The 54,184-nt window shown below is 39.5% G+C and overlaps 1 protein-coding gene and 3 pseudogenes across 1 annotated transcript; 1 reads left to right on the top strand and 3 right to left on the bottom strand.

The window, feature by feature from the left end:
• Positions 1–25,712: 25,712 nt before the first annotated feature.
• Positions 25,713–26,691, bottom strand: LOC122893291 (annotated as a pseudogene).
• An 11,511-nt stretch (positions 26,692–38,202) lies between these two features.
• LOC122894854 lies at positions 38,203–38,327 on the top strand (annotated as a pseudogene).
• A 5,442-nt stretch (positions 38,328–43,769) lies between these two features.
• LOC122893263 (olfactory receptor 11H6-like) lies at positions 43,770–44,714 on the bottom strand. Its single transcript, XM_044230158.1, has one exon. It carries the CDS (start codon positions 44,712–44,714, stop codon positions 43,770–43,772), a length of 945 nt encoding a protein of 314 aa, XP_044086093.1.
• A 5,052-nt stretch (positions 44,715–49,766) lies between these two features.
• Positions 49,767–50,745, bottom strand: LOC122893260 (annotated as a pseudogene).
• Positions 50,746–54,184: the final 3,439 nt, after the last annotated feature.

The following is a 54,184-nucleotide window of genomic DNA, read 5'->3' as shown; positions in this document are numbered from 1 at the left end:
GGGATTACACTTTTTTCTTTCAGATGGAGTTGGTGTAGTGTATTCTTGGTTATCGAAATACTCATAGTTTGGGGACTTTGAAATGGTAAATATTCATGGTGTGTAAAAAAGCATGATACATAACTATGATCTTAATTACATTAAAATGCTTACTTTTGTAGATACACACATGGGACCTAGAAGTCAAACTAAACTGCTTGTGATTATGGATGACTTTGTTCTTTTCTTCTTGTGTTTTTCAGTTTCCTTTTATGCACATGTTAACTTTTAAAAAATAAGTTTTTTTAAAACCAAAACAAAAAAAAAAAAGAAGCTGCTATGTTAACTGTCCATCTAAGTTGGTTTGGTCCCCCTGAATTGGTCTCAGAGGTGAAACACTAGAACAGGGGCCTCAACTGTGTGTGTATGCACTCAGGCTGCTTGGACAGAGAATTAGAAAAACAAAACAAAGCAAAACAAAACAAAAAGAAGCTTCACTTTTTAACTTGGGAAATGAATATCCATTATCTTGATGCATCCTCACTTCTTTTTCCCTAAAGCTGATCCTAGAAACACATTGGAGTACAAGTCTTGGTATCCTGACTAGTTAAATTCTTCAAGCAGCCACCCCAGACAATTCCCCCGCGTGAGCATAACCCTCTGCCTTATGCCCGGGGAGGGGCTGCTCCATGGAGGACCACAACCACTTCCCAGCTGTGAATGCATGTTCACTTTTCTATGATTTGGTTTTCTTTTCTGTAAGGTAGAGAGAGTGAGCATTTTGACTACAGAGAGTGTTTTGAGGGTTAAATATTTGTAAAAAGCCTAGCAACCAGTTAGTGATACATAGCCCTCTATCCCATTGTATAAACTTTCTTGGAAGCCCTTGAAAGTAAGTGTATTTATCCATTGCCGATAAGCAGTAGGCAATTGTATAATAGAAGTAGCCCTGGATTTGAATTCCAGCACTTACATTGCATTGTTGTAGGAAATTCTACAGGTCAGTTATTTCTTATCTCTTAGTTTCCTCAAATGTCAAATGGCGGTGATAATGCCTTCCCCAAAGGGTTGGTATAAAGATGGCTGAATGAGATAATGAATGGACAAGGTGGAAGCACTTTGTCGATATCTGACATATAATAAGTGTCAGATGTTTTCTGTAAGACTGTAGCAGAATTAGAAGGAAACTTTTTTCAGAGATGTAGATTCTCCAGTTATATTTTAGTATTCTTTTCCTCTCTAAGCATGATATTACCTTCTTCCCTGAAGCAGGAAAGGGAATCCCAACTGAAACATCTGTCAGTTTCTTGTAGGCTTTTCTGAGGGTAGAAGTAGTTGCCTTTGTAGTAACCAGCTGGAGAGAAGGTGTAAAGTAGGTTGGAATGAAGATTAGTGGATGTATGTGCTGTAGGATCCAGGAATTATAAGCAGAGTTTGTCTTTTGCTCCTTGAGGATTCATTTACTCTTTCTAGAAGGGGAAGAGTGTCAGGAGACAGGTCTGTGCTAGTTATTCCCTTGCTCACTCCCTGTCTTCTCTGGAGACCATTGTGCTTTCATTTCTGTCTTTTTTCCCCCAGTGGTGAAAGAAGTAATATTTTTACAGGGTTTAAATCTCTTAGAGGCAGCTAGAGATGCAATAGTGATTGATCCCTCACTAACCTGTTCAGCATATCTATCATATGCTCAAGGGAAATTCTGCCAAACAAAACCCTGGATAAGGTGTCATTATTTTTCTTGGACTTCTGATCCATTAATGCCAGTTGTGTGTTTGGGGGAAAGATTTCCTCTCTTCCCACCAGAAACTGGAGATCGGTTGGGGAACCTTAGCCAAGGGACTGTGGCACTAAATTCCCAATACCACCATGGCCCCCTCTTCTTTCAGATCCATGTTCTGAGTTACATCAGTTTCACTGAGGAGTCCTGCCTCTCATGGGACACTTATCTTGCCTGAGAATACTCTTGGCCAAGGGGCCACATAGCAGGGTCATTCTGCAGCAATGTGCGGAGAAGCTGCACTTGGGGCTTGGGCTTCAAGTTTTCTTCATCCTCAACAAAGGAGCAGATCTTTTAGCACAGCTTGCTCTCCTTGAAGGAGCTTTCATCCTAAACATCTCACATCCTGTTGACACACCTTTGACATTTCCCCTAATCATGGTGTAAAACTCTAAGTCTGTAGCTTGGTCAGTAAGGCCTCTGCAACACAGCCCTGCCCTATCTTTCAAGTCTTGCTTCTCAGAGTTTCCTGCTCTTTCCCCCTCTCTCCTCCAGCCATACCTACCTATGCACACACAGAATTCCAGCCACGTATTTGTTGAGGAAGTCATTTCCCCTCTGAAAGACTTGAAAGAACATCCTGACTCTGAAAGAGGGAGAACCCACTCCTGTGGAGTGAGCTGAATTCACATAACCAAATAGCAGGTTTACAAGTTAATTACATGCAAGAGTATCCATATGTTGCTCTGCTTACTTTTCCTCCTTTTTATTTGCCATTTCCACCCCTCCTGGTACCTGTAATTAGGTTTCAGAAAACATCAATACTAGGAGCAAGTACATCATGGATTGGATAGGACATTGTGTGCTGACTTAGGCGCCTAATCACCATTTACAATGTTTAGGTGGGAAAAACTTGTTGCAAATTTCGATCAGTCTTGTCTTGTATTTTCAGCAATGGTTACTTTAAAAGCATACACTTCATATGGGAAACTTGTCACAAGAGAGGATAGAAAACAACATCAGTGACAACTAAATCCTCAGGAAAGTTGATGGTGTTTTATTTCACAATATTCTCCTTTTCCTCCACATCTACAGTCAGCTACTTTTAAGGATAAAGTTCAAGGTATTTGCACATAATAATATACTGTTAGTAGGTGCAACAATCAGCTGTAACAAAATTCCATTTCTCTTTTTGTTAATTATGAAGTACACAAGCCCATCAGCTCAATTTAGTGCTTATACTGAGCTTAGACCAAAGCTTAAAGCTTAAAAGTTTAAAGACTTATTTATTTATTTTAGAGAGAGAGCATGAGCAGGCAGAGGGGCACAGGAGAGAAAGAAAGAGAGAGAGGGAGAGAGATAAAGAGACTCCCCATTGAGTACAGAGGCCATTGTGGGGCTGGATCTCAGAACCCTGAGAGTTGAAATCTAGAGTCGGGTGCTTAACTGCTGAACCACTTAGGTGCCCCAATATTAAAATTAATTTTTTTTCTGGAGAAAAAAAATGATTAAAAATCTTGTGTAGAATCTGGTAAGTATCATTTAGGATCAATGGTTTTTATTCCATTCTATTTGTGCTACAAACAGTTACTTTAATTTTCAAATATAAAAGTTTAACTTTGAGAACAAAAAATCCTTTCCATTGAAATCTATGGAAAGAATGACTTTGTTTTTAGAAATCTACTTTAGAACCTTGAAGATGTCACCAATTTACTAACATCTGAAGGCTCATTTGATATTAAAAATGGTCAGATTGTAATCTTGACTGGATCCTGGACCAGAAAAAGAAATCTGTCCCTAACTACTACTATAAAAGATATCAACAGAATTGGAGAAATTACAGAATAAGGTCTATAAATTAGATAATAGTATTATATCCATATAAATATAAACCACATACTGTGGTTATGTGAGAAACCATTCCATATTTCTAAAAAATACACACTGAAACTTTTAGGTGTAAAGGTGATACTGAACTCCAAGTTCAGCTTCTCATTGCTGGAAATGCCAATACTCAAGAGAGGAGTTTTGCTTGGAAAGGAATTTGAACTTTATTCAGGAGGCTGGCTACCTGGGGAGAAGGCAGACTTGTCCAAAAGCCAACTCTGAAGTTTCTGCTTTACCAGGAGCTTTTTTTTTCCCCCAATTTATTTATTTTCAGAAAAACAGTATTCATTATTTTTTTCACCACACCCAGTGCTCCATGCAAGCCGTGCCCTCTATAATACCCACCACCTGGTTACCCCAACCTCTACTCAGGAGTTTTTAAAGGGGCTCAGGGTAGTTAATCAGCAAAGGAGGACAGTGGTCTGCTACATTTCTTGATCATGCACAGAACAGATGGTGCCAGGGGAAAATGTTATGTCAGTGTTGGGAGTTGTGTGAGGGTCATATCTCGTGATATGCCAGAGTTCAGTCAGAATGGCTAAAATTAACAAGTCAGGAAACAACAAATATTGATGAGGATGCAGAGAAAGGGGAACCCTCCTACACTGTTGGTAGGAATGAAAACTGGTGCAGTCACTCTGGGAAACAGTATGGAGTTTCCTCAAAAAGTTAGAAATAGAGCTACCCTACAATCCAGGAATTACATTACTAGGTATTTATCCAAAGAATACAAACGTAGTGATTCGAAGGGGGCACAGTGCACCCCAGTGTTTATAGCAACAATGTTCACAATAGCCAAAATATAGAAAGAACCAGGTGTCCATCAACAGATGAATGGATATAGAAGTGGTATGTATGTATGTATGTATGTGTGTGTATATATATATATATATATATATATATAGTGTATGTACACACACACACACACACACACACACTGGAATATTACTCAGCCATCAAAAGAATGAAATCTTGCCATTTGCAATGACATGGATGAAACTAGAGGGTATTATGCTGAGTGAAATAAGTCAGAAAAAGTAAATATTGTATGATTTAATTCATGTGGAATTTAAGAAACAAGGTGAACATAGGGGAAGAGAAGGAACAATAAAATAAAATGAAAACAGAGAGGGAGACAGACCATAAGAAACTCTTATTATAGGAAACAAACAGGGTCCCTGGAGGGGAGGGAAGTTAGCGAACAGGGTAATTGGGTGATGGGCATTAAGGAGGGCACTTGATATAATGAGCATTGGCTGTTATACACAATTGATGAATCACTAAACACTGTCTATGAAATTAATAATATACTATATGTTAATTTATTTTTAAATAATGAAAATAAAGGTAAATATGTAGAGAAAAACAGGACACAGTGAAAGATATAAAAAGATACAGAGGTTAATAAAGCAATTATAAATTTTAACCAATTGGAACCTGGACAAAGGGCATATCTATATTATTCTTGCAACTTTTCTGAAAAACTAAAATTATTTCAAAATAGAAAAATACAAAAAAGTCATCAGATATTTTGTATTTGTCAAGTATGCCTTTTTTCTGTTGGCTTTCAAGATCATATTTGGAAGCACATCCATTTTTTTTTAAAGATTTTATTTATTTATTTGACAGAGAGAAATCACAAGTAGATGGAGAGGCAGGCAGAGAGAGAGGGAAGCAGGCTCCCCGCTGAGCAGAGAGCCCGATGCGGGACTTGATCCCAGGACCCTGAGATCATGACCTGAGCCGAAGGCAGCGGCTTAACCCACTGAGCCACCCAGGCGCCCCCGAAGCACATCCATTTTTTAAGAAAAGATTTTATTTATTTGAATGAGATAGAGAATGAGAGAGAGAGCATGAGTGGGGAAGGGATGCAGAAGGAGAGGAAGGAGCAGGACTGCCCACTGAGCAGGGATCCTGATGTGGGGCTCGATCTCAGGAATCTGAGATCATGATCTGAGCTGAAGTCAAGAGTAGGGTGCTACGATTATCCACCATGACCAGGTGGGATTTATCCCTGGGTTGCAAGAATGGTTCAACATTTGCAAATCAATCAATGTGATAGAACAAATCAATAAGAGAAGAGAGAAGAGAAGCACCTGGGTGGCTCAGTGGGATAAAGCCTCTGCCTTTGGCTCAGGTCATGATCCCAGCGTCCTGGGATCGAGCCCCACATCGGGCTCTCTGCTCTGCAGGGAGCCTGCTTCCTCCTCTCTCTCTCTCTGCTTGCCTCTCTGCCTACTTGCGATCTCTGTCTGTCAAATAAATAAATAAAATCTTTAAAAAAAAAAGAGAGAGAAGAGAGAAGAGAAGAACCATATGGACCTTTCAATTGATGCAGAAAAAGCATTTAACAAAATCCATCATCCACTCCTGATTAAAACACTTCAAAGTATAGGGATAGAGGGAACATTCCTAACTTCATCAAATCTATCTATGAAAGACCCACAGCCAATATCATCCTCAATGGGAAAAAGCCCACAGCCTTCCCATTGAGATCAGGAACATGATAAGGATTCCCACTCTCACCACTCTTGTTCAACATAATTTTAGAAGTCCTAGCAACAGCAATCAGACAACAAAGAGAAATAAAAGGTATCCAAATTGGCAATGAAGAAGTCAAACTCTCTCTCTTCGCAGATGACATGATACTTTATATGGAAAACCCAAGACTCCACCCCCAAACTACTCATTCAGCAATTCAGTAATGTGGCAGGATACAAAGTCAATGTACAGAAATCAGTTGTTTTTTTATACACTAACAGTGAAAAATACAGAAAGGGAAATTAGAGAATCGATTCCATTTACTATAGCACCAAGAACCACAAGATAACTGGGAATAAACCTAACCTGAGAGGTAAAGGATCTGTCCTTGAGAAACTACAGAACACTCATGAAAGAAACTGAACAAGACACAAAAAGATGGAAGACCATTCCATGCTCATGGACTGGAAGAATAAACATTGTTAAAATGTCTATACTGCCTAGAGCAATCTATACTTTCAATTCCAATCAAAATTCCACAGGTATTTTTCAAAGAGCTGGAGCAAACAATCCTAAAATTTTTATGGAACTAGAAAAGACCCTCTATTGCTAAGGAAATGTTGAAAAAGAAAAACAAAACTGGGGGCAGCACATTGCCTGATTTCAAGCTTTACTACAAAGCTGTGATCACAAAGACAGCATTGTCGCCCTCGGCCCGCAAGAACGACAACCAGCCTGGCATGGTGTTAATGCTTCGTCTCTTTATTTCGACAACTTTCTTAGCTTATATGTGTCAGGGTGACCAATAAGGGGCCAAACAATGGGGAGAGCCAATGAGAGTCCTGTTATTATACTGATTAAATTTGAAACAGCCAATGACTATGTCCTCCTTCAGGTGGGCTTCACCAGAAAGTTCGGTGTTTACTTGCAGCATATTTTGCTGGCAGTGAGCCAAGCGCCATCTTGTAATGGCGGGGACTTTCCCGGCCGGAGGCGGTCCCCGACATCTCCCCCTTTTTTGTTTTATGGCGGAGATCGTGCCTGTCTTAGGTTGTCAGTAGCAGAAAACATCCTTACCCGTCATCAGACACAAGATATCGATGATCTCTGTCCTGTCTTAGGTTGGTATGTTTCTCTACTGATCTTACCCGTCTTTGACTACCGATCTAGCATGCTTAGCCACATCTGGGGAGATGCCCCAGCCTCTATTGACATAAGGGCTTGTACTATAGCTCGGCTCTGCTCTCGCTGCTGTGTTCTCCACTGGCGAACTTTTCTGAATAGAAGCAGAATGCCAATAAGAAGGAGGACAAGAAGACCAATTGTGCCAGCCCATTGTTTGGTAAACTGGAACATATTGCTGAATGTTTGAAATAGCTCTGGGAGGGAAGTTGGTTGCACACACGTACTCGTGTGAAATTTTGAAAATCGTCAGACTAAGCACCCTGCAAATACTGGGAGAGCTGTCGGGAGACATTCTGTAAGTTACTCATATTAGCATAGGCTATGGGAGTTACACAAATTGCCGGGAAGGGTGCTATACATCCCAGTCCCAATAGGGCCCCCAATATGTCCACTTGTTCTTGAACCAAATCCACTCTCTGGTTGACTATCAGGATTCCTGCTTGCAGATGTGCATTGATATGTGTCTGTGTTTGAAGGGCAGCCGCCGTTCCTTCTGCAAGGGTGTTCACAGCTTCCGCAGTGGGTCTAGTTGCAGCAAGCGAGACTGCTGCTGCCGTGGCAGCTGCTGTAGATATAGCCAATGCTGTCACAATGGCAGCTGTGATACCAAAGTCTCTCTTCTTTCTGGATAGCACCACCGGTAACTTGTCATCTGGAATGAAAACTGGGATAGGAGTAGGGATATGCATAATCACAGCCAGCTTGAAGGCCGTGACATTCCAGCACTGGGAAAGATAGCAATTCTTAGTGCAATTCAACGTATCATTCAGCTTGCTAGCATTTGTTACGAGGAAAAGGAACGGTGGCGAGACGCATATGGGAGTGGGCTGATAAGTACTATTATTGGGACAAGACACATTAACTGTTGTCTCAAAGGTACTAGAGTCATTTTGTTTATAAGAACAGTTGAGGAATTTGCCACCATTTAACATGGACACTGCTGAGATATCAGTACATGCTCCTAACAAGTTACAGACCTGCCATGCATCAAAGGGAGAGAAGGGAATATGAGAAAAGAATTAGTCACTGGTAAAGGATATAGCCATGCTTTAACCACTGCTCACAGCTCTCTGGCTTGAGTCTGCCGCAGGAGGTGTAGCATCCCCAGTGTTATCATCAGCATCTTCAGCATCATGACTGGTGTTCGGAGGCAAGGCTGCACGCACCAGCCGCTCTGGGATCCAAATTGGAGCCTCTTTTTCCTGTGGAAAAACACATACAGACCCCCTACTCCATACTAACACTGGATCTGGTCCATTCCACTTTCCTGTGAGGATGTCCTTCCAAAGTACTAAAGGCTTAGGGGGAGCAGCAGCAGCACTTGCATGTCTGTCTGCAGCTGATTTACCTGTTTTATCCAACGTTAAAAAATTCAAAATAAAGAGAATGGTGTTGAGCTTATCTTTAGGGGACCTGAAGGTGTCCCCTATTCCCCCTTTTTGTTTATAAAGCGCATTTTTTATTGTAAGATGCGCGCGCTCCACAACACTCTGTCCTTGTGGGTTATAGGGTATTCCATGTATCAAGTGAATGTCAAGTTGTTGTAGGAAGGCTTTAAAGGGTTGTGAGGTGTAGGCTGGACCATTATCTGTCTTTAACTGGCGTGGCTTTCCCCATGCCGCGAAAGCCTGTAGGCAATGGGCGATAACATCTCTGGATTTTTCCCCCGTATGCACTGAGGCAAAAATTATTCCAGAGCAGGTATCTACAGAGACATGAACATATCTTAACTTTCCAAATTCTGAAACATGTGTGACATCCATTTGCCATATATGATTAGGTAACAGACCCTTAGGATTAACCCCCAAAGACGGTGTAGGTAGTAAAGTCACGCAGTTTCTGCAGGAGACTACTATGTCCCGTGCCTGTGCTTTTGTTATGTTAAATTTGAGGCGAAGAGTTAAAGCATTCACATGGAACAGCTTATGATAATGTCTCGCCTGTTGCACCGGGTCCTCAATGGCAAAGACAAATTCTCCTCTGGTTAAGGAGTCTGCTAACCGATTACCTTGTGTCAGGGGGCCTGGTAAGGTTGTATGAGCTCTTATGTGGCCAACATAAAATGGAACCTTCCTGTCCCAAACTAATGTTTGGATTTCTTGTAATGCCTTAGAGATAGTAGACCTGGCATTAATAGAACCCACATTTTCAATGATAGAGACAGCTTGCACCACATATCTACTATCTGATAAAAGGTTGAAGGGTTCTTGATGAAACATTTGAAATGCTTTTATCACTGTGAGCAGCTCGGTTTCCTGGGGAGAGGAGCTTTGAAATAGGAAAGTCCAACTCTCTTCTTTGGTAACTATAGCTCCTACTCCTTGCTTAGATCCATCAGTGAATATAAGCCTTACATTACTGAGGGGTTTATGGTGAGTGATCCTAGGGTATATGATTGGATTGGATAAACTGAACTGTAGCCATGGATGTGATGGGTAGTGGTTATCAAATTGAGCGCACGTTATAGTTATCAAAATGGCCCAGTCATCATCACAGGCTGCTAGGCACTTTATTTGTTCCTGCGTATATGGTGTTATTATAGTATCTGGTTGTTTACCAAACGCTGCTATACTAAGTTTAATCCCTTTAAGTATAATTTGCGCAATGGCGCTTGGGTACCAAGGCAAGACCTTTCTTGGAGAGTGGGCCAAACTAACCCATGATATGGGGCCAGATTGCCAAAAAACTGCAGTGGGAGCTCGTTTTTCGGCAAGGACACAAAATAGCAAAGGTTTGGAATAGTCAATTCTGTCTATCTGAGCAGCTTCTAGCCTTTTTTGGATCAGATTGATGGCTGCTTTTGCCCCCTCAGTCAACTGACGAGGAGAGGTGAGGTTAGGGTCTCCTTTAAGTGTCTCAAATAAGGGTGACAATTCCTGATCAGTGAGTTTTAGGTAGGGCCTGATCCAATTGATATCTCCTAACAATTTTTGAAAATCATTTAATGTGTTTAGGTGATCTGTCCGCAGGGTTATCTTTAAAGGTATGACTTTAGTATTCTCTAACCTAGTTCCCAAATACTCTTTAATGGGCGTCATTTGGACCTTTTCTGGTGCTATGTGTAATCCGAATCTCTCAAAATGTTTGAAAAGAAAGGAAAGGGCCTTCTCAATATACTGTTCTTCTTTATGGCACAGCAAAATATCATCCATATAATGATACACAATGAGTGGGGGAAATTGTGTTCTCACCTCCTTTAGGGCTTGATCTACATATAATTGGCACATTGTAGGGCTGTTGGCCATGCCCTGAGGCAATACCACCCATTCATAGCGTTGATCCGGACTAGAATGATTAATGGTAGGTACTGTGAAAGCAAAACATTGGGTGTCCTCGGGGTGCAATGGGATGGAAAAGAAACAATCTTTAACATCGATTACCACAGAGGGCCAACCAGAGGGCAGGGCTGAGACTAAAGGCAGCCCCAGCTGTACTGCTCCCATGGCCACCATCCTTTCATTAACAGCTCGTAAGTCATGTAACAATCGCCACTTCCCGGACTTCTTTTTAATCACAAAAATAGGCGTATTCCATGGTGATGTGGAGGGCCAAATATGCCCGGCGGCAAGTTGCTCTTTTACCAACGTGTGGGCAGCTTCACATTTTTCTTTAGGCAGGGGCCACTGAGAAACCCACACGGGTTTACTGTTTTTCCATTGAATTTTTAGAGGTTCAGTGGCCCCTAAGAAAAACCCAGCCCCGGCCCACCTATTCTTATAGGTTCAGGAGTGCCCTGCAGCTGTTTCCCTAGGCCTCCCGTTCCAGGATAACCAGACTTAGTCACTAAGGCTTGAGCTTCCTCACTATAGAATTAATTTTGTAGTCAACTTCAGGTTCATTTGGGCCAAAACATCCCGTCCCCACAATGAAATGGGAATTTTAAGGACATATGGCTGCACAAGTCCATGGTGGCCTTCATCATCCTTCCATGGCAGTGTAGCTGCACTGCACATGGGGCTATGAGCGATCCCTAATCCTCGAAGTGTTTGATCAGCCTTTTGCACAGGCCAATCTTTAGGCCAATCAGCTTCATTGATGATACTGCGATCCGCTCCAGTGTCCAATAAGCCTATGAATTTCTTGCCTCTTATCCAAAGAGAGTAAAGGGGTCTATTTTCCATGCCTAGCGTGACGCATGCTAGAGGAGCTCCAGATGAACCGAGCCCCTTTTGTTCCCGCGTAACCTCATGGCTTCCAAAAAGCTTGTGACAACTAGGCAATACCAGGATCTGAGCTATCTTATCACCTGGACTAATAGCTGTTAATTCCACGTGGGGAAGATACCAGGATTTTCACTGTTCCTTTATAATCAGCATCTATAACTCCGGGGTGAACAATGAGTCCTGATAACGCCGTGGAGCTCCGTCCTAGCAAGAGGCCCACGGTGTCCTCAGGTAATGGACCCTTAAAATCTGATTCGACTACCTGGGTCCCCATCTCTGGAGTCAATATGAGTCTGGTGGTGGCACGGATGTCCAATCCTGCACTCCCTGTTGTGGCTCGCCTTGGCTCGTCGGCTGATAATGCGAGCGAGCCACCTGTTGGAGCACCCCATACACTTGAGGGCCCTGGGGTGTGGGGCCCCCCTTCCCGTTTTTTGACCCTCTTGGAAGCAGAGAGTTTCCTCGTATATCCCTTATTGAGCGACATTTATTTGCCCAGTGGGCACCTCTCCCACATCTTGGGCAGATACCTGGTTTTTTAGGCTCCTGATAAGACACCTTTATCTCTGGGCACTCATGCTTAAGATGTCCTGGCTCCTTGCAGTAATAACAAACTCCAGGAATACCCCTATGTTTATATTGTTGAGCTCCCTGTAATCCTTGTAAACCTTGAGTGATAGCTGCAGCCATAACCTGCCCTTGAATAACACTGTCATTGATATCCCTGCAAACTTTAATATATGTACTCAAGTCTTTGCTTTTCCAAGGTCTGATGGCTTCTTTACACCACTTATTAGCTTGCTCATAAGCCAGCTGTTTTATCAAAGGCATGGCTGCCTCTACCTCCCCAAATATTCGACCAGCTGTTTGCATCAGCCTCGCTACAAAATCAGCATATGCCTCATTTGGTCCTTGTATTAACTTAGACAGCTGACCCTGTAAATCCCCACTGCCTTGAATGGTTTTCCATGCTTTAGTGGCCGCCGCAGCTATTTGCAGATACACTGCAGGGTTGTATTGTATTTGGGCCTGCTTTCCCATGTACGGTCCCATTCCCATTAACATTTCTAGGTCCCACTGAGGATTTCCAGCCGCTGCATTACGGCGGGCAGTGTCCTGTGAGTATTCTTGCCAGGCTGTTTTCCATATTAGATATTGCCCTCCTGACAAGGTTGCGCGGGCTAGATTGCCCCAGTCTTCAGGGACTAAGTTCATTCCCGCTATGGTCTCCAACAAAGATACTGTAAAGGCTGCCTGAGGGCCATACTGCATGACTGCTTCCTTTAATTGCTTAACTAGTTTAAAATCAAGAGGCTGATGATACCGCTGGTTGTTTTGGTCCTCTAAAACTGGAAAGGCAGAGGTCAGGTCATGATCTTTCCAGCTCAAAGCCTTGCCACTACCGCATGTGGTGCAGCAGCTACAAGCTCCTTGGCACGCCATAGGATTATACGGCGGAGGGGCACTAGGCGTTGCTGGAGTCGACAGTTTCAACTGTTCAAACTTGGAGTACATTTTACGGTCTAACTTTTCCCCTGACATTTCTTCTTCCTCTTCACTAGAACTACCCCCCTCTGAGGCACAAGAAGACCACTCTTTAGATACTTCAGATCCCATTATGAACACAAAGACAACAGATGCAGACGTTAAAGACACTAACCAACACATTGACTTTTTACACGCATATACTTCAGTCGACCTTTACTCCCCGCTTTACCGCGGAAGAAAATCCCGGCTCTATGGCCGCCCGCTTCTTATTGCGGTCTTGTACAAGATTCCCACCACTTTAATCGTATTCCCTTAAGAAAATCCCGGCTCTATGGCCGCCCGCTTCTTATTGCGGTCTTGTACAAGATTGCCACCACTTTAATTGTGGTTCCTTCCCCGCTTACCTGCGGTTTTTCTCCTTGCAAGGTTTACTTACTCGTTAACTATTCCCGGGTCTCGGCACCATTTGTCGCCCTCGGCCCGCAAGAACGACAACCAGCCTGGCATGGTGTTAATGCTTCATCTCTTTATTTCGACAACTTTCTTAGCTTATATGTGTCAGGGTGACCAATAAGGGGCCAAACAATGGGGAGAGCCAATGAGAGTCCTGTTATTATACTGATTAAATTTGAAACAGCCAGTGACTATGTCCTCCTTCAGGTGGGCTTCACCAGAAAGTTCGGTGTTTACTTGCAGCATATTTTGCTGGCAGTGAGCCAAGCGCCATCTTGTAATGGCGGGGACTTTCCCGGCCGGAGGCGGTCCCCGACACAGCATGGTACTGGCATAAAAACAGACACATAGAACAGTGGAATAGAGTAGAGAGCCCAGATATGGACCCTCAATTCTATGGTCAAATAATCTTCGACAAAGCAGGAAAAAATATACAGTGGAAAAAAGACAGTCTCTTCAATAAATGGTGCTGGGAAAACTGGACAGCTATATGCAGAAGAATGAAACTCGACCATTCTTTTACACCATACGCAAAGATAAACTCGAAATGGATTAAAGACCTCAAAGTGAGGCAGGAACCCATCAGAATCCTAGAGAAGAACATAGGCAGTAACTTCTACACTGGCCACAGCAACTTATTTCAAGATATGTCTCCAAAGGCAAAGGAAACAAAAGCAAAAATGAATTTTTGGGACTTCATCAAGATGAAAACTTCTGCACAGCAAAAGAAACAGTCAACAAAACAAAGAGGCAACCCACAGAATGGGAGAAGATATTCACAAATGACAATACAGCAAAGGGCCGATATCCAGGGTCTATAAAGAACTCCTCAAACTCAACACACACAAAACAGATAATCATGTCAAAAAATGAGCAGAGGACATAAGCAGAAAATTCTCCATTGAAGACATACAATGACACATGAAAAAATGTTCATCATCACTAGCCATCAAGGAGATTCAAATTAAAACTACACTGAGCTACCACCTTACACCAGTTAGAATGGTCAAAATTAGCAAGACAGGAAACAACGTGTGTTGGAGAGGATGTGGAGAAAGGGGAACCCTCTTACACTGTTGGTGGGAATGCAAGTTGGTGCAGCCACTTTGGAAAACAGTGTGGAGATTCCTTAAGAAATTAAAAATAAAGCTTCCCTATTACCCTGCAATTGCACTACTGGGTATTTACCCCAAAGATACAGATGTCGTGAAAAGAAGGGCCATCTGTCCCCCACTGTTCATGGCAGCAATGGCCACTTTCGCCAAACTGTGGAAAGAACCAAGATACCCTTCGATGGATGAATGGATAAGGAAGATGTGGTCCATATATACTATGGAGTATTGTGTCTCCATCAGAAAGGATGAATATCCAACTTTTGTAGCAACGTGGACGGGACTAAAAGAGATTATGCTGGGTGAAATGAGTCAAGCAGAGAGAGTCAATTATCATACGGTTTCACTTATTTGTGGAGCATAAAGTATAACATGGAGGACATGGGGAGATGGAGAAGAGAAGGGAGTTGGGGGAAATTGGAGGGGGAGATGAACCATGAGAGACTGTGGACTCTGAAAAACAATCTGAGGGCTTTGGAGGGGTAAGGGGTAAGAGGTTGGGTGAGCCAGGTGGTGGTATTATGGAGGGCATGTATTGCATGGAGCACTGGGTGTGGTGCCTAAACAATGAATTCTGGAACACTGAAAAAATTAAAAAAAAAAAAAAAAGAGCAGGGTGCTTAACTGACCAAGCCACCCAGGCACCCTGAAAGCACATAATCTTTTTAAATAGAGAACTTCCAGAAATCCATCAACAGTCACTTAATCAACATTACCATGTGTCTGCCACTCATCTGTGAATGAGTATGAGAATTGCATAGAGAAATGTAGAAAACAGTAGAGAAATACAAATAACTGTAAAAGATTATCCTCATCTGCAAGGCATTTAGCATGGGAAACTCAGCCAAATATTCTAGAAGAAAAAAATATAAAAAATGTGGTGGGGGGGTGGGAGGTTGGGGTACCAGGTGGTGGGTATTATAGAGGGCACGGCTTGCATGGAGCACTGGGTGTGGTGAAAAAATAATGAATACTGTTTTTCTGAAAATAAATAAATTGGAAAAAAAATATAAAAAATGGCATGGATATTTTATGAAATTATTTAATGAGTAAGAATTTTGGAGCTGTAAAGGACATTTATCTTGGGATAAGGGAAGAGTTATATTCTAAATATAGAATTCCATTCATGACCACAGATATATTTCATGAGAATCTATCACTGATGTAAAATGTGAAAACTTCTTCTGTAGTGTGTTGATCCTTTGTGTTATTTCTTTAGAATTATTTTTCATATTTTCTCAAATATGTATATATTTGTGAAATGTATATACATACACATACACATTTATACTTGTATGTATCAGTATTTAAATAAAAACTGGGTTCTGAATTGTGATTTTTATTATATTTTGCAGACCAACTTTTTCTAGGTGTTCATTTACACTTGTTAGGTAAATCAATTTAAATAGTAAAGAAATATAAATAATCTGCCAACTTTTTAGGGACATATTAACTTGGGAATGTGAGACATAAGAAACTGTAGTATGTGATTGAGACATCTTTAGTTTTCCATATTGCTAGAAGGACTTCATCACAATTTATATCTAATCAGCTGATATTGGAGTCCAGAAACCTCCTGTTCTATATAGTACCCATGAAACTGACTGAAATGAAGCTAGATGGGCCAACAGGACTTTTCTCTTGCTAGTCACTCCCAAGTGTTCATTTTTTAATCTTCCTGCCCCTGCCCCCATTCTTTCAAGGGACTTAGTGTTCTCTCTTCATTTCTGAAAACACTTTTTGAAGTGATAAGCGTTGTTAGAAAAAAGTAAGGGACAGCCTGGTAAGTGAGGTTTTATATAGGTGAATATCCTTAAGTTATGCCAGTTCTTTTAAACTGGGAAACTCTGAGCTAGACTTATCATTATTATTAAAATAATTTATTATAATAATGAATAAAACTTATTAATGTGTTATTATTTGATAAAGAAACATTTTAAAATAAATCATAAGATTGGAAAAAAATAGAAAAAAGAGACCTCCATATTATTACCTAAATACTGCCATTTAAACTGTTTTGGTATACTTCCCTTTTGTCTTTTTTCTAAAGACTGGAAGTTAATTTTCCTGCATATAGATGTCATATTGTATTTACAGTATTATTCTACATTTAGTCACTGGGTTCTTCTCTGCTCTTTACCATGAATGCTTTCTAACATCTGAATGTCATTACAGCTTTAGTGAACTGGAGAATTTCCCCCATTTTTCAATAACCTCTTTAATTCTGCCATGACAAGTTAGTAGTGTTGAAGAACTTCATCTTTGGACTAAGAGAAACCTGGGTTAAGTCTCCACTTCCTTAGTTACTGTCAGGCTGTATTTTGAGCAAATTGTTACCTAATATCTTCAGGTCTTAGCTTTCCATGTAAAATCATGTAAAATAGTAATGGCTCAAATAATGTAATGGACTAAGAGAAATTGTGGATACAAAATGGTTAGCTCAGGAGCTCTCATATAATACCCTAACATTAAGAGAGAGCATAACATGATAGTTAATAATATGGTTTCTGGAGTCATAATTCTTTTTTAAAATTTAATTTAAATTTAAATTTTCATCTTAATTCTAGTTACCATACAGTGTACTATTAGTTTCAGGTGTACAATATAGTGATTCAACACTTCCGTACATCACCCAGTGCTCATCACAAGTGCCCTCCTTAATCCCCATCATCTATTTCACTCATCCCCCACTGCCTCCCCTCTAGTAACCATCAGTTTGTTCTCTATAGTCTAAAAAACAATCTGAGGGGTTTGAAGTGGCGGGGGGTGGGAGGTTGGGGTACCAGGTGGTGGGTATTATAGAGGGCATGGATTGCATGGAGCACTGGGTGTGGTGAAAAAATAGTGAATACTGTTATGCTGAAAATAAATAAATTAAAAAAAATTTATTTAAATTTTATTTTTAAAGAGTTTATTTATTAGAGAGAGTGTGAGAGAGAACAAAAGATGGGGGAGTGTCAGAGAGAGAAGCAGACTTCACACTGAGCAGGGAGCCCGGCATGGGGCTCCATCCTGGGACTCTGGGATCATGACCTGAGCTGAAGGCAGATGCTTAACCAACTGAGCCACTCAGGCACCCCTCTGTGTCTGTTTCCATGTGTTAGGAAAGCCAGATATATCTCCTGCTCTTGAAAGTAGTGGCTTTATGAAGAAGAGGCCCTGTCATGCCCAGCAGTTTAATGTCCCCTGTTCACAAGAAACTGGCACTTCATGGGTGTCTCCTATGTGTTGCATGTGCCATACTATTGTGACTGAGCCACTTTTGTCTTCTGTCTGTTATCTGCAATGGCTTTCCGCCTGTTGTGGGCAGGGTTTGGTCCCTTGCTATTAGGGGGCCAGTCTGGGATCATCTAGGGCTTGAGTTGAGTCAAATCAGGTATTTGTCAGAGATGTAGTAGCACCAAAATACAAGGCACTTTCCTTCTGTTGCCTCCCTGAGAAGTTTCTGCTGGTGGGGAGAGTCTATAGTTAGACTGGAAGTCTGTCCCCAGCCCACTGCTAGGGCAGCATTTGGACTGGTGTATATGGTTATCTTCCCCTCTCTCCCATGTAGGAGTCAGTTTTGGAGTAGTGCTGATTCTTGTTGGGGCTGCTTGCAGATTGCCACACTGTGGCAGCACTTTGGATGGGTGTGGCCAATGTTGTGTTGGAGGGTAGGTCAACAGGAGAATGTGGGGGTGGGATATTTGGTATTAGCAAGGTTTTGTGTGAGTCTGCTGTGGGAGGGGACCTGGAGGGGAAGCCTGACTAGAAGGGGCATGTCCACAGAACTTGAGGCAGGGTGTGCTGTTACTAAATTAGTGAGTATTGGTGCTGTGTAGGTTCCTTGTGTTTAGGCTGGGGGGCAGAGTAGGTAAATGGTGCCTGCCAGCTCTTTTATACTTGGATAAGCCTCCCAAGCTTCCCTACCCCTCTAGCACATGCTTTTAGATTAGTAATAAATCTCCCTCCATTTATCCCAGGCGATTTTTCAAACTGTGGCTTCTATGCAGTATCTCCACAGGGCTGTTAGTTGTGCTGTCTCTTTAAGGGCAGGGACTCAGTTTCTTCTTGCTTTCTTGGCTTTCCCAGAATTGAGCTCACTGATTTTTAGATTTCCTGGTGTTAAGCCCTACTGATTGTAAGAACTCATGAAATTATGCCTTTCTGGTTTTCAAAGCCAAATGTTATAGGGATTCATCTTCTCTGTGGGGGTTCCCTGTGCCTGAGGTGCCTGGTGTGAGATTCTATTTCTTTTCTCTGTGCCTGCAGTATCCCTCCCACAGCCAGTATTATGGTCTGTTTAGCTCCCTACCATGCCTCTGCCCTTCTTACCCTCTCCGATATGGCCTCTTCAGTACATTTAGCTGTAAAGAGTCTGTTTTGCTGATCTTTGGGTCATTTTCTGGGCTATTTACACTGATGGGGCTGTTTTCTAGTTATGTTCATTTGATGAAGGGAGCTTAGGGTCATCTTACTCTACCATCTTCTCTCAAGTGGTAGCTATCATGATTTTATAAGTTACTTGTTCAATATCCAACATGTTGGACAATTTTCTTTCTAAAGCCAATACCATTCCATACTGTGGTTGCTTCACTTGGTTGTGCTTCATTTTTCAAAGCACAAATGCATGGTTCTTCTACTCTGTCATGGAAAATGGTCAGCAGTTGGCCTGATGCTACTTACTGTACTATCTCGTTCTCATGACAGGATCTGTGGTAGGGCGATGTGATTCTCTTGGCTCACTGACCTTCTCATTTAGTCCCTATTTTCTTTCTAAGTGATACAGTGACATAGGTTGGGTTCAGTAGGAATAGATGCTAAGAGTTCATGCAGAGAGTTTGTTGTGGAATTCTTTTGGGAACAACAGCTGTACAAGATTGAGGAATGTAGGATGGGATAGAAGGAGAAGTTGAACTATTGATAAAATTGAAACAAAAGTCTCAGCTATTGCCATATGGAACCCTGTAGCTGTGATGGCTGTTCAGATTTGTCACAGATTGAGGAAAGATTGTTAGGCCTTTGTATACCAGCATTGACTAATTCCTGGATGTGAGCTATCCCTGGGGAGTGCAGATAATCAAGGAAAAAACTAGTCTCTGTGGCTTGAGGCAGTTTCTGGCAAGGATGCCAGTTATCAGTATGCTAGACTTCTGTCAGAGAAATGATTGTCTCAGTCTTGAAAGAAAGATTGGGACAGCACTTGATAGCATCTGCTACACATGGGCCCATTGAGTCAAGTCCCTTATCTATGCCACGTCATAGAACATGTACTATGAACTCATCATCATTCTAACTGCTTTGTATACTCTTGGACAGTATCTGTTGATTATAAGAGCTACATTTGGGTGCTCTCAGTTCGTCATCAAAATGCCTTCTCTAAATGTGATTCTTGGTGGTAGTGTCTCTGTTCTATGACATCATGGTGATGTATGTGAATCCCATATCTGGCTGCTTAGTAGAAGTGGAGATGACTAATCATATCCTCTCACACCCTCTATAAAAATGATACCCTCTATAAAGATTCCAATCTTAAAATTCTCAGTGACATCCCACTCAATAAGGACATGAAACCTGTTCTCAGTCATGTCTTTTATGGGATGAATATTATCCACAATTCAAGAAGAGTTCTTCTTATTAAAAGATCCTATTGAAGGAACCCAATTTTACTAATTATACATCTCTGGCCTACTATACAAAATGAAAATATTTGGTACACCTAATCTTACTTTGGAGAAAGTTGCATATATTGTAAGGCCAAATGTAAGGACACCAAATAGAGAAGTCTATAAAATATAATTTTATTTTTGTAAGATAAACAGTGAAAAATCCCTGACATATCATTAAAAATATTTTGATATAATTAAGAGCATGGAGAACAGTATGAAGCATATATACTGGGTTGTTAATATTGTTTGTCTAGTAGGGAATGGTTGGTGGTAGAGAAAAAAGTAGATTGAGGAGGAAGAGATGGAGGTAAGTATAGGAAGAAGAAAATAAAGGAGTCCACCATAACAAAATTGTCATTCATATAATATTGGCATATGTGAGAGCGTGTGTATTTGTATATAAGGACACATGAAAGATAATTGACTAAAGTATTAATGGTGGTTCCCTCAGAGTGGTGGGATTTTAGATAACTTTAAAAGTATTTTGATCTTTTATTGTTTGAAAATTATTTCAATGAGTATTTATTACTTATGTATTGAGAAAAGCAAAATTACATTTATTTTTCTACTGTGGATGAAAAGAAGCATTGCATTAATTTTTTTTTCTTGAATACAAATAAATATCAGTGTATCCCTTGGAATGAAAAAGAAAGTTGAATTCATAAAAGTAGGTCAAATATACAAAGTACATTCCACATACCAGCTTACATGGTTCTAGGTCAAAGAATAAGTTTTGAATGTAATATTTTTAAAATTTTTAATGATTTTATTTATTTATTTGAGAGAGAGAGAAAAAGAGAGAGAGAATGGGAGGAGAGAGGTCAGCGGGAGAAGCAGACTCCCGAGTAGGGAGCCCGATGTGGGACTTGATCCCAGGACTCCAGGATCATGACCTGAGCTGCAGGCAATGCTTAACCAACTGAGCCACCCAGGCGCCCCTGTAATATTTTAAATATTAGCATAACAATTGTACTTTGTTTTTTAAAGATTGATTTTTATATTTCAATACCCAAAAGACTTTTTTTTACTATGTTAATTTAGCCCGGCATTTTTTATTGTTCTGTTTCTCTTTACATCTCTTTATCTTAATTGTTGAACTGCGAATTATATTCTTGGAGCCATATTTATCTTGATTAGGGATGTTCATCAATCATTAGTATATCAAAAAGTGTGGCCAGTCATAGATTATGTTAGGGTAGTAAGTGCCCTATGGACACTTATTCTAGAAACCCTTCTGTGTATTGCCGTATACTTGTAGATACAATGTGATCTATGAATGGTTAAATGCATTTTTCAGGACTTGTCATGCTTTCTCACCCCTTAATACTCTTGGCTTTTATCTGTACTCTTTTTTCACTTGCTCCCATATCAATTTAGGATTCCTTTCTTTATAGCACATCTTGTCCATTTACCACTAGTTTATGAGCCCCACAAGAGAAAGTAATATGTCTTATTCACTTCTGTATAGTCACCTTCTAGCTCAGTGCCTACCAAATTAAATATATTTAATTGTTTTAATGAGTAAGTGGTCATGGAGGAAAATGGTACAACAGGAATAAAAATGTAGCCACTTTCACTTTTTCATAGTTTATTTATTCTCATAGCTCCTCAGAGGAGGAAGTAATTTCTCCTTTGTTCTAACAGAACCAAAGAATTTTAGTGGGATAACATGAAGAGGTTGTTTCTTTTCTTCTTTTTCATTTTCCACCAACCATCAGTCCTCTTCCTAATTTCCCAAAGAGTCAAAGAATTATGAAGAAATGTTTCCCTGGTTCTAATTTCATAGTAGAATAATTTTGAAGTTTATTTTTTTAAAGCTTTCTTTTTTTAAAGATTTTTATTTATTTATTTGACAGAAAGATTACACAAATAGGCAGAGAGGCAGGCAGAGAGAGAGGGCAGGCTCCCTGCTGAACAGAGAGTCTGATAAGGGGCTCGATCCCAGGACCCTAAGATCATGACCTGAGCTGAAGACAGAGGCTTAACCCACTGAGCCAGCCAGGGACCCCAAAGTTTATTTTTTAATGTAACCATTACCATTGTTTAAATCCAATACATGATTATAGAAAGAAATTGTAAAAATTCAAAAGCATATATAGTGATTGTCCTTTTCTTTTCCTGTCCCAAACATCCAGTTCTCTTTCTCAAAAACAATCACTGTTCTGCTTTCTTCTTTCTTCTTCAAGAAGTATATAATGTATTTATGAACACAAACATACACTTACCCATAATCTTTCTCCACCTGAAAGTTAGCCCAAGATAGAGATTTTTTTCATCTTGCTTTTCATTTAATTGTGTATGTTGAGGATAGTTTTAGATCAATAGTTTTTTTACAGATCTTCACTTTTGAAAAAAGATTTTATTTATTTATCTGACAAAGAGAGGGATCACAAGTAGGCAGAACAGCAGGCAGAGAGAGAGAGGAGGGGGGGAAGCAGGCTCCCTGCTGAACAGAAAGCCCTATGTGGGGCTTGATCCCATGACCCTAAGATCATGACCTGAGCTGAACACAGAGGCTTAACTCACTGAGTCACCCAGGCGCCCCAGATATTCATTTATTACAGGTATGTAGTGTATTTCATTCTATGGATATATAGTAATTGAATCAGTCCTTAACTGATAGGAATTTTTTTTTCTTAACTGATAGGAATTTAAATTGTTTTAATTTTTTGCTGTTAGAAACAGTACTAAATATTCTTGTATGTATGCCATTTTTTCTTATACGTGAGTATACTACTCAGATCAGTATCTAAAAGTGGAATTGCTAGGTCAAAAGGAATGCCCCCCCCTTTTTTTTTTAAAGGAATGCCCTTTAAATCGATCTATTGATCTATCTATCATTTATTTATTTATTATGTTAGTCACCATACAGTTCATCATTAGTTTTTTTTTTTTTTTTTTATCCATGAAGGAGGTGCTGCTCCATTTATTTTAGGTCTTTTTTTTTTTTCCAATTTATTTATTTTCAGAAAAACAGTATTCATTCTTTTTTCACCACACCCAGTGCTCCATGCAAGCCGTGCCCTCTATAATACCCACCACCTGGTACCCCAACTCCCACCCCCCCGCCACATCATTAGTTTTTGATGTGGTGTTCCATGATTCATTGTTTGCATATAAAACCCAGTGCTCTATGCAATATGTGCCCTTCTTAATACCCATCACCGAATGCCTTTTAAATTTTTTTTACATTTTTTTTTTTACAATCACAAAAGGTTGAATCTACTGAAGACAATTATTTATTTCATGAATAAGGTTTGGTAAGTTGCCAGTGGGTTGCAGAATGCCTTAAATTATAGGATACAGGCCAAGGAAATAAGTGTTCTAGGTGAAAGAAGCTAAAATAGTTTTAAAACAATACTTTTAATGTTCAGTATGTTAACATTTAATTGTAGGTACATTAACTAAACATCCAGATAGTGAACACCAACAATGTCTCACGCATTTTTGCTTCTTAGTCTTCTATATATGGTTTCAGTTAATTTTCATGTTGAAGTAACTATCAGCATTATCCATATTATTAGTACCTAAGTGTAGGAAAGAAACTGAAGCCCTAAGATCCATAGTCACTTACTAATGTCACACAGATAGTGGAATTTGTGCCCTTTAAATTTTGATAGTTTTTGTCAAAATGTCCTCCATAGCTGTTGTAACAATTTACGTTCTACTAGCAAAGGAAGAGGTTGGTGTTTACACCAACATCATGTTTAATCTTTGTATCTCTCTAATTCTGAATAAAATAGAATGTCTTTTTATATATTGAAAACATCTGCTATTCATTTTTTCATACATTTGTCACTTTTTCTTATGCGCTGATGCTATTTTCCTCTTGATATGTAGATATATATATACACATATATATAGATTAATATATATATTGTTATTAATCTTTTGTCTATAATTGATGTTCCCAACATCAAATTTCTGGAGGGCAGAAATTTAATCTAGACCAGAAAAATAAGGCCAATTTGTTGTTGTTGAAAGGATAATAGAAAACTGTAGCTTTTGCCATAGAGTTATAACCTTGTGTAATTTGTAAGGTTAACTACAAATGAAAAATTAGAGGCTGAATTATCCCTATTGAAAATAAGGGAAGGGATTTTCTGCCCCCCCTTTTTTTTCTTGAGCATTGACTTTAGAAAACTTATAAATTGTTTTTCTGTCTTTGAAATGTATGTAAAAATTTAAAACATCTAAATGAGCCCCTTTTTTTTTTTTATTATATTCAGTTAGCCTACATATAGTTCACCATTTCTTTTTGAGGTAGTGTTTAATGACTCATTAGTTGCATATAACACACAGTGCTCAATCACAACACATGCCTTCCTTAATACCCAGCACCTGGCTACCCCAGCCCACCACCTCCCTCCCTTCTATAACCTTCAATTTGTTTCCTGGAATTCAGAGTTTGTCATGGTATGTCTTCCTCTCTGATTTCTTTCCTTTCAGTTTTCCCTTCCCTTCCCCTGTGGTCCACCATGCTATTCTTTGTTCACATATGAGTAAAGCCGTATGATAATTTGTCTTTCTCTCCTTGATTTATTTCACTTAGCATAATCCCTGCCAGTTCCATCCTTGTCAATGCAAATTATAGGTATTCATCTTTCCTGATGGCTGAGTAATACTCTGTTGTATATATGAACCACATCATCTAAATGAGCCTCTTGCCCGATTCTGACGCAGGAATGTCTCTGTCAAGGACCTAGGAAGTCTCACTGAAATGTAATCATCAGAGGGGTAGTTCCTCAGTCTCCCAGTTTCTGTGGGGGTATAGGAGCCTACCTTTGATGGCGTATCTTCCAATCTACAAAACTATCTCAGGTAGTATAAATAGACTTATTTTTCCTTTGTAGGAAGCCAGTTGGCAAACACATAGGGCCATCCCAATTATGAGGTGAATCTGGGATGAACCATGTGTGACAATGGGTGCTGTCAAGTCTTTTTTGAGGACTAATAGTTATTTATCTTGAGAACATGTATGTAAATGGGTTGTATCTGGTTGGCTACAAAAAGGAAAGATATTTCTTTATGTATTTGCCATCTCTTAGATTGCTATGATACACATATACCCTTGCTTTAATGCTTATTCAGCAATAAAACTGTTTTATACTGTTCTACCACTGTGGAGAGGTTTTATGACTTGGAAGGAGATGTTTTAAATTCTATTTCTCAACAAACTCTATTATCACTCTAGTACTTTACCATTTATAAAATTAGGGAGATGGAGTGCACCTTTGAGATCCCTTATAGCCCCATTAAATCTAGGAAATAAACTGTCTGGTGTATAAAGTTAAAAAACAATACAGCATTTTCTGAGTGATGTGAGTTATCTTTTTAACTAAGAAATTAAAAACAGGAGCGCCTGGGTGACTCAGTTGGTGAAACATCTGCTTTTGGCTGGGGCCATGATCACAGGGTCCTGGGATTGAATACCATATTAAGCTTCTTGACGAGCAGGAAGCTTGCTTCTTCCTCTCCCTCCCCTACTGCTCCCCCTGCTTGTACCTGCATGCTCTCTCACTACCAAATAAATAAATAAAAATCTTAAAAAAGAAATTAAAAACAGATTCTATCCCCAAATCTTTTAAGCCAAGACTTATATTTAGGTTCCCAATAATTTCTTCATAGCATGTTTCATATCTTTGTTCCTCAGACTATATATTACAGGGTTGATAAGTGGAGTTACTATGGAATAAAACAAAGTTACCATCTTTTGCATCCCAGCTTCATGCTCAGATGTTGGGCTCACATACATGACCATCACTGAGCCATAGAACAGTGAAACTACAGCCAGGTGGGACCCACAGGTAGAGAAAGCTTTTCTTCGTCCAGCTGCTGAAGGGACCCTCAACACAGCTCTCAGGACCAGAGCATAGGACCCCATGATAAAGAGAAAGGGAATAAATAAGAGTAGAGAACTTAAGGTGGAGCTAGTTAACTCTACTACAGGGGCTCTAGTACAGGTGAGGGCCAACAGGGGACCTGGATCACACAGGAAGTGGTCAATGATCCTGGATCCACAGAACGACATTTGGGAGATGATGATGATGGGAATCAAGAACCAAAAGAAACCAAGTATCCAGCAGGTGACCACAAGATTGGTGCAGAGACGTCCCGTCATAATGGTTGGATAATGTAGAGGCCGGCAGATGGCAAGGTACCGATCAAATGCCATAATAGCCAAGAAAAAGCATTCTGTAGAACCCAAGGAGAAGAAAAAGTAGAACTGGAGAAAGCACCCAGAGAAGGAGATGACCTTGGTGTCAGAGAGGAAGTTGGCCAACATGTTGGGGACAGTGGAGGTGACATAGCAGATCTCTAGGAAGGAGAAGTTGGCGAGCAAGATATACATGGGAGTATGGAGTCTCTGATCCCAGTGCACAGCACAGATGATAGACCCATTGCCCATGAGGGTCAGGAGGTAGACAACAGAGAATAGCAGAAAGAGGAGGATCTGCCCTTCCCTGGGGCAAGGGAAGCCCAGAAGGATGAAGCCAGTGATGGTGCTGGAGGTGTTGGGGGTGTCGGAGATTTTCATGGGTCTGGGAGCTGTGAAAAGACCATCACATTATTGAATGACTGTGTAGATGGGGACCCAGATATGTATCAAAACCACCTTGTGAAATGCGATAAACACTTATATCTCAGTAATTGCTATTTTTGTCTAATCCTGAAATACTGTTCTAGTTTAGTTGTTGGACTGAAAGCCACAAGAAGCAGGTGAATATCAGTGGATAGATAGAGATGTTTCTTTATTGTAAAATATATGCCAAAACATGCTTAGTACATAGATTATAACTTTAATATTATACATAGACCTCTGTAGTAACTACCCCTGAGGTCAAGAGATAGACTATCATTTGCACCCTAGAATCTTCCCTCATATTCCATCCCAATCAGTATCTTCTGCCTCTCTATCCTTCCAACTGTAACGTTGTCCTTTCCTAATGGTAACAACTTCCTTGTTTTTCTTTATTTTAATAACTAAGTATGCTTCCCTATAGGGGAGTATTTGGTTTTGCTTATTTTTGTACTTTAAATAAATGGAATTATACTTTTTGGCTGGCTTCTTTTATTTAACAGTAGGTTTGAGAAATTAATGTTATTGCATTCTCTGTAGTTTCCCCATTTTTACATCTCTATACTATTACATTCAATGAATAAACCACCACTATGAATTATGTCCACTTTGGAGCTATCAGGAATAATTCTACTATTATTACATTCTATGAATAAACCACCAGTATGAATTATGTCCACTTTGGAGCTATCAGGAATAATTCTACTATGAATATATAGTTCATTTTCCTGGTTCACACTTGCATTCATTTCTATAGGCTGGGCCATAGACTGTGTGTATCTTCAACTTTATTAAACTAAGCAGTGTTCCATCATTGTTGTGCCTTTTTTCACTTCCATTGGCTGTATATGAGGGCTCTGATTGTCTACATTCTTTTCTAATGTTAAGGTCAATGTGTACCAGGGCCTGGGGAATGCTATATAGACTGTGTTTTAACGACTTCACCTTTTTTTGTTTTTGTTTTTGTTTTGTTTTGTTTTTCTGGTGATACTGGACAGAATAGTTGTCTTCTTGTCAGTATTGTTTTTTCCAGAGTAGGTGGTTCTATCAAAATTATCCTACAGTAGTCCAGCAGTGAGGGAAAAAAAAAAAGAAAACCGTTCCCAAACTTGATTTATGAGAACATTGTAATGCATGATGTAATTTATGGCCACATCTGGGAAGTTTGTTGTCCATCTTACATGACCACTGAGTCTTGTGATCAGCCTTGTAACTTAACTAAGGCATTCTTTTCCGTGCCTACTTTTCCGATATGACTCTCCCAAGAGAAAATTCTTTGAAGTGGCCCACTCAGAAGTATCTTCCTGAAAAGGAACTTTTTCATAGGCTTGAAATTAGTTTGTGTAAGCTAGTTTACCAGAAGTAATTGGGAATTATCATAGTGTTTTGCATTTAGGCAGCTTTTAATAAATACTCATAAAACGAGTGAATAATGTACTTTTCTCAGTTCCCAGAAGGAGATCACACCAACAGAGCTGCTTGTAGGCAAAACTGACTCAGATTGTGTGGCCTCGGAGCATCAACACGTGGGACTATTGGCATCACTTTTCTGTTTTGAGGGAGTTAACAAACCCACTTATTCTATTTGGGAATGCTTTGGGAGTAAACATTCGAATTGTAGGAAATAGCTGCAGCTCACCTCTGTTAATATAGTTCCCCAGCCATCTAAGTCAGATACAGTTGAGGGATAGGATGAGCATTAATGTGGTTTTGTAGGAAGAAGTCCTTGATGGTTTGGGTTGGGGATATGACTCTACAAAATTTTCTGTTTTGTAGAAATGTTCTATTTCTATTCTAGTGATAAGAACTGTGGAACCTGATACTATTTCTCTAATGTTAAGGTACATGTAGCAGGAAACTTGAAAAGAAGAGAAAACTGTAATATTTTTTGCTCCCTTCTAGTGACTGCTTGGGAGTGCCTCAAGGCAGAATGGGCTTGAATGTTCATACATTTGCATAATGGCTTTATGTATTTCTGGGTTTAAAAAAAATACAAATAACCCTACCTTCAATCCTGGGTCTTGGTTATGGCAGCCTCTGTGAATGGGGGATGCCTGAGGAACATGAAAAATATCCATTTGCATTATGTGGAATGTAGTATCAGTTAATCAAATTATTTCTGAGAGTTGGCATAGTTATCCAAGGAGTCTGACAGTGGTCTGTTGGAGTATTCAAAAAGAGTAAGATTTCTCTGAATAAAATGACAGAAGGTGTCAGAGGACAAGCAGTTGATGATAGTATATTTTTGCGTTGATTTGAGAGGAAGATTTGTGATAGGGGACCAGCAAAACTGAGTAGCAGTTTGCAACTTGTAAACTGTGTACGAAAGCTTCCCTCTCTGAGCCACATCTATTTCTGGATTTTACACGATTTTCATGACATGGGGAACTCATGTGCCCAAGAGAATTTCCCAGGATCCTGCTAGTTTATGTCTTATATTCCAGTGGGTGTTTTAGTGCCTTAGCTGTGGGAGGAACAGGTTCTGGTTCTTGTACCATAGACTTATACTTTCTAAATGCCCTTTCTTCTCTGATTTTAAGAACACGTGACTTGGAATGAGGTTAAGTTTCAGATACCAAGTATTCATCTTTTGAAGGCAAACTTAAACCAGACATAAAATAAGTAGTATACATTTGCATTACTTTACCTTACTCTCATTGAGGATGAACATTTTCAGAATGTAGTCTTTTCTGAAGCAACCATTTTCCCAAATGCCCTGTTCTTTGAATGGGGCTGTTAACAAATGTTGAAGCTATGACAAGACATGACTGCTGATGAATGGAAGGACGGACTTGAAATAAAATTTGCTTTAACGTGCGAGAGCCGCTTATGGACTCTAAATTCCGTAAAATTAAAAAAGGTCCTTTTTAGGCTTAACAGTTTTAGTAGTCATTCAGTTTTCAGAGAAGTCATTCAGTTTTCATTAGGTCAAAATAATTTATTAATAATTGTGGTTGGGGCCTTTCTTTCTTCCTTTTTCTTTTTACTCTCTCTCTCTCTTTTAAAGTAGGCACCATGCCCAGCATGGGGCTTGAACCATGTTAATGAGATGGAGACCTAAGCTGAGATCAAGAGTCAGATGCTTACCAAACTGAGCCAGCCAGGCACCCCTTCGGTTGGGGCATTTTTAATCAAAGTGCTTTGCAGGATGTTTCTAAGGTTATTTTTGGTAATAACCACTTTGCCCATCACCGGAATATATTTTCAGCACTTTGAATGGCTTGATGTTCAAGAACTTACTTTTCCTGGTCTAGTCTAATATTGCTTCTCTTCCTTTCTTTTACCCCTCACATCCAATTCATCAGCAAGATGTTTCTGCTTCTGAACTATGACTCATGTCAGACACTTTTCTTTGTCTTCATTGTTGTCTCCCAAGTTCAAATAGCCCTCCTTCCTTCCTTGGATTTCTGCAGCACCACCTAGCAGAACTCCTTGCTTCTGCTTTTGTTCCCCTACCCTCCATTTTCTAAGCAGCAGCACATTACTCCTTAAAGACATAAAAACCAATCATGTTAGACTTTTGAGTAAAACTCTGAGTAAAAGCTCTGTGTCAGGAAGTCTCACAGAACTGCTCTAGAAAACAGGAATGGCCATCACCATTTTACGCTCAATCTAGTATGTTTAACAGGACTGTACTGCTACTCACCTTTTATCACTTAGCTCTTCTGTACGGAAGAAACTATGATGTTTACCTGCCCCAAGTCTGAGCAGGACCTGTCAAAACAAAACAAAACAAAACAAAAGTGAAAGAAAACTGGTTGTTCCCGCTGTGTCAACTGAAGAGGGCGCTGTGAACGTCAGTGTGTTTATGACCCCAGGCTGAGTTAGTGGACTGAGTTAATGCACAACAGTTGCTGACTTGTTAAATTAGTGTACCTGGGAAAGGTTAAGATGGACTGAGTGAGTGAGTGAGGCAGGTCATGTGATACACAGTTCAAGGAAGACATTTCCTGACCATGGTGTGTCTGTGTGTTGGCCCTCTCTTCACAGCCAGTCTGGAGATGACTCACGACAGCTCAGTTCCCTCTAGCTAGTTTGTGTAGTTTCACTGAGGGTGCTGTCACATCTGTAATACTGGGTAATCTATAAAATACTGAAGAGTAAGGATAATTTTGCTGATTGGGATGGGTGATAAGCAGCTGTGCATAATGGGAAAAAGCACTATATTTAGGGTCAAGAGCTTTTTAAATGAGCCATAGGAAATTAATACTCAGTTTCTTTAGTGATAAATTGGGCCTTATAAATGCCCTAAAAAAAAAAGATTTTATTTATTTATTTGACAGAGAGAGAGAGAGAGAGAGTACAAGTAAGCAGAGGGTGGGAGAAACAGGCTCTCGGCTGAGCGGGGAGCCTGATGGGGGACTCGATCCTGGGACCCTGGGATCATGACCTGAGCCAAAGGCAGCCACTTAACTGACTGAGCCGCCCAGGTGTGCAATAATGCCCTTTCTAAAGGGCTGTAGTAAAGATTACTGGATGAGATAAATGTCTGTAGCAGTACCTTGACCCGTGCCTGACCCGTAAAAGCTTAAGAACTAACTGGCTGTGGCTAGAAGCTTGTAGATTATGACTTTGGCTCTTCTAAATACTTTGTAACCTCTTTACCTGGATCAGCAAGGGGAATTCCAAACGGAAGCTTCTCAAAAGCTGCTTTTTTCATTTCCTTAGAGAGATGGCGGTGACCAGGGAGGAGAAAAGAAGTGGAAGTGGTTTGTGGAAGGATGAAGGGGTTATAAACAGAGTCTGTCAGGAAGTAACCCAGGTTTTTTTTTTTGATCCTTGAGGATCCATTTACTGCTTCTGAAAGGAAAACAGTGTCAAGAGACCTCTCTCTGCTCATTATGCCCTTCCCTTGGGGGTCGACCTTAATTTCTGTGTGTGTGTGTGTTTGTGTTTGTGTGTCCTATACAAGTTGAAGTATTGTCTTTGTTTTAAATCTCACATAGGTAGAATGATATATTAACAAATCAATTAATTGTCTCATTAATTGGCCAACCCACAAATCTATCTCTAACTTCCCTAAGTGTTCCCCTTTGCAATTCCTACCTTCTATCCTTTCCTGACATCACTCCCCAGGTAACCACTGATCTATGTCTTGCTATAGATGTTTGTACTTTTCATATATATATGTACATATATATGTATATGGAATACATATTTGGAATGTATATGGAATACATATATGTATATGGAATCATACCTTACTTTTTTTTTGGTTTAGTTTTTTTCACTCAGCACAAGTATTTTGAGATAAAACCATGTTGTTGTATCTATCCAGGCATTATTTCTTTTTCTTGCTGAGTCATATTCTGTTGTATGGACAGACAGGAGTTTGCTCATGTGTTTGGGCTTTTGATGGATGTTCGGGTCGCTTCCAATTTTGTGTCATTATGAATAAAACTGCTAGGAACATTAATGTGTAAGAGTTTGTATGTCACATGCTTTTTTCTTTTCTTTTTTTTTTTTTTAAAGATTTTATTTATTTATTTGACAGAGAGAGATCACAAGTAGGCAGAGAGGCAGGCAGAGAGAGAGAGAGATGGGGAAGCAGGCTCCCTGCTGAGCAGAGAGCCCGATGTGGGACTTGATCCCAGGACCCTGAGATCATGACCCGAGCCGAAGGCAGCGGCTTAACCCACTGAGCCACCCAGGCGCCCCCCACATGCTTTTTTCTCCTAGGTAAGTAGCTAGTGGTGTAACAGCTTTATGAAATGGTAGATACATGCTTACCATTTTAAGATAATGGCAAACTGTTTACCATTTTACATTCACACTAGCAGTATTTGAGAGCTCTGGTTCCTTTATATCACCACCAACATTGGTAGAGTTGTTCTTTTTAATTGTAGTGATTCTGGTATATATATGGTGGTAGCACATCGTGGTTTTAATTTGTAATTCCTTAATGAGAAGTGACGTTGACTAGATTTTTCATTTGTTTATTTTATATTTGTATATGTTCTGTTCTGTGTGTGCTCAAATATTTTTTCATGTTTTAGTTGGGTCATTTGTTTTCTTATTATTGATATTTTGAGTGTTTTTTAAAAAAGATATATTCTAGATACAAGTCCTTCAACAGTTATAAGCTTTGACAATATTTCCTCTTAGTCTGTGGCTTATCTTTTCATTCTCTTGATAGTGCTTTTCCAAGAGCAGATATTTTTAAATTTGGTGGAGTCCAGGTTAGGAATTTGTTGTTTTAATGCTCTTGGTGTTGTACTTAAGAAGTTTGCCTGAGCCGGAGTCAGAAGGATTTTCCCCTGTGTTAGTATTTTATGTATCCTATAGTTTTAGGTTTTATAATCGATGACCCATTTTGAGTTCATTTTTATGTATTTTGATAGGTGTTGAGATACTAAGTTTATTTTTCTGATATGGGCATTCAGTTATTCCAGCACCATGTTTTAAAATTACTATCCTTTCTCCACTCAATTGCTTTTGTTGGAAATCAGAACTATTTCTGGATGCTATTTTCTTCCATTGATCTATTTGTTTAATTTAATGTGAATGCCACATTATTTTGATCATTTGTAGTTTTATAATATGTCTTAAACAGTGTTACTCCAACTTTGTCTAGTGTAAATCTTTTGCATTTCCAAATAAATTTGAAAATCAGCTTTCCAATTTTTCCCAAAAAAGCCCCACTAGGATTTTGATTGAGATTTCATTGAATCCATAGATCATTTTGGGAATAATTAATATCTTTTTTGAAAAAAAATTTAAATTTATTTTCAGTGTAACAGTATTCATTGTTTTTGCACCACACCCACACCCAGTGCTCTCTGCAATCCATGCCCTCTCCAATACCCACCACCTGGTTGCCCCAACCTCCTACCCCTTTACCCTTCAAAACCCTCAGATTGTTTTTCAGAGTCCATCGTCTCTCATGGTTCACCTCCACTTCCAATTTCCCTCAACTCCCTTTTCCTCTCTAACTCTCCTTGTCCTCTATGCTATTTGCTATGCTCCATAAATAAGTGAAACCATATGATAATTGACTCTCTGGTTGACTTATTTCACTCAGCATAATCTCTCCCAGTCCCATCCATGTTGCTACAAAAGTTAGATATTCATCCTTTCTGATGGAGGCATAATACTCCATAGTGTATATGGACCACATCTTCCTTATCCATTCATCTGTTGAAGGGCATCTTGGTTCTTTCCACAGTTTGGTGACCGTGGCCATTGCTGCTATAAACATTGGGGTACAGATGGCCCTTCTTTTCACTACATCTGTATCTTTGGGGTAAATCCCCAGTAGAGCAATTGCAGGGTCTTAGGGAAGCTCTATTTTTAATTTCTTGAGGAATCTCCACACTGTTTTCCAAGGTGGATGCACCAGCTTGCATTCCCACCAACAGTGTAAGAGGGTTTCCCTTTATCCACATCCCCTCCAAAACATGTTGTTTCCTGTCTTGCTAATTTTGGCCATTCTAACTGGTGTAAGGTGATTTCCCAATGTGAATATGGATGCTAAGATTCTCAACAAGATCCTAGCAAACAGGATACAGCAGCACATTAAACAGATTATCCACAATGACCAGGTGGGATTTATTACTGGGCTACAAGGATGGTTCAGCATTCGCAAATCAATCAATGTGATAGAACAAATTAATAAGAGAAGAGAGAAGAAACACATGGTCCTCTCAATTGATGCAGAAAAAGCATTTGACAAAATCCAGCATCCATTCCTGATTAAAACGCTTCAAAGTATAGGGACAGAGGGAACATTCCTGAACTTCATCAAATCTATTTATGAAGGACCCACAGCCAATATCATCCTCAATGGGGAAAAGCTTGCAACCTTCCCGTTGAGATCAGGAACATGACAAGGATACCCACTCTCACCACTCTTGTTAAACATAGTATAAGAAGTCCTAGCAACAGCAGTCAGACAACAAAGAGAAATAAAAGGTATCCAAATTGGCAATGAAGAAGACAAACTCTCTTCACAGATGACATGATTCTTTATATGGGAAAACCAAAACACTCCACCCCCAAACTACTAGAACTCATACAGCAATTCAGCAACGTGGCAGGATACAAAGTCAATGTACAGAAATCAGTGGCTTTCTTATACACTAATAATGAAAATACAGAAAGGGAAATTAGAGAATTGATTCCATTTACTATAGCACCAAGAACCATAAGACACCCGGGAATAAACCTAACCAAAGAGGTAAAGGATCTGTACTTGAGGAACTACAGAACACTCATGAAAGAAATTGAAGAAGACACAAATAGATGGAAGACCATTCCATGCTCTTGGATCGGAAGCATAAACATTGTTAAAATGTCTATGCTGCCTAGAGAAATCTATACTTTTAATACCATCCCAATCAAAATTCCACCGGCATTCTTCAAAGAGCTGGAGCAAATATCCTAAAATTTGTATGGAATCAGAAGAGACCCCAAATCGCTAAGGATATGTTGAAAAACAAAAATAAAACTGGCGGCATCACGTTACCTGATTTCAAGCTTTATTACAAAGCTGTGATCACCAAGACAGCATGGTACTGGCATAAAAATAGACACATAGACGAGTGGAACAGAGTAGAGAGCCCAGATATGGACCCTCAACTCTATGGTCAAGTAATCTTCGACAAAACAGGAAAAAATATACAGTGGAAAAAAGACAGTCTCTTCAATAAATGGTGCTGGGAAAACTGGACAGCTATATGTAGAAGAATGAAACTCGACCATTCTCTTACACTGTACACAAAGATAAACTCAAAATGGATAAAAGACCTCAACGTGACACAGGAATCCATCAGAATCCTGGAGGAGAGCATAGGCAGTAATCTCTTCAATATCAGCCACAGCAACTTCTTTCAAGATATGTCTCCAAAGGCAAAGGAAACAAAAGCAAAAATAAACTTTGGGGACTTCATCAAAATCAAAAGCTTCTGCACAGCAAAGGAAACAGTCAAAAAAACAAAGAGGCAACCCACGGAATGGGAGAAGATATTTGCAAATGACAGTACAGATAAAAGGTTGATATCCAGGATCTATAAAGAACTCCTCAAACTCAACACACACAAAACAGATAATCATATCGAAAAATGGGCAGAAGAAATGAAGAGACACTTCTCCAATGAAGACATATAAATGGCTATCAGACACATGAAAAAATGTTCATCATCACTAGCCCTCAGGGAGATTCAAATTAAAACCACATTGAGATATCACCTTACACCAGTTAGAATGGCCAAAATTAACAAAACAGGAAACAGCATGTGTTGGAGAGGATGTGGAGAAAGGGGAACCCTCTTCCACTGTTGGTGGGAATGCAAGTTGGTGCAGCCTCTTTGGAGAACAGTGTGGAGATTCCTCAAAAAATTAAAAATAGAGCTTCCCTATAACCCTGCAATTGCACTCCTGGGTATTTACCCCAAAGATACAGATGTCGTGAGAAGAAGGGCCATCTGTACCCCAATGTTTATAGCAGCAATGGCCACGGTCGCCAAACTGTGGAAAGAACCAAGATGCCCTTCAACGGATGAATGGATAAGAAAGATGTGGTCCATATACACTATGGAGTATTATGCCTCCATCAGAAAGGATGAATACCCAACTTTTGTAGCAACATGGACGGGACTGGAAGAGATTATGCTGAGTGAAATAAGTCAAGCAGAGAGAGTCAATTATCATATGGTTTCACTTATTTGTGGAGCATAACAAATAGCATGGAGAACAAGGGGTGTTAGAGAGGAGAAGGGAGTTGGGGTAAATTGGATAGGAAGGTGAACCACGAGAGACTATGGACTCTGAAAAACAATCTGAGGGGTTTGAAGTGGCGGGGGGGTGGGAGGTTGGGGTACGAGGTGGTGGGTATTATAGAGGGCACAGCTTGCATGGAGCACTGGGTGTGGTGAAAAAATAATGAATACTGTTTTTCTAAAAATAAATAAATTGAAAAAAAAAAACTGGGGCATCACGTTACCTGATTTCAAGCTTTACTACAAAGCTGTGATCATCAGGACAGCATGGTACTGGCATAAAGACAGACACATAGACCAGTGGAACAGAGTAGAGAGCCCAGATATGGACCCTCAACTCTATGGTCAAATAATCTTTGACAAGGCAGGAAAAAATATACAGTGGAAAAAAGACAGTCTCTTCAATAAATGGTGTTGGGAAAACTGGACAGCTATATGCAGAAGAATTAAACTCGACCATTCTCTTACACTGTACACAAAGATAAACTCAAAATGGATAAAAGACCTCAATGTGAGATAGGAATCCATCAGAATCCTAGAGGAGAACATAGGCAGTAATCTCTTCGATATCAGCCACAGCAACTTCTTTCAAGATATGTCTCCAAAGGCAAAGGAAACAAAAGCGAAAATAAACTTTTGGGACTTCATCAAAATCAAAAGTTTCTGCACAGCAAAGGAAACAGTCAAGAAAACAAAGAGGCAACCCATGGAATGGGGGAAGATATTTGCAAGTGACAGTACAGACAAAAGTTTGATATCCAGGATCTATAAAGAACTTCTCAAACTCAACACACACAAAACAGATAATCATATCGAAAAATGGGCAGAAGAAATGAAGAGACACTTCTCCAATGAAGACATATAAATGGCTATCAGACGCATGAAAAAATGTTCATCATCACTAGCCCTCAGGGAGATTCAAATTAAAACCACATTGAGATACCACCTTACATGACTTAGAATGGTCAAAATTAGGAAGTATTGATATCTTAACCCTACTGAATTTTCCAACCCATAAACAAGTTGTATCTTTACAGTTAAATACCTCTTTAACTTCTCTCAAATATGTTTTGTTATTTCCATTGTATAATTTTTTTCATCTTTTATCAATTCTGTCTGTATTCAATATATTTTGATGTAATTGTAGCTGGCATTATAAAAAACTCAATTTCTGATTGTTCTAGGACTTATAGAAATATACTTGATTTTGATTTCTTTATTTAATGTTTTAAGGATTTATTTAACAGAGATTGAGAGAGAGGGAGAGAGAGAGAGAAAATTCAGAAACAGGCGAGCTACAGGCAGAGGGAGAGGGAGAAGCAGGCTCCTTGCTGAATGGAAAGCCTGACTTGGGGCTTGGTCCCAGGACCCTAGGGTCATGACCTGAACCAAAGGCCAATTCTTAACTGACTGAAAAACCCTCTGCTTAACTAACGGAACCATCCAGGAGCCCCAACAGTTGATTTTTATATATAGTTCTTATATCTTGAAATCCTGCAAGACTTGCTTATTAGTTGTAGTAGCCTTTTTTGTTGATTCCACTGGATTTTCTACCCAGATGGTCATGTCATTTCTAATTAAAGACAGTATTCCTCCTTTTTTTCAATCAGAATGCCTGTTACTTTTTTCCTTTGCTTAATTGCACTAACATTTCCCACATGATGTTGAATAGAAGTGGTAAGAGCAGAATTCTTGTCTTGTTTCTGATTTTAGGGAGAAAGCATTAACTTTCACCCTTAAGTATGATGTGAGATGTAGGTATTTGAAAGTATTCTTTACAGATCAAAGATGTTCTGAGCTTTGCACAGTGGCAGTATCATAACTGGTGAGGTTTCTGAGGTGTGATTATTGCTAATTGAAAGATCTTCACAGGTTGAAGAGGTTTCTCTCTATCCCAGGTTGCTAGAACTTTTAACAGGAATGGGTGTTGGCTAGAATGTAGTTCAATATGGGCAGGTATATTGTGTATTACCTAGACTCTTATGTGCCAAACTTGGGCATTGACATCACCTAATAGGGTTTAGATGGGAAAACTAATGTCCAATTTCAAACAACTCAGTTCTGAGAAAAGTGTTGCCTGTACATTCCAATTGTTAGTTGAGAGTTTCCTGTATTAATGTTTCATTTTTAAGGGAAGTATCACATAAACATCAGCAGTAACTAAGTCTCAGGAAGGCTCTGATAAAATAAAAAGTCATTCTGTGCATCTGGTGTTTTCCTGGCAGCATACACTACTCATGCCAATGATGTATGAATGTTTTCTTAGGAAGAGGCAGAGGGTGCATGTATAAGCTATCAGCAGTGCAGCTGTTAGCAGCCTATGGCATGTGATCTCAGGTTGGTTCAGCTTGTCAGGGTGATTCTCAATTTCACAGATTACTATTCTGCTCTGGAGGGTGATTTGTTCCCATCAGACTGTGTGCAAGAAAACCACAAGCAGGAAGTAGTTGGTCTCTGTGGATGCTGAATATCCTTTTACTGTGTTTTAATTTTCCTCTTTTTCTGCTTCCAGCTTCCTGAGGGCACTGTTGTCTCACTGCCACTCACCTCAGGATCTGCCCTCTAGTGTCCTACAAATTCCACTCACTTAGGGTTAAGTTAGAGAAATGAAATATACCCTCTCTTTATTAGCTGAGTAAGCCTTTTATCTTCTACATTTATGAAGAAAATTTCTAAGGAAGTAAAAATAACAAAACCAATGAAAAAAGATTTCTTCAGAATAGTGTTAAGATAATTAAAATATTTACCTGTATGTTTTTTTGAATAATAAGATTTACTGGATTTATGTACGGCTTCCTATAATTTGCCCCATCCCCCACATTTCAATCATATACAGAGTAATTCTTCCCCAATCTTCCTACTTCTTTTTCCATTCTCAGTCACCGTTTCCTTTGACCTTTTAACTTTTCTTCGGATAGCATGTGTGACAGAACTGTCGTCAAAAGTAAATCAGTTCATGTCTGGGATTGATACATTTTATTTATTCATTTCATAAACATTTGTTTACCTCTGTGATTTGACCTAAATTACATCAATGTGAAATTTATATTCTAGTTTGTGAAATTTATATTCTAGTGAGGGAGACTAGTAATAATCAGATTAACACATTAAGTCTATAATTCCATTTAGTCATGGTAGTATAATAAAGAATAAGGGTGGAAAGAATTTTTGTTGTCATACATGGTGATTTTACCTTGACTTACTGTGGTGTTGATTTTCCAATATGTACATATATCAAATCTTTACATTGTATAGCTGAAACTAACATAAACTTGTATGTTAACTACCTCTCAATAAAACATGAATATATGAGTATAGGTAATGTTAGGGTAAGATGGGGGTAATTTAGATGAGATGGTTAGAGAATACCTTTGTTAGGAGGTGATTTTTCAAAGTCAGAAAATATGCCATGCAACGTTCTAGGGGAACCAAATTTCATTTAAGTACAGGAAAAAGTTTGGGATTTTTCAAAGAATATGAAATAGTTTATTTGGCTATCCAGAAGCTAGATGTTGTATGAGGCTGGAGAGGTAGGCAGGATCAGATAATCTAGAAACTTCTAAGTCACAATAAATGGTGTTTTATTTGAACTCCTAGGAAAGCCACCTCAGTAATACAGAGGAAGGCTTAATAAAAATCTCATCTTAATAAAATCCTTACCACTTCATAAACTCTTCTTGGAACTATTTATTTACTTACACCTTTATTTGTATGTGCCTTTATTATACTACATTCTACATTTTCCCCTTAACGATCTGGCATACTAAAAGAAAAGTGCAATAAAAGAAAAAAATAAGAGAAATATGAACTTGGATGAAAAAATGGAATGATAGTTTTTGGATAAGATCTTTGTGGGTATTAAAATCAAGCCTCTAAATGTGTTATGTGGAATAGGGAAACAAAGTGAGAAATGGGAGTACATTATCTGTTACATGATTTTCATTTAGTGTTAAAAGAAAACAAGTGGTTTCACAGGGAAAACCAAATTAATTGCTCTTAATCCTGTAATAATTTCTTTCATGGAGATTCATACTAGGGAAACTAAGAACTATAGTGAACATTGGTTCCCTGAAGTATATGATGCAGATAGATAAGTGATAGATAGATAGAAAGATGATAGAGATATACATAGATATAATCTAGTTCAATATAGCTGCTTCTTATAATATATATCAGCAAGATTCAAAGGCATTATATAGAAGTACAACTCAAAAGAAGCAGTCCTTGGGACGCCTGGGTGGCTCAGTTGGTTAAGCGGCTGCCTTCGGCTCAGGTCATGATCCCAGAGTCCTGGGATCGAGTCCCACATTGGGCTCCTTGCTTGGCAGGGAGCCTGCTTCTCCCTCTGCCTCTGCCTGCTACTCTGTCTGCCTGTGCTCGCTCGCTCTCTCTCTGACAAATAAATAAATAAAATCTTAAAAAAAAAAGAAGCAGTTCTTCCCAGATCTAATAATTCTGATCCACATATTTCTGATGTTCTGCCTTAATCTAAAAGTTGACTCAGTATATCCTAAGAATAAAATTTAGAGCTAATTACATGTTTACCTAAATCAAAGATTAATAACCCCTTATTTGGATACCCAAGTTGCCTTTGATATAGAAATTGAGTTTCAAGGACTATTCACAAGAATAGAAGAAAATGTCAATACCACAATATTTGTCTTAAGAAGTTTATCAGATTCTTTCTTCCCTGGAAGCAATTTCCCAGCTAAGGTAGGATTTCATTTCTCTATGCCATGTATTTATTTAAATAGTGGTTCTATTGAGGTACCATCTTACACCAGTGAGAATGGCAGAAATTAACAAGGCAGGAAACAACAAATGTTGGAGAGGATGTGGAGAAAGGCAAACCTTCTTACATTGTTGGTGGGAATGCAAGTTGGTACAGCCACTTTGGAAAACAGTATGGAGGTTCCTCAAAAATTTAAAAATAGAGCTACCCCATGACCCAGCAATTGAACTACTTGGTGGTAGTAAAGATACAGATGTCGTGACAAGAAGGGGCACACGGACCCCAATGTTCATAGCAGCAATGTCCACAATAGCCAAACTGTGGAAGGAACTGAGATGCCTTTGAACAGATGAATGGATAAAGATGTGGTTCATGTGGACAATGTAATATTACTCAGCCATCAGAAAGGATGAATACCTACCATTTTCACTGACATGGATGGAACTGGAGGGGATTATGCTAAGTGAAATAAGTCAAGCAGAGAAAGACAATTATTATATGGTTTCATTCATATGTGGAACATAAGGAATAGCATGGAGGACATTAGGGGAAGGAAGGGAAAACTGAAGGGAGGGAACTCAGAGAGGAAGATGAACCATGAGAAACTCTGGACTCCAGGAAACAATCTGAGGGTTTCAGAGAGGAGGAGCTGCGGGTGGGGGGGGATGTGTTAGCCTGGTGATGGGTATTAAGGAGAGCACATGTTGCAATGAGCATTGGGTATTATATGCAAATAATGAATCATGGAACACTATTTACAAGACCAAAAATAAAAAACTAATGATGTAGTGTATGATGACTAATATAACATAATAAAAAAATAAATTGAAATTGGAAATTAAAAAAAAATAGTGGTTATATAAGATCATTTGTGGATTGGTGCTGGTCAGGTGCACCAGAACCACTTGAGTAACACTAAAATAAGGATTTCCAGGAGTCCACTTCAAAGATTCTCATTTAGATTCAGAGAAAAACTGACAATCTGTTTTTTTTTAAGATTTTATATTTATTATTATTATATTTTACTTTTTTAAAAAATTAATTTCAATGTAACAGATTTCATTGTTTATGCACCACACCCAGTGTTCCATACAATACATGCCCTCCATAATACCCACCACCAGGCTCCCTCAGCCTCCCACCCCCTCCCTTTCAAAACCCTCAGATTGTTTTTCAGAGTCCATAGTCTCTCATGGTTCATCTCCCCCTCCGATTTCCCGCAATTCCCTTCTCCTCTCCATCTCCCCATGTCCTCCATGTTATCACTTATGCTCCACAAATAAGTGGAACCATGTGATAATTGGTTCTCTCTGCTTGACTTATTTCACTCAGCATAATCTCTTCCAGTCCCATCCATGTTGATACAAAAGTTGAGTATTCATCCTTTCTGATGGAGGCATAATACTCCATTGTGTATATGGACCACATCTTCCTTATCCATTCATCCATTGAAGGGCATCTTGGCTCTTTCCACAGTTTGGTGACCGTGGCCATTGCTGCTATGTTAAAAAATGGGCAGAAGACATGAACAGACACTTCTCCAATGAAGACATACAAATGGCTATCAGACACATGAAGAAATGTTCATCATCATTACCCATCAGGGAGATTCAAATGAAAACCACATTGAGATACCACCTTACACCAGTTAGAATGGCCAAAATTAGCAAGACAGGAAACAGCATGTGTTGGAGAGGATGTGGAGAAAGGGGAACCCTCTTATACTGTTGGTGGGAATGTAAGTTGGTGCTGCCAATTTGGAGAACAGTGTGGAGATTCCTTAAGAAATTTAAAATAGAGCTTCCCTATGACCCTGCAATTGTACTACTGGGTATTTATCCCAAAGATACAGATGTAGTGAAAATAAGGGCCATCTTTACCCCAATGTTTATAGTGACAATCTGTTCTTTAAAAAGCTCCCTAAGTAATTATGAAACAGTTTTGGGAGACAGTGCTTTAGGTCATTGTTGGTGTTTTGGATGTCAATTAAATAAAAATGCTGGCTCAGTAATGATTTAATTGGCACTTGTTACTTTTTATCAGTGCTACAACGGTATGAATACCCTTCTAAGGAGTAGAACAGAGATGTCTAAGCAAGAAAAACCAAGTATAAGAATGGATGCACATAGGGGCGCCTGGGTGGCTCAGTGGGTTAAGCCACTGCCTTCGGCTCAGGTCATGATCTCAGGGTCCTGGGATCGAGTCCCGCATCCGGCTCTCTGCTCAGCGGGGAGCCTGCTTCCTTCTCTCTCTCTGCCTGCCTCTCCATCTACTTGTGATTTCTCGCTGTCAAATAAATAAATAAAATCTTAAAAAAAAAAAGAATGGATGCACATAACAGAGGTCAGAAAATCATGAGGCCAGGGACTAAGTTAATAATCACAGATAAGTGGATAAGCCGTTATTGGAGGTCAGACATCCAGGTCATTTATCCCAATTACAATATACAAAATCATGATTTGAGGACAAGGTGTGATTTAATTTGTCATACTGTGTTCCATTATGTGACCTGGCAGGAATAGATAAATTTGAGTCTGTGTTTCAAGGGACAGATGAATAAACACCTACTTTTTAGGTGGGAATGGAAATGGGCAAAAGAATTAATTCTGATTTTGACCAACTCATGAACTCTCATTTGCTTTGACTAATTCCTGTGCACATATGAATTTTTCTCAAGGCAGCTTTCATGTCTTTGTTTCGGAGACTATAGATCAGTGGGTTTATAAGTGGGGTCACTGATGAGTAGAACAAGGTTACAATCTTCTGTATCCCACCTGGATTTCCAGAGGTTGGGCTGATGTACATCACCATGATGGATCCATAGAAGAGAGACACCACAGCCAGGTGGGAACCACAGGTGGAGAAGGCCTTACGTCGGCCAGCTGCTGAAGGGACACGCAACACTGCTCTGAGAACCAGGGTGTAGGACCCAAGAATGAAGAAGAAGGTGATGAATATAATAAGAGAGCTCAATATAGAACAGGAAAGCTCAATTCCAGGGGCAGGGATGCAGGACAGGGCCAGCAGAGGCCCAGGGTCACATACAAAGTGGTCAATGGTGTTGGGGCCACAAAAGGGGAGTTGTGTGATAAAATAGATAGGGATCGGATAGCAGAGGAAAGCTGTGACCCAGCACAGGGCCACCAGGTTCATGCAGAGATGGTTGTTCATAATGACAGGATAATGGAGAGGCTGACAGATGGCCAGGTAACGATCAAAAGCCATGAGGGGCAGTAAGAGGGTCTCAGTGATACCCATGGAGAAGAAGAAGTAGAATTGAAAGAAACAAGCCACGAAAGAGATGGTTTTGGTCTCAGATAAGAAATTCTTTAACATGTTGGGAACAGTTGTGTTGATGTAGCAGATCTCCAGGAATGAAAAGTTGGCCAGCAGAATGTACATGGGAGTGTGAAGCCTGCGATCCAGCTTCACTGCACAGACAATGGCCCCATTCCCCATCAGTGTCAGGATGTAGGACACCAAGAACAGCATGAAGAGGATGACCTGAACCTCTTTGGAGCACGGAAAACTCAGGAGTATGAATTCAGTCACTGTGCTGACTCCTGACCTATTCATGGCTTCCTAAGGGGAGGAGAAGAAAAGTGACAATGACAAAGGTGGTCTTATTCTTTCATCGTCAAGATTATTTCCTTTGTGGAGATCCCTAGCTCCATTAGATTCTGTTATTCCATTCGATAAATAAGATAACTATGCTGCTGAAGTCTGTGAATTTCAGAGTGCTTGGTATAATCAGACTTTGAAACTTTGTATTCTCTCATTTCTCTTTCAGAGTTTTCTCACGGTAAAAGATAGGATGTTCTGTGATAAGCAGCTTGGAGAAGGTTGATGACAGCACTCACAAATGTAAGTAGGTATGAACATCATGTATTTTTATCTATAGATTAAGAGCTATAGACCCTTGTTATTGGACACAGAATTTCAATTACTTAAATCTTTGGAATTAGAGACACAAATGTTAGGCATCAGAAGAGGGAGAAACAGCACACAAATCTTTATGCATTTCACTGTTATCCTGGATCAGTGTTGGTGTCTTAAGGTCATCTGGTAACTGGACAAAAAACATCACACATACCATCTATTCTTCAGTGTTCATCATGTTTTGTTTACCTATGTAGTGGCTTTCATACCAGTTCCATCTTCTACCTGTTGAATTAAAATACTTTTGTAAAACCTTGGTCTAGGTTAAATATCTAATTATAGATAGAAAAACTGAGCAATATATCTGGTCTATTATTTAAGGATTTTTGAGGGTTTTGCCTGAAGTGTCACTAAGTGTCCTAGAAGGCCTCTCTTCTTATGATTATGGATAGATGCAGAGGCTCACAAACATCAGATACTCCTAAGCAGAAGTCTCTAGAAACCAAGAACAGTGCTGAGAGCCATAAACTGTCCCTCTGGACAAAGATTCCCCTTCTACTTATTCACCCCCCCTGTCAGCCCAATCCTACTCTAGATGTGGAAGATCAGCATTGTTTTTGGGAAATTGAAGGAGAATCTTTGAGAAAACTTGCTTGTCTGAGACTTAGATGTTGTGTGATTTCCATGGTGAGAAAAGCAAAGCAAAGCCTATGAGATTGCCTACAATTCTGTTGTTAGTAGTTTGGTCTTGTTCATTTATTTTAGGACCCCTTCCATTACTGGGGGGCAGTCATTATTTGGGCCTAAATGACCCAAGTGACGTGACCGAGTGATGATATTTATTCATAAAATATAATGCAGAACAGAGATCCAGATGCCTTTAATAAAAGTATTCTAGTTAAGAATGTTTACTAATGTATGAGTTATAAAATGCATTACTTTCCGGGTTGTGTATGCCCGTAGTTTTGAGGATAATCTTGATGATTGCAATTAGTGACACAAGGCATTGGAGTCATTCAGAATTTTTCACAACACACTTCGCTGTAAGGCTCCTCTTTCTGACTTGATCATGATTGGCAAAACCAAACTGTGAGTTAATTCCTCTGTAGCACGTATTCAGAGAAATGCAGAAGCCAAAGAAACCATGGGGAAAGAGATATAAAAGGAGGAAGTATTTGTTGATCATTGTGTGTGAGACTTACAAGGCTTTGTAAGCTGTGTGGGAGTGAACCCACCACCCTGGAATGCTCAGTCATGTTCTTTGTCCTTAAGATACCTGATCATTTGTTCTGTGTCACACTCAAACATGGCTAAAGTCAGGGAGAGCTGAAGTTTTTTCTGCCCTGCTCTGAACAGCCACTTTGTCAGTCCTTTCCAGATGTCACTTCACTCACATGCTATTTCCCCCACAAACCTGGTTCTGACTGGATGCACTTTTGGTTAATAAGGATGGACTTTCATACTTCCTCATCCTCACCTCTCTCACTTCCCTGATTGCCAGCCCTCTTAGCTGTAAAGATGAAATTCCTTACATTCTTCACCTAACAGGAGGTGCTGCACAACCACATAAAAGAAGGCAGAGCTAAAAGGGACCCCTAAGAACTGTTCTATATTTGTATGTCTTCTGAACCTACCTCCTTACAGATCTGGCAGGTGGGACTTGAATCTTCTGTTTTCACTGCAGCAGAAGGCAAGCACGATGGAGGGCATGACATCCCGGGTGAAAAGCAGCTCAGAGAAGGTGCTTACATTGCTGGACACACGATATTGCTTTGGAGAGAAATTGGCATGTTTGCTATACAACAGGATACTTATCTGTGTTTCTCTGAAATCTGTGTCTGATTCCTCCTAGGGGACATAGTCTCCTGTGAATTCCAAAAGTGAGAATTTATGAGAGAATTGTCAGTTATTTCCCTAGTGTTCCTTTCCCTCAGGAGCCCCTTGATTGGCCTTTGGGAGTTAGTTTGTTCAGTGATGATCAGGTATTCTCATGGTTTTCCTAGAACAGATGTTTATTTTGTTGTTTGGACAGGTTACTCTTTTGATGGTGCAATTACTGTAGCGACACCAGTTGAGCTGGGACATGACCTTTTTTTAAAAAAATTTTTTATTTCTTTTCAGCTTAAGAGTATTCATTGTTTTTGCACCACACCCAGTGCCCCATGCAATCCGTGCCCTAATACCCACCACCTGCTTCCCCCAACCTCCCACCCACCTCCCCGCCCCTTCAAACCCCTCAGATTGTTTTTCAGAGTCCATAGTCTCTCATGGTTCACCTCCCCTTCCAATTTACCCAAATTCCCTACTCCTCTCTAACGCCCCTTGTCCTTCATGCTATTTGTTTTGCTCCACAAATAAGTGAAACCATATGATAATTGACTCTCTCTGCTTGACTTATTTCACTCAGCATAATCTCTTCCAGTCCCGTCCATGTTGCTACAAAAGTTGGGTATTCATCCTTTCTGATGGAGGCATAATACTCCATAGTGTATATGGACCACATCTTCCTTATCCATTCATCCGTTGAAGGGCATCTTGGTTCTTTCCATAGTTTGGTGACTGTGGCCATTGCTGCTATAAACATTGGGGTACAGATGGCCCTTCTTTTCACGACGTCTGTATCTTTGGGGTAAATACCCAGGAGTGCAATTGCAGGGTCATAGGGAAGCTCTATTTTTAATTTCTTGAGGAATCTCCACACAGTTCTCCAAAGAGGCTGCACCAACTTGCATTCCCACCAACAGTGTAAGAGGGTTCCCTCATCAAATCTATCTATGAAAGACCCACAGCAAATATCATCCTCAATGGGAAAAAGCTTGCAGCCTTCCCATTGAGATCAGGAACAAGACAAGGATGCCCACTTTCACCACTCTTGATCAACATAGTATTAGAAGTCCTAGCAACAGCAATCAGTGGCTTTCTTATACACTAACAATGACAATACAGAAAGGGAAATTAGAGAATCGATTCCATTTACTATAGCACCAAGAACCACAAAATACCTGGGAATAGATCTAACCAAAGAGGTAAAGGATCTGTACTCGAGGAACTACAGAACACTCATGAAAGAAATTGAAGAAGACACAAATAGATGGAAGACCATTCCATGCTCTTGGATCGGAAGAATAAACATTGTTAAAATGTCTATACTGCCTAGAGCAATCTATACTTTTAATACCATTCTGATAAAAATTCCACCGGTATTTTTAAAGGGCTGGAGCAAATAATCCTAAAATTTGTATGGAATCAGAAGAGACCACGAATTGCTAAGGAAATGTTGAAAAACAAAAATAAAACTGGCAGCATCACATTACCTGATTTCAAGCTATACTACAAAGCTGTGATCACCAAGACAGCATGGTACTGGCATAGAAACAGACACATAGACCAGTGGGCCAGAGTAGAGAGCCCAGATACGGACCTTCAACTCTATGGTGAAATAATCTGCGACAAAACAGGAAAAAAATATACAGTGGAAAAAGACAGTCTCTTCAATAAATGGTGCCGGGAAAACTGGACAGCTATATGTAGAAGAATGAAACTCGACCATTCTCTTACACGTACACAAAGATAAACTCAAAATGGATAAAAGACCTCAATGTGAGACAGGAATCCATCAGGATCCTAGAGGAGAACATAGGCAGTAATCTCTTCGATATCAGACACAGCAACTTCTTTCAAGATATGTATCCAAATGCAAAGGAAAGAAAAACGAAAATATGATGTATTTATAAACACAAACATACACTTACCCATAATCTTTCTCCACCTGAAAGATAGCCCAAGGTAGAAACTTTTTCATCTTGCTTTTCATTTAATTATGTACATTGAGGATATATTTAGATCAATAGACATGTACAGATCTTCATTTTTTACAGGTATATAGTGTATTTCATTCTATGGATATATAGGAATTGAATCAGTCCTTAATTGAGAGGAATTTAGATTGGTTTAATATTTTGCTATTAGAAACAGTACTCGATATTCTTGTACATATGCCATTTTTTCTTATATGTGAGTATACTACTGAGATCAATATCTAAGAGCGGAATTGTTGAGTAAAAAGGAATGCCTTTTAAATTTTGATAGTTTGTGTCAAAATGTCCTCCAAAGCTGTTGTAAAAATGTACAGTCTACTAGCAAAGGAAGAAATTGCTGTTTTCCCTAACATCATGTTTGATATTTGTCAATTTTTGTCTTTTTAATTCTGAATAAAATAAAATGTCTTTTTAGATATTTGAAACATGTGCTAATTATTTTTTTCATACATATGGCACTTTTTTCTTTTGTGCCAATGTAACTTTTCTTAATGATCTGAAAAAAATATATGCCTATATATCTGTATATATACACACACACATACAACATACATAACACACACAATATTAATATTTTGTTTATAATTGAAGCTACCATAACAGATGTTCTGGAGGGAAAAATTTAAGTTCAACTAGAAGAATAAGGCCAATTTGTCGTTGTTGAAAGCATAACAGGAAACCTTAGGTTTGCAATAGGGTTATAACCTTGTGTAATTTGTAAGGTTAAATACAAATAAAGACTTAGAGGCTGAATTCCAAGATGGAGTGCATCTCTGAGATTCCTTATAGCCCCATTAATCCAGGAAATGAACTGTATGGTGTATAAAGTTCAAAAGCAATATAGACAATTTTCTGAGGATGTGTCTTCTTTTTAACTAAGAAATTAAAAACAGATTCTGTCCCCAAATCTTTTAAACCAAGACTCTTACTTTTAGGCTCCTAATAATTTTGTTATAGCATGTTTCATATCTTTGTTCCTCAGACTATATATTACAGGGTTGATAAGTGGAGTTACTACGGAATAAAACAATGTCACCATCTCCTGCATCACAACTTCACGCTCAGATGTTGGGCTCACATACATGACCATCACTGAACCATAGAACAGTGAAACTACAGCCAGGTGGGACCCACAGGTAGAGAAAGCTTTTCTTCGTCCAGCTGCTGAAGGGACCCTCAACACAGCTCTCAGGACCAGAGCATAGGACCCCATGATAAAGAGAAAGGGAATAAATAAGAGCAGAGAACTTAAGGTGGACATAGTTAACTCTATTACAGGGGCTCTAGCACAGGTGAGGGCCAACAGGGGACCTGGATCACACAGGAAGTGTTCAATGATCCTGGATCCACAGAATGACATTTGGGAGATGATGATGATGGGAATCAAGAATAAGAAGAAACCAAGTATCCAGCAGGTGACCACAAGATTGGTGCAGAGACGTCTCGTCATAATGGTTGGATAATGTAGAGGCCGGCAGATGGCAAGGTACCGATCAAATGCCATAATAGCCAAGAAAAAGCATTCTACAGCACCCAAGGAGAAGAAAAAGTAGAACTGGAGAAAGCACCCAGAGAAGGAGATGACCTTGGTGTCAGAGAGGAAGTTGGCCAACATGTTGGGGACAGTGGAGGTGACATAGCAGATCTCTAGGAAGGAGAAGTTGGCGAGCAAGATATACATGGGAGTATGGAGTCTCTGATCCCAGTGCACAGCACAGATGATAGACCCATTGCCCATGAGGGTCAGGAGGTAGACAACAGAGAATAGCAGAAAGAGGAGGATCTGCCCTTCCCTGGGGCAAGGGAAGCCCAGAAGGATGAAGCCAGTGATGGTGCTGGAGGTGTTGGGGGTGTCGGAGATTTTCATGGGTCTGGGAGCTGTGAAAAGACCATCACATTATTGAATGACTGTGTAGATGGGGACCCAGATATGTATCAAAACCACCTTGTGAAATGCGATAAACACTTATATCTCAGTAATTGCTATTTTTGTCTAATCCTGAAATACTGTTCTAGTTTAGTTGTTGGACTGAAAGCCACAAGAAGCAGGTGAATATCAGTGGATAGATAGAGATGTTTCTTTATTGTAAAATATATGCCAAAACATGCTTAGTACATAGATTATAACTTTAATATTATACATAGACCTCTGTAGTAACTACCCCTGAGGTCAAGAGATAGACTATCATTTGCACCCTAGAATCTTCCCTCATATTCCATCCCAATCAGTATCTTCTGCCTCTCTATCCTTCCAACTGTAACGTTGTCCTTTCCTAATGGTAACAACTTCCTTGTTTTTCTTTATTTTAATAACTAAGTATGCTTCCCTATAGGGGAGTATTTGGTTTTGCTTATTTTTGTACTTTAAATAAATGGAATTATACTTTTTGGCTGGCTTCTTTTATTTAACAGTAGGTTTGAGAAATTAATGTTATTGCATTCTCTGTAGTTTCCCCATTTTTACATCTCTATACTATTACATTCAATGAATAAATCACCACTATGAATTATGTCCACTTTGGAGCTATCAGGAATAATTCTACTATTATTACATTCTATGAATAAACCACCAGTATGAATTATGTCCACTTTGGAGCTATCAGGAATAATTCTACTATGAATATATAGTTCATTTTCCTGGTTCACACTTGCATTCATTTCTATAGGCTGGGCCATAGACTGTGTGTATCTTCAACTTTATTAAACTAAGCAGTGTTCCATCATTGTTGTGCCTTTTTTCACTTCCATTGGCTGTATATGAGGGCTCTGATTGTCTACATTCTTTTCTAATGTTAAGGTCAATGTGTACCAGGGCCTGGGGAATGCTATATAGACTGTGTTTTAACGACTTCACCTTTTTTTGTTTTTGTTTTTGTTTTGTTTTGTTTTTCTGGTGATACTGGACAGAATAGTTGTCTTCTTGTCAGTATTGTTTTTTCCAGAGTAGGTGGTTCTATCAAAATTATCCTACAGTAGTCCAGCAGTGAGGGAAAAAAAAAAAGAAAACCGTTCCCAAACTTGATTTATGAGAACATTGTAATGCATGATGTAATTTATGGCCACATCTGGGAAGTTTGTTGTCCATCTTACATGACCACTGAGTCTTGTGATCAGCCTTGTAACTTAACTAAGGCATTCTTTTCCGTGCCTACTTTTCCGATATGACTCTCCCAAGAGAAAATTCTTTGAAGTGGCCCACTCAGAAGTATCTTCCTGAAAAGGAACTTTTTCATAGGCTTGAAATTAGTTTGTGTAAGCTAGTTTACCAGAAGTAATTGGGAATTATCATAGTGTTTTGCATTTAGGCAGCTTTTAATAAATACTCATAAAACGAGTGAATAATGTACTTTTCTCAGTTCCCAGAAGGAGATCACACCAACAGAGCTGCTTGTAGGCAAAACTGACTCAGATTGTGTGGCCTCGGAGCATCAACACGTGGGACTATTGGCATCACTTTTCTGTTTTGAGGGAGTTAACAAACCCACTTATTCTATTTGGGAATGCTTTGGGAGTAAACATTCGAATTGTAGGAAATAGCTGCAGCTCACCTCTGTTAATATAGTTCCCCAGCCATCTAAGTCAGATACAGTTGAGGGATAGGATGAGCATTAATGTGGTTTTGTAGGAAGAAGTCCTTGATGGTTTGGGTTGGGGATATGACTCTACAAAATTTTCTGTTTTGTAGAAATGTTCTATTTCTATTCTAGTGATAAGAACTGTGGAACCTGATACTATTTCTCTAATGTTAAGGTACATGTAGCAGGAAACTTGAAAAGAAGAGAAAACTGTAATATTTTTTGCTCCCTTCTAGTGACTGCTTGGGAGTGCCTCAAGGCAGAATGGGCTTGAATGTTCATACATTTGCATAATGGCTTTATGTATTTCTGGGTTTAAAAAAAATACAAATAACCCTACCTTCAATCCTGGGTCTTGGTTATGGCAGCCTCTGTGAATGGGGGATGCCTGAGGAACATGAAAAATATCCATTTGCATTATGTGGAATGTAGTATCGGTTAATCAAATTATTTCTGAGAGTTGGCATAGTTATCCAAGGAGTCTGACAGTGGTCTGTTGGAGTATTCAAAAAGAGTAAGATTTCTCTGAATAAAATGACAGAAGGTGTCAGAGGACAAGCAGTTGATGATAGTATATTTTTGCGTTGATTTGAGAGGAAGATTTGTGATAGGGGACCAGCAAAACTGAGTAGCAGTTTGCAACTTGTAAACTGTGTACGAAAGCTTCCCTCTCTGAGCCACATCTATTTCTGGATTTTACACGATTTTCATGACATGGGGAACTCATGTGCCCAAGAGAATTTCCCAGGATCCTGCTAGTTTATGTCTTATATTCCAGTGGGTGTTTTAGTGCCTTAGCTGTGGGAGGAACAGGTTCTGGTTCTTGTACCATAGACTTATACTTTCTAAATGCCCTTTCTTCTCTGATTTTAAGAACACGTGACTTGGAATGAGGTTAAGTTTCAGATACCAAGTATTCATCTTTTGAAGGCAAACTTAAACCAGACATAAAATAAGTAGTATACATTTGCATTACTTTACCTTACTCTCATTGAGGATGAACATTTTCAGAATGTAGTCTTTTCTGAAGCAACCATTTTCCCAAATGCCCTGTTCTTTGAATGGGGCTGTTAACAAATGTTGAAGCTATGACAAGACATGACTGCTGATGAATGGAAGGACGGACTTGAAATAAAATTTGCTTTAACGTGCGAGAGCCGCTTATGGACTCTAAATTCCGTAAAATTAAAAAAGGTCCTTTTTAGGCTTAACAGTTTTAGTAGTCATTCAGTTTTCAGAGAAGTCATTCAGTTTTCATTAGGTCAAAATAATTTATTAATAATTGTGGTTGGGGCCTTTCTTTCTTCCTTTTTCTTTTTACTCTCTCTCTCTCTTTTAAAGTAGGCACCATGCCCAGCATGGGGCTTGAACCATGTTAATGAGATGGAGACCTAAGCTGAGATCAAGAGTCAGATGCTTACCAAACTGAGCCAGCCAGGCACCCCTTCGGTTGGGGCATTTTTAATCAAAGTGCTTTGCAGGATGTTTCTAAGGTTATTTTTGGTAATAACCACTTTGCCCATCACCGGAATATATTTTCAGCACTTTGAATGGCTTGATGTTCAGGAACTTACTTTTCCTGGTCTAGTCTAATATTGCTTCTCTTCCTTTCTTTTACCCCTCACATCCAATTCATCAGCAAGATGTTTCTGCTTCTGAACTATGACTCATGTCAGACACTTTTCTTTGTCTTCATTGTTGTCTCCCAAGTTCAAATAGCCCTCCTTCCTTCCTTGGACTTCTGCAGCACCACCTAGCAGAACTCCTTGCTTCT

Source organism: Neovison vison, chromosome 13 (assembly GCF_020171115.1).
Source record: "Neovison vison isolate M4711 chromosome 13, ASM_NN_V1, whole genome shotgun sequence".
NCBI lineage: Eukaryota > Metazoa > Chordata > Mammalia > Carnivora > Mustelidae > Neogale > Neogale vison.
The sequence above is the reverse complement of the archived record's forward strand: the minus strand, read 5'-3'. Positions and strand labels throughout refer to the sequence as shown.

Excerpts from the sequence above, each read along its gene's own strand:
- LOC122893263 (XM_044230158.1), bottom strand. The coding sequence starts at position 44,714 with ATGAATAGGTCAGGAGTCAGCACAGTGACTGAATTCATACTCCTGAGT.